This window comes from Pinus tabuliformis, chromosome 2_2 (assembly GCF_031772625.1).
Source record: "Pinus tabuliformis cultivar Carrire ecotype Pingquan chromosome 2_2, CPIR1, whole genome shotgun sequence".
Lineage (NCBI taxonomy): Eukaryota > Viridiplantae > Streptophyta > Pinopsida > Pinales > Pinaceae > Pinus > Pinus tabuliformis.
The window spans coordinates 1079270957-1079343045 of record NC_142300.1 but is presented as its reverse complement, the minus strand read 5'-3'; the positions used below and the strand labels follow the sequence as shown (position 1 = coordinate 1079343045).

At 38.1% G+C, this 72089-nt stretch overlaps 1 protein-coding gene across 1 annotated transcript; it reads left to right on the top strand.

Moving 5' to 3' along the window:
- The first annotated feature begins 59558 nt into the window (after positions 1-59558).
- On the top strand, positions 59559-62318 carry LOC149197132 (protein kinase STUNTED-like). Its single transcript, XM_089403859.1, has 7 exons — positions 59559-59991; positions 60120-60368; positions 60539-60699; positions 60852-60928; positions 61020-61167; positions 61270-61419; positions 61626-62318. Exons 1-7 carry the CDS (start codon positions 59769-59771, stop codon positions 61896-61898), a joined length of 1281 nt encoding a protein of 426 aa, XP_089259985.1. The 5' UTR covers positions 59559-59768; the 3' UTR covers positions 61899-62318.
- Positions 62319-72089: the final 9771 nt, after the last annotated feature.

The window sequence follows — 72089 nt, the reverse complement described above, 5'->3', positions numbered from 1 at the left end:
AATCTTATTGCATTGCTCCCGCTTGTACGAAAACTGCCGAGCCCGGGTAAGCGGTGCGGGAAAACCGCTTACCGCCGCCGTACCCTTCCCCCGCTGATTAACGCGCACGCATCTCTGTCTCCCGTCAACTGTCGGATCTCCCCGATTATGATCTGACGGCCCTCATTCACTTCGTTCATCCATCTCCCGATAGCCTTCATAATTAAGTCTTAGCCGTTGATTTCTATCATCCGACAGCCCATGTTTTTCACCTGTCTGCGCTATTTCCCGATAGCTATCTTGATCCAATCTGCACCATCCATTTTGTCATCCAACGGCCAGTGTTCCCCCTTGTCCCTTCGTCCCTGCTTAATGTATATTACTGTGTTTTTGGCCAATCTTGGGCGCGCGAAGAAGCAAGAAATGATCTAGTTTTTAGTGCATTCAAATCCTCAGCTAACTGCATTCAAGAATAGCACGGTCAAGGACGAAAAATTACTGCCTCAAGCAGTTGAATTCTAGCAGCACTTATGGACATTTATGCAGGAAACATTCCACCAGTTCAAGGAGTACACCAGAGTACAAAAAGAGCCATTTTTTTCATTAAATTGTTCAGATTGTAGTAGAGGACCCATATCAAACTGTAAATGTGGTTGGTGATTCATTAAGACACCTCCATGCATACCCTCGCAGAGATATTTTGTAAACAAACTCTATATACACTGAGAAAAACAATGTAATCAGGTTGATGAATGTTAGATGAGTGTAACTCTGTTGTAAGCTTCAACTTCTGGAGACTGTAACTATTATGAGACCTGCAGCTTCTGGTCTTCATTTCCAACTAATACAAGCTTCTTTTGTTGTCAATTGCTCATTCTTTCACTTCTTCTATGTTCCAGGCTATGCCTATATTGCATTTATTCATGTACTGTGAACGTTTAACATCAGAGGGGCTGTCATCCCACCTTTATGTTAAGATTTAGTTGTTTCATTGAAATTTGCTTGCAGGTTTCTTTTGTTTTAATGCATAGAGAGTTGTCATCTTGTCTGTGTGTTAGATAATAGATTTACAGACCTTTAACTTGTTGCAGCCGGCCATCACAGGGTCCTGTGCATCTGCTGGTGTGGTCAGTCTTCTCCATCATCACTTATTCCTCAAACTGTGAGTAATTGGTGGTTAAAAGCCTTGTAGTCTGGGAGTGTTCACCCATGTCTGGGGTTAAGCATAGTATGAGTGGTTATCTGGCTTGAATATGCAGCATTTCTTTCATTCATCCACCATTTATCCAACATTTTGTTGAATTTGTAATATTCCCGAGCATCACTGATATACAACCTAGGTGAGTTTCTTGGGGTGATAACAGGTACCAATAACTTTCTTGCATGGAAGAAGAGGATTGATTTACTTCTCGAGGAGAATGAACTCCTAGAACACATAAAAGGGAATGTTACTATTCATGCTAAGGAACAATCTCAAGCCTTAGCCAAGTATAATAAGGATGAGACAAGAGCTCAAAGGGTTCTAATAGAATCCATCAAAAACTCTCTCATTCCTTATGTCTCCAAATTTGAGACATCAAAAGAAATTTATGATAAGTTAGTAGAGCTATTCTCAGTATCAGCAACCGGAGAACTAATATCTCTAAGGAATGAATTGTCCAAGATGAAGATAATGAAGGAAAGAATAGCTCCCTACTTCATGGAAATATTTGAAATGAAAGATCAACTTCAAGAGCTTGGGGAAGTCATGTCTGGCAGAGAAATGACAATTGTAGTACTCAATGCCCTACCTAAGGATTGGGGAACTTCACATCAAGAATATATGCCACGAAGGAAGCAACCACTCTAAGTGAAATGTGGTCTCTATGCAAGACAAAGGAAACCATACTTAAAGCAAAGGAAGATGTGGGATCAAAGGAGAAAGCATTTGCTACCATGGCCAAGAGAAAGGGAAAATTTGGCAAATTTTGTCCACGAAGAACAAACAACAAAGACATGTCCAAAATCCAATATTTTGGATGCCAAAATATGGACATACAAAAGGAATTTTCCTAAGCTTAAGAAGGAAAAAAACAACAAAAGAAAGAGGGAAGAAGATCACCTAACTCAAGAGGTGAAAGAAGAAGGAAAGAAGCAAAAGAAGGAAGATCCTCCGGATCTCTACTATGACTAAGTCAAATTATTTACTTCAAGTCTTGTTTCAAGTTTTTTAGTAGTATAGGAGCATGTAGGAATAGAATAAAATTGCATGGCTAGAAACATCATCTAGAATCTAGAAGCATGATGTACATAAGAGTTATAGATACTCATGAATATGTAGAATTTATAATGAGAATAAAAATTCATGGGTCAAAATATCTTCTAGAATATAGGAGCATGGTAGATATAGCTCAAGATATTCATATAGAAGGATCATACCTAGTATAGGACCTCATCCATGATAAAAGAATATTGATCGTGATTAAGAATCTTAGAAGACCTCCATCATCAAAAGAAAGGAAACATTTGCAAGGCAAGGGTCTTTAAGATCCTATAATAGAATCTTCAAAAGAAGGTTCATAAACCAAAGCAGATGTCTCATTGGGAACCCCATTCATGGGATTCAAGAAAAGGATGATATGTAGGCAAGCTAAGATGAAGCAAGAAGGGCCACACCAAGGGCAACCAAATAAATCTAAGATCATCAAAGGAGAATCAAGATGAGGTATGTATGCATCAAAGTTTATTCATGTTATCATTTGTATATCATTGAGTCATGGGGATAGTTCTATAACATGATCAAGTATGAAAGAATCTCTTTCACCAAGGACATGCTCGAATGCATGTACTACATTTAAATAAAGGTCAAAAAAAGATATGATAAGATAAGGAGTATAAGATTGCTGACTAATAAACAAGAAGAAACGTTGACAAGTCAAGGAAGCAAGCAATGAAGGAGTGCTCTCACAGGAAGCATAAGATGGTTGACCTATCTATCTAAGAAGAAGCAAATGCAGAAAGAGATCAAGCATGTGAAGAACACCATAATCACCGAGAATCACTATATGATAAGATACTTTGAAGATATCTCCTTAAAGAAGGTAGGACAAATCTGACAAAGGAAGGAACGACCCTTGATACCTATGAAGGCCTTGGAGATATAAAAGATGCAGATAATTGATTCTACTCTACGAAGATGTCGTGATGAAGAATCCATCTAGCAAAAGAAAAAGAAATGTTGAAGCAATATCAGGATGAATTCATGACGGGCTACTAGGTAGAAGCATGTAAGCAAGAAAGTACAATGAAGCATTCATGAGAAGAGTATTCTGAAGCGTGGAAAAATGACAAAAGAGTAGCCAGGTGACGAGAAAACCTGATGTATGGAAAGAAAGACACTTTCCACGAAGAAGACAATGACACGAAAAACTAGGAAGGAAAGTGAGGATGGTGCCCTACCTAGAAGAAGTTCGAACAAAGACTTCATGACATCAAAGAAAGGAAGGAGATAAAGCAGCTAAAGGACCCACGAAGAAGAAGTTGTTGATGAATGAAAGAAGTTCCTAGTTAAGAGGGAGCTCTAACAGGTCCCTGATCAAGAGGGAGTTTTGGATCACCCTTGATTACAAAGGAGCGGCAATTGTGTTTTTCCATTTCATGGGTCATGCACTAAACCAAGACTAACATTCATAAGTCTAAATGAAGGCCATGAATGGAAGTGTAGGCACAATATAGAAAAAATATTCTTGTCTTCACTTGGGAAGAAAGAATGGGAGGATTGGGTAATCATTTGCATCTGGTAGTCTTTGAGGATGTGCAGGGCATCCAAGACAAGAGTAGGCAAGAGGACCGATATTCTTTGAGGGCTGGGAACCCAAGATAAGAATATTCCTAGAAGGTCATACTTAGTTAACACCCGGGTGGGTATGTACCTTGAGAGACAATGATGAAGGTGTTTATAAATCATTGGTCTCACCGACATTGTAGCTAATGATCTCATGAAGAGATGGATTTGTTAGTCAAGGCCTTGCACTATGACAATGTTGATGGATATGATGCTATAACAGATGGATTTCAAATCAGGTTTCTCTTATGTGATATCTTCAAGATTGAAACAAGAGCCAAACACCTTGTAATGTTATATAAATACCTCCCTAGTTAAGAGGGAGCGTTGAATGAAATGCGACTAGGTTAGGTCTTCATAAATGTACTTTTAATCATTGTACTTATTCAAGAAAAGAAATATTATTTTTATAGTTTGTGTCAATGAGTTTCTTGCTCATTGAAATAGGTCTGGCACATGTTAAGTGCTATAGGTGAGTCAAATAGTCAAAAGGAAATATTGAAGGCGTTAAAGGCATGTTACATTATGTATTAGAATCAAAGAAGACACCTCCAAGCAAATTCAAGTCTCCTCCTAGCAAAGATACGGTCAAAAGAAGAAATGGCACCATTAAAAGCACCTATTGCAGCAAAGAAAGTCAAGTCAGCGTAAAGGATGGAAAATTTGTTCGTTCCCTATAATACTAGTGATTCCCCCATTACTATTGTCATTGTATCCCTTATTGTTATTGTTGTGCCACTATTGTCCCCATATTTTTATTATTATGCCCCATAGAATCCCACTATTTTTATTTTTGTGCCTTTATATTATTATTGTTAGGTCTGCTTGGTTATATTGTGACCCCTTAGACTCCTATATATAGAAAGAAGGTTTTGTCATTTGAATCATCCAAGAATTGTTCATTTGTGCAATGTAAAGGAGGTTTCCCCCTCAAAGAGGCTTATTTCTAAGGCATTGATCTATCTTTCCTATCTTTTTGTGAGTTGGTTTCATAACAATTGGTATCAGAGCTTCGGATTCTAGGGTTTTGCTGCTCCAAACAGGTCATCATGGAATTTTTGCTATAACTTTTTTCTGTGACGTTTCAGAAGCTAAAAAAAAAACCCATTTGAGATGAAATTTTGTTGAACCTTGGATCCAAATTTCATATCTTTTCTCGCTATATTTTCTAAGATATGATATGAGGAAATTAGGGTTTTTGCAAGCTCCAGAATTTCATCTAAAACAAGTCATCGTGGAATTTTCGCTATAACTCTTTTTCTACGAAGTTTCAGAAGCTAAAAAAAAAAAAAACCCATTTGAAAAGAAATTGGTCTGAACCTCGGCTTTGACTTTCAGACCTTGTCTCGCTATATTTTCGGATATATAATCTGAGGAAGTTAGGGTTTTTGCAGACCCCCGAATTACATTCCAAACAGGCCACCTTAGGAAAATTGTAATAACTTTCTCTCTGAACATCAGATTGAATTTTCGTAAGACGTTACAGAAACAGGACAAACTTTAGTTTTTTGGGTACCATTTTCAGATCCTAAGGTTGCAACAGTGACCCGCAGCACGTCATACAAGTTCGTTTTACTAAACAAATCTATACTCAGGTCATCATGGGAGATTTGGCATAACTCTTCATTGGAGAATCCAATCTTGATCAGACTTGTGGAGTTAGAAATATTACTTAGAGGGTTACCGTAAGAAGAAATTTCAGACCTTGGAGATCCAAAATTATAGAAATACATCAGATTCAATATCGAGCTCCTACAAAGTGAAAAAAAAGGTGTGTAGTTTTCTTTAAAAAATTTTGCATAAGTTTGGTTTAAAAAATTAGTTTGAAGGAAGTCAAAGGTTATAGTGAAGCATTATTATTAGTAATTGATGCCCTGAAAAAAGAAAATGGAAACACCTAGTAAGCAACCTGAAAGCTCTAGCATGACTTGTGAAGAAGAGGAAGAAATGCAACATGATATATCAAAATTACGAGACCAAGTGCAACAAATGTCACTAGCACAAAAAGTAACAGAATCTAAGATGGATGGTTTAAAGAAAGACGAGAAGCTAAGATGGGTGGTTTAAAGAAAGGCATGGAAGCTAAGATGGACAATTTGAAGATAGATTTGGAGACAGGCATGGAAGATTTGAAGACAGACATGGAAGATTTGAAGACAGATTTGACAAAGTCTCTACAAGAAATTCTTACTAATGGCGAAAGGGTAGCAAAGGAAACTCGTGATGAGAACAAAATAAATGTTAATCATGATTTCATAGACTCTAAGATTGTATCGAAGAACCACCATGTTCTAAAGATCGATATGAGGAAGTTTGATGGCAAGGATCCTGGAACATGGATACTACAGATGGAGGAATTTTTCAATCTCCATAATGTGCAAAACACACAAAAGGTACGCATTGCAACTTTATATTTGCAACCAAATTAGTTTGTATGGTATCGACGGCTTTGCTCTCATAAACAAATTGTCACTTGGGCTATTTTTACGGATTAAATGATAGCACATTATGAGGATACAAAAAGCAACACTTTTTTTAGCCAATTCATAAATCTCAAACAAAAGGGTTCAATCATGGAGCACATTGAGGACTTCCAAAAATTGAATATAAGGGTAAAAGATATTCCAGAGGAGCATATGATTGATGTGTTCATAGGGACTTTAAAAGATAACATCCAACATAAGGTTCGCCTTTGGGAACCAGATTCGTTGGAGAAGGCATTCAGGTTGGCAAGAAAAATGGAAAGCAAAATTATGGCAACAAGGAAGCCTACCACTCACAATCATAAAGATGGAAGTGTTGCTACCCCTATCCATCCACAACCTACAAGGTTGACACCACAACAATTGGAAGAAAAAAGAGCAAAAGGGCTTTGTTACAGTTGTGATAGCAAATACACTAAAGGTCATAAGTGTGCCGAGAAGAAATTATTTTACATAGATTGTGAAGAGGAAGAAGAAAAGGAACAAGAAATGTCAAAAGAAGAGGATATCCACCAGGAAAAAAACCCTAGAAAAAGAAGAAATGAATCCAACCATATCTTGTAATGTATTGGCTGGAATTACCACCCCTCAAACTATCAAGATAGAAGGGCATATCAAGAAGAAAAAGGTAATAGTGTTGATTGATTCGAGAAGTACCCATAATTTTATTCATTGTAAGATAGCCAAGGAATTGAATTGCTTCCTATATCCAGCACCAGAGTGTCAAGTGATAGTTGCAAGTGGAGGAACCATAAATTGCTCAGGAAAGTGCCATAATATCAAGCTATCCATGGGAGAATATGTATTGAATAGCCCAATGCTTTCCATTCCAATGGGTGGTGCTGATGTTGTACTAGGAGTCCAATGGCTACAATCCTTGGGTACAATAGCTTTTAATTTTCAAGAACTTTTCATGAAATTATGCTCAGAAGGAAAGGAAGTTGAATTAAGGGGTATCACAGGGAAACTGGGAAAGATAATCATCTCTAACGGAATGACAAAGCTTCAAAAGAAAGAACAAAGAGGTACAATTGCACAATTATGTTCAATAGAGGTTCTGACATCGAAATCATCCATTTCTCCAAATCTCCAAAAAGTCTTGGACAATCATTCCAATGTATTTGAGACTCCCAAAGGCCTCCTACCTATTCGTGATCATGATCATGCTATCAATTTGCTTCCAAGAAGTGTTCCTCCAAACATCAGACCTTACAGATATCCCTATGTCCAAAAGAGTGAAATTGAACGTATGGTTGCAGAAATGTTAGAGGCTGGTATAATTCAACCTAGTCAAAGTTCTTTCTCTGCTCCAGTAGTATTGGTTCATAAGAAGGATGGATCATGGCGCATGTGCCCAGATTATAGGGAGCTCAACAAGCTCACTATTAAAGATAAATTTCCCATTCCTATCATTGATGAATTATTGGATGAATTGGATGGATCGATTTACTTCACCAAGTTGGATCTTCGTAAAGGATATCATCAAATCATAATGAAGACTCAAGACATTCCAAAAACAACATTTAGAACTCGTGAAGGTCATTATGAATTTTTGGTCATGCCTTTTAGCCTTACTAATTCACCTTCTACATTTCAAGGTTTGATGAATTCCATTTTCAAACCCTTCCTTAGAAAATTTGTGTTAGTACTTTTTGATGATATACTAATCTACAGCAAGTCTTGGAAGGATCATGTCCAACATGTTGACATGGTGCTCAAACTATTGGATGAGAAACAATTATATGCAAAAATCTCCAAATGTTTCTTTGGAGTACAAGAGGTGGAATATCTGGGTCATATTGTATCTCATGAAGGTGTTAAGGTAGACCATAGCAAAATTAAAACCATTAAGGAATGGAAAATTCCCACATCCATAAAGCATCTACGAGGATTTCTCAGGTTGACAGGGTATTATCGCAAGTTTGTTAAGAATTATGGGATAATAGCAGCACCTCTAACAACATTATTGAAGAAAGATGCATTCTCATGAACTCCATAAGCAACGAAGGCCTTTGACCATCTTAAAGAGGCAATGTGCCAAGCACCAGTATTAGCTACACCGGACTTCACAAAAACCTTTATTATGGAATGTGATGCCTCAGGAAATGGAATTGGTGTTGTTTAAAAAAAAAAAAAAAGACCCATTGCTTTCGAAAGTCGTATAATCTAAGGAAAGTATTTACACAAAGCTATTTATGAGAAAGAAATGTTGGCAATATTGCATGCACTTAAGAAATGGTGATCCTACCTAATGGGAAGACACTTCAAGGTAAAAACAAATCGTGATAGTTTTAAATACTTTTTAGAACAAAGATTATCTTCAAAAGAGCAGCAAAAATGGGTCCCAAAGATGTTGGGCTATGACTTTGAAATCATCTACAAAAAAGGGAAGCAAAATGTTGTGGCAGATGCACTCTCAAGGAAGGATGAGAATGTGGAAGAATTTCTTTGCGCCATTTCTATTATCCAACCAGATTGGATAAACAAAGCAAGGGATGAATGGAAGAATGACGAAGAAGTGTGGGCACTCATTCAAAAGATACAACAAGATCCCAGTACATCGGATACATTTAGTTGGATAAATGATTTGTTATGGTATAAGATCTACTTCTACAACAAAACTTTGCAGAAGCTTAATCGAATATGAGAAAGATCAATAAGAACACATATAACAGATGTAGAGAAAGCATACACATGAAACACAAAAGAATAATCTTGGGGAAAGCCTCAGCCTAAAACCCCAATCTATGTATTATCATACAAGTGGAAATATAGTGCGGATTACACAAAGAATTAGCTCACAAGTTATCATGCTCTCAGTACAATCCCTTTGTTGCTCATAGACAGTCAAAGGCCTCTCACAAACCTTCTCCTCTGCCCTCCAAGCCTCCTATTTTCTTGCGCAGTTTTTCCTGGGGTCCAGTGCTTCCACTTGTGTGAATTCCCACCTCGCACTGCTCACTTGGCTCAGAAATAACTGCACAAACCTGAAGGAGATAATTCCTTCTGCATGGATGAGTTTCCTATATAGGAAAATTCCTCCAACTGATAGTACATTGTCCATTCCTTTGATCTCAACTGGGTCTCTGACTAAACTGACATGCATGAGTTATTTATGAGAGAATATCTAGTTATCTGAAGTGCAACAGTTACATGCATGCAAGCATTAACTAACTAAACCCACAATCAGTTCCACAAACTATTGGAACTAATCTAACTGGAATTAACTCAGATAACTGAGCTAACTAATTACAACTCATCCTCATCTCCTTAACTAAGGGATAAATTCCTCAATCAATGGAGAAACTATTGCATGTCTTCACATAGACTTCATGTTTGATTTTCTCCAACTAATTAACTCGAGATGAATTAATTAATTATTTTACAAATAGTTGCTAAGATCAAATTCAAATTTTACTTCTCAATTTTAGTTCAGGGACTAACTAAAATTGGAATCCATCCCGAAATGATAATTATAGCAATGCTATTTTTAGCACTTCCATTTTTCATTCCTTGCTGCTATGTCCAACACTGGTACCCGAACTGTTATTTATAGCATTTCTATTTTTAGCATTTCTTGTTGCCATTTTCAACACTCCCTCTCAACAAGAAAGGCATTCAACTTGAACTCGATCTCGAACCTTTGGAATGTTCTGCATGCAACACTTCTCTCAAGTGTTATTGCTCCAGCAACTCTAGAAACAAAAAAAACTCCCAACTGACCTCTCTGTTGGGCTAGAAACATCTTCTGATGTTGAAGCTCCATCTGCCGTTGACAAGTGCTCCCTCTCTAACCTCTAAGCTGCTGCAACACTCCCTGCATCTCGCGTTGTTGCACACCTCTCTGTGCCATCCAGCATTGGTGTAACACTGTTGTGCCTCTCGCATTGTTGCAACTTTCTAGCTCTGCATAGGCTTGGGATTCCTGCACTGTAGCTCTCTCTGCTGCTCCATCCGCATCTGTCTCTACCCACTCAGCCAGTCCTACTACTCCTCGTCGGGGCTCCCGTAGCAAGGTCTAATCAAATAGGTAGGGTACCTCAATGATCCTGCCCCCATTTTAGCCTTCTTGGGACTATCACTCCACATCGCCCCACCTCCCACCTAGAGGTATCGATGCATGTGATCCCTCTACCCACTTGGCTCAAAATTTCCGCCTACTGGAGGGATGCCTCCACTTAGTCTCCTCTCAACTTCTCTAGTTGTGGCTGCTCCACAACCTCCTGAAGTTGCTTCACCAATCGTGGCTCCTCCACAATTGTCTAAGACCTCTCCTGTGGCTGCATGTTGAGAGGTAATGTACTCTCCCTCTCAACCACCAAGTCTCCAACAGTTGCCTCACTTCATAAGGCTTTGCATGCATCTTGTACCTCAAGTGCATACAGGTTCTTGGCTAGCACACCAATCTGTTTCATCTTTCCCGCCGTCATGAATTTTTCTGGAAAAAGAGTTGATTTTAAATCAGTGATATCTCCCTCATCCGAACTCCAATTCAGCCGATTTTTTTTTGAATTTCAGTCTTTTTCCACAAGGAATCCAGATCTGCTATTTTCTTTTGAAAATTTTGCACAAAAAATTTTAGATCTGCTTTGAAAACTCGTGGCCTAAAACTCAAAACTTCGAAATCTCCTCTAGTATATCGTTCTCTGCTTTGATCACCTTTGCTCTAATACCATGTAGATTTTCCCACTGTAGATCAATAGATTATGCAATATACTAAAGCAAAATACAAGATATACTTATACAACAAACTTTGCGGAAGCTTAATCGGATATGAGCAAGATCAATAAGAACGCATATAACAGATGTAGAGAAAGCATACACATGAAACACAAAAGAATAATCATGGGGAAAGCCTCAGCCTAAAACCCCAATCTCTGTATTATCATACAAGTGGAAATATAGTCTGGATTACACAAAGCATTAGCTCACAAGCTATCCTGCTCTCAGTACGATCCCTCTGTTGCTCATAGAAATTCAAAGGCTTCTCACAAACCTTCTCCTCTGCCCTCCAAGCCTCCTATTTCCTTGCGCAGTTTTTCCTGGGGTCCAGTGCTTCCACTTGTGTGAATTCCCACCTCACACTGCTCACTTGGCTCAAAAATAATCGCACAAACCTGAAGGAGATAATTCTTTCTGTATGGATGAGTTTCCTATATAGGAAAATTCCTCCCACTGATAGTAGATTGTCCCTTCCTTTGATCTTAACTGGGTCTCTAACTGAACTGACATGCATGAGTTATTTATGAGAGAATATTCAATTATCTGAAGTGCAGCAGTTACATGCATGCAAGCATTAACTAACTGAACTCATAATCAGTTCCACAAACTATTGGAACTAATCTAACTGGACTTAACTCAGATAACTGAACTAACTAATTACAACTCAAAGTACAACTCATCCCCATCTCCTTAACTAAGGGATAAATTCCTCAATCAATGGAGAAACTGTTGCATGTCTTCACATAGACTTCATGTTTGATTTTCTCCAACTAATTAACTCAAGATGAATTAATTAATTATTTTACAAACAGCTGCTAATATCAAATTTGAATTTTACTTCTCAATTTTAGTTCAGGGACTAACTAAAATTGGAATCCATCCTGAAATTCTATTTATAGCAATGTTATTTTTATCACTTCCATTTTTCATTCCTTGTTGGTATGTCCAAAACTGGTACCTGGACTGTTATTTATAGCAATTCTATTTCTAGAATTTCTATTTTTGGCATTTCTTGTTGCCATTTTCAACACTCCCTCTCAACAAGAAAGTAGTTAAACTCGAACTCGATTTCGAACCTTTGGAATGTTCTGCATGCAACACTTCTCCCAACTGTTATTGCTCCAACAACTCTAGAAACAAAAAAAACTCCCAACTGACCTCTTTGTTGGGCTAGAAATGTCCTCTGATGCTGAAGCTTCATCTGCCACTTACAAGTGCTCCCTTTCTAACCTCTAAGTTGCTGGAACACTCCATGCATCTCGTGTCGTTGCACACCTCTCTGTGCCATCTTGCACTGGTGCAACACTCCTGTGCCTCTCGCATTGTTGCAGCTTTCTAGCTCTGCATAGTCTTGGAATTCTTGCATTGTAGCTCTCTTTGCCGCTCCATCCGCATTTGTCTCTAACCACTCAGCCAGTCCTGCTAGTCCTTGTCGGGGCTCCCGTAGCAAGGTCTAATCAAAGAGGTTGGGTGCCTCAATGATCCTGCCCCTAATTCAGCCTTCTTGGGATTGTCACTCCACATCGCCCCACCTCCCACCTGGAGGTGTGGATGAATGTGATTCCTCTGCCCACTTGGCTTGAAATTTCCACCTACTGGAGGTCTCTGCATGAGTGGATGCCTCCACTCAGTCTCTTCTCGGCTTCTCTAGTTGTGGCTACTCCACAACCTCCTGAATCTACTTCACCAATCATGGCTCCTCCACAATTGTCTGAGACTTCTCCTGTGGCTGCATGTTGAGAGGTAATGTACTCTCCCTCTCAACCACCAAGTCTCCAATAGTTGCCTTGCTCCTCAAGGCTTTGCATGCATCTTGTACCTCAAGTGCATACAGGTTCTTGGCTAGCACACCAATCTGTTTCATCTTTCCCACCGTCACGAAATTTTCTGGAAAAAGTGCTAATTTTAAATCAGCGATATCTCCCTCAATCGAACTCCAATTCAGCTGATTTTTCTTTTGACTTTGGGTCTTTTTCCACAAGGAATCCAGATCTACTATTTGTTTTTGAAAATTTTGCACAAAAATTTTCAGATCTGCTCTTAAAAATCACGGCCCAAAACTCAAAACTTCGAAATCTCCTCTAGTATATTGTTCTCCGCTTTGATCACCTTTGCTTTGATACCATGTAGATTTTCCCACTATAGATGAAAAGATTATGCAATATACTAAAGCAAAATACAAGATCTACTTCTACAACAAACTTTGTGGAAGCTTAATCAAATATGATCAAGATCAATAAGAACACATATAACAAACGTAGAGAAATCATACACATGAAACGCAGAAGAATAATCCTGGGGAAAGCCTTAGCCTAAAACCCCAATCTATGTATTATCATACAAGTGGAAATATAGTCTGGATTACACAAAGCATTAGCTCACAAGCTATCCTGCTCTTAGTACAATCCCTCTGCTTCTCATAGACAGTCTAAGGCTTCTCACAAACCTTCTCCTCTGGCATCCAAGCTTCCTATTTCCTTGTGCAGTTTTTCCTGGGATCCAGTGCTTCCACTTGTGTGAATTCCCACCTCACACTGCTCACTTGGCTCAGAAATAACTGCACAAATCTTAAGGAGATAATTCCTTCTACATGGATGAGTTTCCTATATAGAAAAATTCCTCCAACTAATAGTACATTGTCCCTTCCTTTGATCTCAACTGGGTCTGATTGAACTGACATGCATGAGTTATTTATGAGAGAATATTCAGTTATCTGAAGTGCAGCAATTACATGCATGCAAGCATTAACTAATTGAACTCACAATTAGTTTCACAAATTGTTGGAACTAATATAACTGGACTTAACTCAAATAACTGAGCTAACTAAGTACAACTCATCCTCATCTCCTTAACTAAGGGATAAATTCCTCAATTAATGGAGAAACTGTTGCATGTCTTCACATAAACTTCATGTTTGATTTCTCCAACTAATTAACTCAAGATGAATTAATTAATTATTTTACAAACAGTTGCTAAGATCAAATTCGAATTTTACTTCTCAATTTTAGTTCAGGGACTAACTAAAATTTGAATCCATCCCGAAATGATATTTATAGCAATGTTATTTTTAGCACTTCCATTTTTCATTCCTTGTTGTTATGTCCAACACTGGTACCCGAACTGATATTTATAGCATTTCTATTTTTAGCATTTCTTGTTGCTATTTTCAACACTCCCTCTCAACAAGAAAGGCATTCAACTCGAACCCGATCCTAAACCTTTGAAATGTTCTACATGCAACACTTCTCCCAACTGTTATTGCTCCAGCAACTCTAGAAACAAAAAAAACTCCCAACTGACCTCTCTGTTGGGCTAGAAATGTCCTCTGATGTTGAATCTCCATCTGTCGCTGACAAGTGCTCCCTCTCTGACCTCTTAGCTGCTACAACACTCCATGAATCTTGCGTCATTGCACACCTCTCTATGCCATCCTACACTGGTGCAACACTCTTGTGCCTCTCGCATTGTTGCAGCTTTCTAGCTCTACACAGTCTTGGGATTCCTGCACTGTAGCTCTCTCTGTCACTCCATCCGCATCTGTCTCTACCCACTCATCCAGTCCTGCTACTCCTCATTGGGGCTCCTATAGCAAGTTCTAATCAAAGAGGTTGGGTACCTCAATGATCCTGCCCCTATTTCAGCCTTCTTAGGACTATCACTCCACATCACCCTACCTCCCACCTAGAGGTATGGATGCATGTGATCCTTCTACCCACTTGGCTCAAAATTTCTGCCTACTATAGGCCTCTGCATGAGTGGATGCCTCCACTTGGTCTCCTCTCGACTTCTCTATTTGTGGCTGCTCCACAACCTCCTGAAGTTGCTTCACCAATTGTAGCTCCTCCACAATTGTCTGAGACTTCTCCTATGGCTACACATTGAGAGGTAATGTACTCTCCCTCTAAACCACCAAGTCTCCAATATTTACCTTGCTCCTCAAGGCTTTGCATGAATATTGTACCTCAAGTGCATATAGATTCTTAGCTAGCACACCAATCTATTTCATCTTTCCTGTTGTCACGAAATTTTCTAGAAAAAGAGCTAATTTTAAATCAACAATATCTCCCTCATCCGAACTCCAATTCAGCCATTTTTTTTTTGAATTTGGGTCTTTTCCCACAAGGAATCCAGATATGTTACTTGTTTCTAAAAATTTTCAAATCTGCTCTGAAAACTCGCGGCCCAAAACTCAAAACTTCGAAATTTCCTCTAGTATGTTGTTCTCCGCTTTGATCACCTTTGCTCTGATACCATGTAGATTTTCCCACTGTAGATCAATAGATTATGCAATATACTAAAGAAAAATACAAGATCTACTTCTACAACAAACTTTGTGGAAGCTTAATCGAATATGAGCAAGATCAATAAGAACGCATATAATAGATGTAGAGAAAGCATACACATGAAATGCAGAAGAATAATCCTAGGGAAAGCCTCAGCCTAAAACCCCAATCTCTGTATTATCATACAAGTGGAGTCTGGATTGCACAAAGCATTAGCTCACAAGCTATCCTGCTCTCAGTACAATCCCTCTGCTGCTCATAGATATTCAAAGGCTTCTCACAAACCTTCTCCTCTGCCCTCCAAGCCTCCTATTTCCTTGCGTAGTTTTTCCTGGGGTCAAGTGCTTCCACTTGTGTGAATTCCCACCTCACACTGCTCACTTGGCTCAGAAATAACTGCACAAACCTGAAGGAGATAATTCCTTCTGCATGGATGAGTTTCCTATATAGGAAAATTCCTCCAACAAATATTACACTATCCCTTCCTTTGATCTCAACTAGGTCTCTGACTGAACTGACATGCATGAGTTATTTATGAGAGAATATTCAGTTATCTAAAGTGCAGCAGTTACATGCATGCAAGCATTAACTAACTGAACTCACAATCAGTTCCACAAACTGTTGGAACTAATCTAACTGGACTTAACTCATATAATTGCGCTAACTAATTACAACTCATCCTCATCTCCTTAACTAAGGGATAAATTCCTCAATCAATGGAGAAATTGTTGCATGTCTTCACATAGACTTCATGTTTGATTTTCTCCAACTAATTAACCCAAGATGAATTAATTAATTATTTTACAAACAACTGCTAAGGTCAAATTCGAATTTTACTTCTCAATTTTAGTTCAGAGACTAACTAAAATTGGAATCCAACCCAAAACTCTATTTATAGCAATGTTATCTTTAGCACTTCCATTTTTCATTCCTTGTTGCTATGTCCAACAGTGGTACCCGAACTGCTATTTATAGCAATGCTATTTTTAACATTTCTATTTTTAGCATTTCTTGTTGCCATTTTCAACACTTTAGCAACGAGAACTCCATTAATTGAGCTAACCCTCGAGGCTAATGAGTTTCAAACATATGTCTTTAACACCCTTCTCCATTCCCCAATAAATTTTAAAAATAAAATTGATTAACCTTTTCATTTTTTAATGACATACTTTTTGCACTTTCAAAAAAATTACTAACAATACAATAAATTTGTGCCACGTTTATACTCTCCTTGCTTTAAATATGTAAACAAGCCATATATATATATATATATATATATATATATATATATATATATATATAAAGGTAGTGATAGTCATTATTGATTTCTTTTTGGGAATTGGGAAAAAAAGAGGGTTGAATCATCACCATTATTCAAGTAAAACCATACCACCTGAAATGGCCCATTGGTGGTCCATAATAGAGCACACTTCCACTTTTGCCAAATGCCTCTATTATTTTTAATTTTGTATGCATCCTTACTAATTTTATTAAATATGATTTTTAATGTTTCTTTAAGTTCTACATTATCAAACCATACAAGTAAATTATAGATTTTATCTTTATCTTGCGCAATAGCCTATATTTGTCAATAATACCATTCTACCATTTTATCGTATCATCATTTATTGCATTTTGGGATTTGAGGAAAAAATAAAGTTGACTTATCACCGTTATTCAAGGAATACCATACCACCTCAAATGATCCACTAGTGGTCGATAATGAGACATGTTTCCACTCTTACCAAATGTCTCCTTTTTTTTCTTTTCTTCTTTATGCATCCTATTAGATTTATTAAATATGATTTTTAATATTTCTTAAATTATAAATTATCAAACCATACTTGCAATAAAATTATATATTTTATCTTAAGCAATAACCTATTGATTTGGCAACAACACCATTCCACCCTTCTATCAATATGACATGAGTATAAATGAGAATAACTTTAAAAAAAAATCTCATAAAATATTTAGAAAATAAAAAAACAAATTTTTACTTACAACAAGAAAATAAATGATATTGAAAAAGATTTTTAAAACTATATAAAAATAACCATAAACACTAATATACAACATTATATAAAAGTGGAAAGGAGTGGAAATGATAATACAAATATATTATCATTTTCTTTGATTACATAAATTTTATTTTGATGGTTTTCTAAAAATAATTCATGGTTAACTACTAAATTTCTTTGAACTTTGGAATGTATAATCATTGGTTTTGGCTGAAATATTAAGAACTTTTGACCTAATGTTTCCTATTCTCAACTCCATAGCTAATATGGTTTCATTCATAGTTATTTTTCCGTGTAGAGGGTTTTGAGAGAATAACTTTGTTTTTTTTTAAGGCAACAATATCTTGTTATTCATTACTAAATAAAAAATACATATAAAGAGTGTGCTCAGGAGGGAGCACAACAAAATCTGAAGATCAACTATGAAGGACTGACAACAAACCAAAAATATAGATTTGTACAACCATATATCCAGTCTTCCAAAAAGGAGATCCAAAAAGAAATATACTTTTATCATGAACATATCCCAAAAAGGAGATCCAAAGAGAAACATACTTTTATCATGAACATATCTAAATCCAGCATGAAACACAACATAAAAACAAGTTTGTACCCTCTAGATATTGAACAACCTATATATCCACAACAACCTACAGAACAACCTTTATACTTCGAGACAAAAACAAAAAACCAATGGAATCCAAGAACAAAAGCTACAAAAACTTAGAACAACTGGTATATTCCAGTAAGGAGTCTTTTTCCATTAAGCCATTCTTCCAAGTAAATAGTCCCTGGCTGAATTTGAAGGCCCATTTTTGACAAGGAGTCTACCCGAAGGTTAAATTCTTTGTATACATGGAAAAAGGATAGGGATTGAAACTCGCAAAGAAGCTTCTTCGCCTTGGACTTCCAATAGGGAAGGTCCAGGACCTACAATTCAGACTTCCTAGATAGCCAGTCTATGATGATCTTAGAATCCCTATAGCAATCAAAAGGAAAAGAACTGAAAGCTTGAGCTAACAAATAAAAACATTTGGAATTAAGGAAATTGACCAATGAATTAGATAAGAAACAATGAGGGATTTCACCAAGAAATGGATCATTCCCCAGATGGACCTGAAAACCATTATTGACCATTCATAACAACCATTTAAATATCCAAGAAAAGGAGGCCATAAAACCTTTCCAAACAATAGACCCAAAAATTGTAGAGACAAAATAGGCTACAATAGATTTACGAACCCAATCAACCATGGATTATCTTTTGAGGTACTTATCCTTTATCATAGAAATCCATAATCTATTGCTTATCAGGGCTCCCCACAAATTCTTAGTAGTAAGCGATTTCCCAAACCATAGGAGGTTTTTAAGGCCCCAAGCCATTTGACCTAGAGAGGGAATCCCAACCTTCAAGATGAATTTTTTCTTTCCCTGCCTTGCCTGACCATAAGAAATGAAACATTCTTTGTCTAGTTTTGTTGAGAACAAAAGATGCAATTCTTACCAAGCTCATCCAGAAACATGAATGCTTTCAAGGACCAATTTTGCTAGCACCAACCGACCCCTAAGGGCAAATCATTTGTAGCACCCATAGTCCATTTTTTTCTACCTTCTTGACCATCCAAAACCAGTATTATGTCCTGTAATTATTGGGTTTGAGCCAAAAGTTGAGGTATATAAACCGAGTGTCTAAGACCTTTTTCCTGTAGCACCAAATATCCCTTAAACTTTCCAATACTGAAACCTCAATCTCATGGTGGAGAAAACATGTTTTATCTAGGCTAACCTCCATCCATGTCGCTAGGAAAAATATTGAGATAATTTTCTTATAAGTAGTCCATTCACCCATAGAACCATCCCCTAAAATAAGCACATTGTCAGCAAAAAGTAAGTGAGAAATTATTAAAGCAACAAAAACTTTAATACATTTTATTCTTCTTCCCTTCTTTCCTACAAGATAAATCTGTTGAGTCCTTCAATGACCAAAAGGAAAATGAGATGGGATAAAGGGCATCCCTAACAAAGCCCTCTAGAGCAGGGAAAAGAAGAGAGGGGGAATCATTAATTAAGGCATGAAAGGAAGCAAAAGAGACACAAGCCATTATCTAGTTGGTTACAATTGGCTCTAGACCAATTTTAATTAGTAACATCTTGAGGAAATCCAAGTTAACCTTGTCGTAAATTTTCATTAGGTATAATTTGAAGATTAGGGCTTTGATCTTTTTTTACCTTGATCGAATGAAGGCACTACTAGGAAATACCAATAGATTCATGAATCTGCCTTGCAAGCAAGAAATCGAATTGCTCCTTAGATATTTCCGACATGAGCTTCACCTTTAGTTTGTTAGTTATGATTCTAGCAATAATTTTATAGACCAATTTACATAGGGAAATGGGTCATAATTGATCAAAGGAGAGGACTTTAGAATCTTTCGGAATTAAGGTGAGGAAAGTGGCATTGATAGAGTTGTTAACTTTGGCTTTGACTATAGACTCCCTGATGCAGGCCCTATTCTGAGCATGCCTTAGTCCTAGTTCCTTAAAACCCACAATGCCCAAATTGATCTGAAAAGGCATTTCCTTCATACCCTGTCAAATTTTCTTATGGGATATAAATCCCTTTATACCCCAAGTTACAATGGAAGGATTTTAAATAAATAATGGGAGGATCCAAAAGGGTTACACATTCAAACCCCTTTGCATATTATCAATGCAGGCCCCTTTATAACATCTCAACCTTTTTATCAAACTACAAGCGCACTGTTTTTACGACCTTTCTCTCACATTTTCCATATGTGTGTGTGTGTGTGTGTGTGTGTGTGTGTGTGTGTGTGTGTGTGTGTGTGTGTGTGTGTGGCCTTAGCCCTTTATATTCAACCCATAGTCGCACAATAGGATCGTTTATGTGTGAGAACTTAAGGAAATGGGCTTACCTTTTTAGACAATATGTGTTTATCGCCTTCGCTTATTTCGTAGCTCCTCTTGCAACCTTCATTGTATATAATAACACTCAAGCTCTTGGTCAATACTTTTGTAATTATTGAATGTAATTATTTAATTATTGTATTTCCTATTAGAGAGTTCTAGAAGAATATGCATTTATAAATACAATTGTAATCAGATTTATTCTTTGGGAGAAGTCTTGGGATAGGGAAATATGTATCTAGAGGATCAAGTTTAGGTGAGAAAATAATGTATCTGGGCCTAAATTTAGTTTAGGATTTTTTTGTATAAATATGTAATTTAAATAGGAGGATAGATAAGGGAGAGATCGAGAGGTTTAAGGGCCATGTAGGCACAAAAGACCAAGAGAGGGTTGAATGATGTATTTGAAGCCAAGAGCCTTTTGTAATTTATTGTATATAATATACGAGGACACTTTGTTTTGAGTGTATGGATCTAGAATGTGAACCATTGTTTATTAATTGCCAACCTGTTATATATATGATTAGTTATTGTCGTTTCTAAAGGTGTTAAATCTCACGAGGGGTTCACATTTATCTATATATGTTATAATTGTTGTAGGATTAAAGTTTTACAATGCATAAAATCATAAAATCAAAGTAGTGGAGTTAAGATAATAGATGGAGTGCAAGGCCAAGACAGAGTGCACAAGCCAAACTTAGAAGGGAGTTTACAGGAGGTGTGACAGAGGTTATGCCGAACTATCAGAGGAAGAGTGTAGGCTTGTTGCAAAGAAAGGAATATTGTGATAAATCCTTTTATTTAAAGTGGATTGAGAGTGCAAAGAAAATCATCAGTCAAAGGAAGCAAGCACAAAAATTAGTTTTAAGGAAAATTTTGATGATATTATTAATATGATTCGATCATCATTTTATCTTGTTAGGATTCATTCTCCAGAAGAAAGTGCAAGTGAATAAGTTGAAAGTGTAGGGCGTCGGGTTGGAGGCTTTATCCCAGAAGGACAAGATAATAGTTACGTGACAACATCGAGATGAAGGCTTTATCTCGGAAGGAAAAGGGGAGCACTTAACGAGAATAAGAGGGCTAACATGTGATCCCAACCAATCAAAAAGAGGGCTTAATTTCATGGGGTATTATGTGGAACAGTGTGCAAACACGGAAAATTGGAGCCTGTTGGTTTGTAAAATATATATAAAAAGAAAGGTCAACATTTGAGGTCGAGTCTTTTATGCACTAGGTTATAAGGAACGATTTCGAGACAAGGAAGAGGAACTAAACAAAATTATTGATCAAGAATTTGAGTGATATTATATATAATTAAGGTTGCAAGAGGAGATAAGTAATAAGTGAAGGTCGTAGGCGCGTATTGTATAAAAGGGTAAGCCGGTTTCCTTAAGCTCTCACACATAGATAAAGGAGCCTATTGTGCGATTGTGGGTTGAATATAAAGGGCCAAGGTTATAAATATATAGGGAAAATGTGAGAGAAAGGTTGGAAAAACAATGTGCCTATATTTTGATAAAAAGGCAGAGATGATATAAAGGGGCCTGCATTGATAATATGCAAAGGGGTTTGAATGTGTAACCCTTTTGGATCCTCCCACTATTTTTTTTTAAATCCTTCCACTGTAGCTTTGGGTATAAAGGGATTTATATCCCATAAGAAAAATTGATAGGGTATGAAGGAAGCACCTTTTCAGATCAATTTGGGCACTGTGGGTTCTAAGGAACCAAGAATATGGCAGGCTTAGAATAGGGTCTACATTAGGGAGTCTAGAGTCAAATCCAAATTTAACAGCGCAATCAATGCGACTTTCCTTGCCTAAATTATGAAATCTTCTAAATTCCTCCCCTTTGACAAATTATGACCCATTTCCCTATGTAAATTGGTCTATAAAATTATTTCTAAAATCATAACTAACAAACTAAAGGTGAAGTTGAAGTAGGAAATATCTAAGGAGAAATTTGATGTCCTGCATGGAAGGCAGATTCATGAAGCTATTAGTATTGCCTAGGAGTGCCTTCATTTGATCAAGGTAAAAAAGATCAAAGCCCTAATCCTCAAATTATACCTAATGAAGGCTTACGACAAGGTTAACTGGGATTTCTTTTGGATCTTACTGATTCAAATTGGTTTGGGCCCACTTGTAACCAACTAGATAATGGCTTGTGTCTCTTTTGCTTCCTTTTATGCCTTAATTAGTGATTCCCCCTCTCATTTTTTCCCCTACTTAAGAGGGCTTCATCAGGGATTCCCTTTGTCCCCTCTCCTTTTGGTAATGAAGGACTCAACAAATTTATGTTGCAGGAAAGAAGAGAAGGAAAAATAAAAGGTATTAAAGTTTATGTTGCTTTAATAATTTCTCACTTACTCTTTGTTGATGATGTTCTTATTTTAGGGGACGGTTATGTGGGTGAATGGACTACTTATAAGAAAATTATCTCAATCTTTTGCCTAGCTACGGGGATGGAGGTTAGCCTAGATAAAACCTATTTTCTCCACCATGAGATTAGGATTTCAGTATTGGCAAGTTTAAGGGATATTTGGCCCTCCAGGAAGGAGGACCTCGAAATTGGGTTTAAATACCTCAACTTTTGGCTCAAACCCGATACTTACAAGAAAGAAGACTAGTTTTGGTTGGTCAAGAAGGCAGAAAAAAAAATGGACTATTGGTGCTACAAATGGTTGTCCCTTGGGGGTTGATTGGTTCCAGCAAAATTGGTCCTTGAAAGCATTCATGCTTTATGGATGAGCTTGGTAGTAATTCCATATTTTCTTCTCAGAAAAATCAAACAAAGAATGTTTCATTTCTTATGGTCAGGCAAGGCAGAGAAAGACAAAATTCATCTTGCAAGTTGGGATTCCCTCTCTAAGTCAAAGGCTTGGGGGACTAAGGCCTTAAAAACCTCTTCTGGTTTTGGAAAGCTCTTACTACTAAGAATATTTGGGGAGCCTTGGTAAGAAATAGATTATGGAGTTTTGTGATGAAGGATAAGTACCTCAAAAGACAATCCATGGTTGATTGGGTTCATAAATATGTTGTAGCCTCTTATGTTTCTACTATTTTTGGGTCTATTTTTTGGAAATGTTTTATCGATTCCTTTCCTTGGATATTTAAGTGGTTGTTATGGAAGGTCAACAATGGTTGTCAAATCCATCTAGGGAAAGATCCCTTTATTGGTGAAATCCCTCATTGTTTCTTATCTAATTCATTGGTTAATTTCCTTAATTCCAAATGTTTGTATTTGCTAGCTCAAGCTTTCAGTTATTTTCCTTTTGATTGCACTAGGGGTCGTTGGATTTCCTCATCTGATCTATTTTTGTAAGGTAATATTGCTATAGAATGGGATCATTTCGTCTTCAATCTGTCCCTGAATGGTATTAGCCTCTCCAAAGAGAAGGACAAGCTTGTTTGGGCATGGGATAACACTTTGAGTAGTGTGACTGCAATTTGTTGGGTTAGTATTCATTTTTTTTTAGGCCTTCCTAAAACGAAGATAATATAAGACTAGCAAAGCTATATATCATTTGTAGAAATGGTAAATTTACTTAGGCAACAAAGTGTGTGAGGGTTATTCATGGTTCCTAAGGGAGAAAGAAAAAATATTTTTCTTTTCGTTGGGCCTTTATAGAATAAAGATAATTTAAGACTGGGAAAGCTACATATTATCAATGACAAAGGTAAATTTACCTAGGTGACAAGTGTGGGAGGGTTATTCTTGATATTTTTGGCTTGAGGGGTCCTAACCCAAGTTCAACGTTATTTAGTCAAACAAATCCCTACACTTATGGCCCTTTCAGCATCAGCCCACAGAGCGCAGACAAAAGCCTCACTTGAAGCAGTATGGGGGGATGTTGGAACCAAGTTTCCGCACCTTGAGATGGTTGTGATGTCATTTTATTCCTCTTATTCATGCCTTTGTGCAGGTCGCTTCATTGTAGGGCTTCCCAAACGAGCTGTCTATTATGTCCTTCAATACCTCCACGAAAGGGTACAGTTGACCTTTTTGCAACCCTAACCCTTGATCTAGATAATTTCGCATTGTTGAGGCAGCGTATTACACAGATTGTCAAGTTCCCTTAAGACTCTTACTTGTCTTATTAGATACTCATAGTTAGCACCACGTAAACATATATTCTTAATTGTGATCAATTATCCAACATAATTATATGCAATCGCGCATCACATAAGCATTATAAAGGAAATTCATACATAAAATGACATGATGCATTAATCGGAACAAGACCCAAAAATTGCAGAATACTTCTCTTTATTAATGTCTTCTAAGTGATTACAGACTCTATCCACCCTGCACACACAGCTGCATGGGTCTGTACACTCAACTACAGACTTCCACCTAGGCCTCTGCGCACTCAACTACAGAGCCTCTACCTACGCTACGACCCAAGACTTAGACTTCTTACTTCGGAGCTACGACTCTTTTACATGATTTATTATTCTAACAACTTAGATCTTAGCTTTTTTTATATAATCCCATGGTCCATGGACCATGGGTAGATTTCTTACATTCGGCTTTACTTTACAAAACTAATGGCGGACAACCCTTTATGACTTATGACACCTTCATGCTCCACAACCACAAAATGAGGATTCTTTACAAGTTTATTACATAATTTGACTCAAACATGGGCATTTAGGCCCAAAACTGTCCTTGGGGGATCCCGCTCCCAATAGGCCCCCAACACAAACATTGTGACTCACCCTCGAGTCACTGGGTAGGCATGGAGATCTTTGCGCGAAGCCCTTCCAACTCGACCCGTATGACTGCAACCTCGGCTGTGCATGGAGTTGTCACCTGCTTCACATCTTCCATTGTCTCCTCAGTCACTTCTCTTGCACTATTAGCCTAAATCTTTTATTGTGTTGCCTGCAGAGTCGCAGCCTTCCCTTTGATATTTCCTATCACTACACAAGCCTCATCCAGTCAGGGCTTTAATCTTGCTTTGAGCACTGCTTCCTTGTGCAGCGTTGCGTCCACCTATTCCTTCAACCGCTTGGCCTCGTGCAATTTAGCTAGTCTCTGTGTCAGCGCGACGGTTCACGTTGTGCCCTTAACCTCATCATAGTGATATTGTAGCTCATGTGCTTTTTCATCTAGCCTCTGTACATTGGGTCCTCCTGCAAACTGGGCAGGACCTCAAATGACTATTCAAACAATTGTGTGCAGTTTGCTACTACATTGTCCACCACCGCTACTGCTTAGGACAGTGGTCACCCACTGTTCCTTCACTTCTGGCGGAGTTGAAGGTTGGGCCCTCAACTGTAACTCTGTAATTTGCAGGTTCAACACCAACTGAACCCGCGCCATCTCAGTATAAGTGTTACGCACCCCTATGGCCAACTTGTGGATGCGTACCTCGACTGGCTCTTCCTCCAGAATGGCCAACTCTAGGACCATTAGACATGCCTCCTCAACAACCTAAATAATATGCTTGCTCTGATTGATCGCCTAGGTCTTAGCAGCGATGGTAGCATTTCTATATAGGGCCATCTGCTCATTGTTGATCCATTTTTCACTGATCACCTGGAGGGCGTGGTGCTCTCGGGCCCTCAATTCTACAATTACTCCAACCTTCAAGAGGTGGAGTGCTTCACCTGAGATCACTGCCAAGTTCAACCCTACTCCCTTTAGGGTGTTGACAGTGGGCCTATCAACCTCATTATCTGTGGTCAGTGCTCCATCGGCAGCACTATCGCACTGGAAGCCTTCGTGCGTAGCATATCGACAACCTCTGAAGTGTTGATAGCCAAGCTGGTAGACATCGTGCCAGCCTACGACATGTGGGTCTGCAGCTCCTACAACCTATCTAGATGGCCCCCAGGATGATTTGCTACTGTTGTTCAAATTGTTGCAGGGCCTCCGCGGTGACATCCCTAACTATGCCATCGATATCATGTAAATCGCCCTATGTTAATGTGATGGGTTCTAGTGAGGTCTTAGTCGCCTTTGACTTCTTTTTGGGCCCTCCCTTCTCCAGCTCTCTTGGGCGCTTGATGTGGGCGGAGGTTTCTTGAGGGTCCACATCGTGCTATTCTATTTCTTCCTCTGTCTCAGGTGAAGGTGACCTCGCGCTTTTGTCAGAGCCCCGCTCTATCCCACCTATCTGCTTCCCTGTCTGCTACACAGCCTCGCACTCCACCTGGGCCTTATCAACGGCCTTCTTTTTCCTCTTCTTGGCCAGTTGTGCCATTTTAAGCTTGGCCTCCTCCTTCTTCTTTTGCACGGAGGATTTGCTCCCGCCCACCGCTAAGTCTGTGGTAGTGTGCCACTCTGTCGGCCACTGATCAAGCACCGCATCAATGGCGTCATTTCTTGCCAAATAGGGCAGGTCGTACCATTTATGCGCAAGGTCCTTCCCTGCCTTGATGGATACTCGATGGAATTCAGCTTTGAATTCATCGTAGCCCTGCAGGTTGGTGTACACCATAGGCGAAAATCGCGGTTTGTGATTGATGGACATTCGGATGTTCATCTCCATCAAGATCCAAAAGATCTTGTTGTCCCTGACTCGCTGCGCATCCTTGGTCGCCCACAGTGAAGCGTACTTCGCTGCTTCTGGGAGGTTTTGGGCGACCAAAGGGAACTGGCTGTCCTTTGGCAGCTCCCACGCTACCAGCATAATTGACAGCAAGAGATACGCGTAGTGGAACGTCTTGTTGAGCTCTTGTGTTTCTCGATAGTTCACCATGAACTAGTCTAACCAATTGAACTAGACCCCTTCAACGCACTTTGTTATGAGTACAACGACAGGAGCTGACAGCGCGACACTTCCTCATCACCTTCCCCGCTAAGATTTGTGTGGCTACCTTCACATCAGGGTCACAGATGCTGGATATAGCGTATTCGCGTGGCTTCTTCACCAGTTTAAATTTTTCTTTCATTGATTCTGCGAGAGCCTGCTCGCCACCTTTTCCGCCAAAGATCATGGCCAAATTCTCTCCTGTATATGGTAGTCGCATTATCTGGTGAATCAACCTATCTGTGATGGGTATCAGCTCCTCCAGCCATAGACACCCATCATGCACCAAGCACAATAGTTGCTTGATGACCAAAACTATCATCGGGCTGTGGTTGTAGTGTGACACCCCAAGTATGTTGAGCAAGCCTGCCTTTTCTACTCCCCTGAGCCACCTCTGTGGCTCCAATGCGGTCATTCCCGTATTCGTATCAATGATGCAGCACATCACCTGCTCAGTCCCCAGGTGTGGAAACTTCTCATGCTCCACCAAGTCCCAGTCTTCAAGATTCAGCAGCGACACTCGTACCAAGCGTGGACCATCGAAAACAATTTTGTCCGACAGTAGAGGGGTTTTCAGGGGAGTCTTCCTCTCATCGATGTCCTTTGGTATCTTGGTATTACGCTTGCATGGAGGGACCTACTTCAGTAACCAAGTAATAGGGTCCGTACCCTGGGCTTCAACCTCCTCCACTTCAGCTCCCACATCCTCATCGTCCATCGGGATGTCTTCAATGTCTTCCTCCTCTGGTTCTAAGTTTATGGCCTTACCTTTCTCCCGTGCAGTGGGTTTTGGTGGGTTTCTCCCTGGTGATGCACGCACTGATATGGCACTTCTTGTCCTTCAAGGTCTCTTTAGTTGGGGTTGGCTTTGGTCTCAGTGTTCTCAGTGATTTAGGGACCTCTACCAATACTTCGGCCACTTCTGGAGCAGCTACTTTTGCCTCTATTTCCATTTCCTGTGACGGCTCCTCTACTACTGCTTCAGTATTTATAATTTATGTGGGTACCGTCATCACACTTTCTAATAGTGCTCATGTCGTCTCTTGCAAGTTTGCAAATGTGAGAGTCTCTTTCAAAGACTCAAATAATTCTCGGTTCATGGGTGCCTGAGAGCTCAAGAACTCAATTCTCAAAATGCCAAGTGTTTCTTGTTGGATAGCCACTTGTAATTTATAGGGAATTTTGAATTCAAATCCAACTGTTCCCCCCAAATTCGATTCTTTAATGTCGGATTGGCGGCAGATTTTCAAGGATTTGATCCATAATTTTCATCTTAAATGTCAGTCGCCTACTCCATTTGGCCTCACTTCTACCATCAAATCATGAACAATGACTTTAACGGTCACTTTCCGGTCGGCCTACGCGATTTCTCCCTGGGTAGCGTGGCTCCATCCACGCTGCCGCAAACCCTGTGACACTTCCTTGCTTCACACCATACTCAAATCATGCACCTCCCCAACCCGGGTAGTGTAGTTTATAGTCTCGCGCCTCCTTTCAGCTACCTGGAGCACTAAGACTGTGCTACCGTCGTCTAGTCACATGGCCGGACTGCCGGTGTATGGCTTCAAGTGACTGCCATTCACCTTTCCTGGGAAGAGTTCTCCATTAAATTTGACCAGTTGTACCACTCCATCGGTAATTTCCTTAATGACATAGGGCCCTAACTAGTGCATTCTGAATTTTCCTGGAAATTTATCAAACTTATTATCATATAACAAAACCAGGCCATTTACCTTAAAGGTGCGTAGCTTAATGTGTCAATCACGACATGCCTTTTCACGCTGCTTTTGGACCTGTTGGTGAAATCCAGCTAGGAATCTTTCTTCTTTGAGCTCATCCAGTTGTGCGAGCCTTTCCTCCAGGGCTCTGCGATCCGTCATACCTATGAGCGTCGCTATGCGCAAACTAAGCACAATATATTCCATAAGCACTACCGCTTCAACACCATAGATAAGCCTAAAGGGGGTTTTTTTAGTCAACTTCTTGTAGGTCGTTCGATAAGCCCATAGTACTGCAGGTATGCATAGGTCCCAATCACTTCACTGAGCATTGCAAACCTTGATCAACGCATTTTCGAGCACTTTGTTGAACGCTTCCACTGTCCTGTTAGCGTGCGGGTGATAAGGTGTGCTCTTCTAGTGGTATACCTGAAATTCCTCCGTCGGCGCATTGATCGTCTCATTCATAAAGTGCATACCGCGATCACTCATCAAGATCTTTGGACAGCAAAATCGCGTCAGTACATGCTCAAAGAGGAACTTTGCAGTGGTCGTGCCTGTGCAATCCTTCATATGTTGTGGCTCCTCCCAACGAGTCAAATACTCCGTCATAGTGATAATGTACCTTACTCCCATCTTACCTTGGGGCTGAGTGGGTCCCACAAAATCTATTTTCCGTTTCTCAAAGGGTTGCAACGTCATATATGGATTCAAAGGCATCTCATCCCTCTGCGATGGCCTGACAATCCTTTGACACACATCACACACCTTGCAATATGCTTTTGAGTCTTGATGGATGGTTGGCCACCACAACTCTGCACGTAGAATCTTCTGCACGGTTGTTCTTCCTGTATAATGTCCCCCCACGGTGCCCCCATGAGAGTCCACAAGGATGCTGCTTCTTTCAAAATCAGGTACATATCGTCACAATATCTCATCAGACCCCATTTTGTTCAAATGCCCAGCAATGACAGAGAAATCTACAGCATGCACCACTAATTCCTTCTTTTGTTGGACAGTGTATCCTTCTGGTGTAACACCTGTCATTAGGAATTGTATTATATCCTCAAAATGACCATCTGCGATGTGCACTGCAAATAGTTATGCATCAGGCAATCCTTCCTCCAAATTAGTGGGCTCTTCCCTTGTTTCAATGCGTGACAGAAGGTCTGGTCCAGCGTTCAGTCGTCCAGGCTTCACAATAACTTCAAAATCATACTCCTGGAATAATAAGAGCCACCAGCAGATTATCCCCCCCTACACAAGCTTATTAACCAGGTACTTCAGCACGGAGTGATCTGTATACATCTTAAAATGGCCTCCCAGCAAGTAGTGCCTAAAATTCTGGAGTGCATACACCATGGCTAACCCTTCGCACTAGGTGGTAGAATAGTTCTTCTCTACTTTGGACAGTCTTCGGCTTGCGAACACGATAGGATGGTCTAAGTCTCCTCCACCAGCCTGTGTTAGTACTACTCCCAGCGTTATACATGACGCGTCGACATGTACATGAGACTCCTTCTTCCAATCTGAGAAGACTAGGATCGGCGCAGTGACCATATTTTCTTTCAATATATGCAAGCTCTTCTTATAGTACTTGTTCCAGCAGAATGTGACATCCTTTTTCAACAATTTCTCCATAGGTGCGGTGATTTGGACATAGCCTTTGATAAACTTTTTGTAATATCCTATGTGTCATAAGGTAGCGCGCAAATGCTTCACACTCCTCGGTGCTTCCAAGTTTAGTATCACCGCGATCTTCGCAGGATCTACCATCAGTCCCTGTCTACAAAGCACATGACCTAACAAGGTCCCAAAAGGAACACAAAACAGACACTTATTTAGATTGAGCATGATTTGGTACCTTCGACAAGTATCTAGCATCAGGCGCAATCTTGCTACATGGCGTTTAACCAACCCAAACACAATCCAGTCATCAAAGTATACCTCCGGGAACTTATGAATAAATTCCTTGAATGCAACGACAACTACGCACAAGAAGATCGTAGGTGCATTCTTCAATCCAAACGGCATCACTGTGTATTAAAAACAACCCCACTCAGTCGTGAAGGTTGTATTTCTCTTGTCCTCTGGCGCAATTTTGATTTGGTGGTACCCCAAGAACCCATCAGTGAAGGAATATGCCTCCTAGCCACCTACATTGTCCAACACTTCATCAGTGAACGGAGTTGAGAAAGGATCATGTACGTAAGCGTCATTCAACTTTCTGAGATCCACGCATATCCTTATTTCATCCTTCTTCTTTTTCTCCTGTACCACCATTGGGCTTACCCAGTGAGATTATTCTATAGGTTCAATGATGCCTACTGCAAGCATCTTGTCTAGCTCTAACTGGACCTTCTCCTTATAAGTCAGGTTGAGACGGTAAGGTCTTTGCTTAATCGAATTTGCATCAGGTTTCAATGTGATCCTCATTAGAACCAGGTCCCCAATTATCCCTTTTAAATCCGTAAACTCTGTAGGGAATAAATCTTGGTACTCGCGAGCAATTCAACGACCTCATCCACTGTTGCGTCATCCCAGTAATCCCCAATCTTCGCGAATTTAGGTTCTGCCTCCGTACCAATGTTTACTTGTTTTGTTTTCAATGGTGCAGTTATATAAGGGTTCTCAATCTGTGGTCCTTCAACCTTGCGATGACCTTCTGTTTTCGGAATGTTAATCTTTCACGGATCCTCGTCTTCTTCTTCAGTGGCCATGTTATAGCATTCCAGCGTGTGACTCAACTGAGTAGCCCACTTAGGTCGAATCAGGTCCAAAGGATCTTGCAGTATCCTAAAGATTGTTGCTTTCACCTCTTGTAGTGCCTCATCAATACATTCAAACCCATCTTCAAAATTGAATGTCATTATGAATCCTTCACGTAAAAGATCCCATTCACCTATACCATGGCGAAGCTTTGTTTCTATGTACTAGTTCATCGGGACAATGTCCAAGGTGTGACAGAACAAGTACACCCATTCAGGATGGGGTTTTTCTCCATAATCTTGGGCCCATTTGGCCAAATGTGCGCACGGATCATCCTGCCCCTCATACTTGTCTGTCATTCACATCTTAGGCTTCCCAAAGCATGTTCTCATCATCCTCCTACATTCACGCCAATCATCAAAGCTTCCCTTATGCATACCCAACCATCTTGCGTGCATAGCGCGCAGTGCCCATTCCAACGCCTGGAAGCGCTGCTTTTCTAGTACCTCCCTTTCAAATGCATCCAAAAAGATATCTACCTCATTCAGGCCATAATATGTAGGCAGATTTCTTACCTCTTAGGACACATAGCTCAACGACCAAGTCATCATGTTGTAGTTCAGCGTAGTTACTTCATGTAACCGATTCTGCCAGCGTTCTAACTCTTCATCAAAGTCCAAAGTGCAGGAACTCTCACGATCCCATGTAATTCTTCCATACGCGATGGGATTCACCCAATATTGGTCTCATGTTGTTATCTTTTAGATATAGTCCAAATCATCATCACTCTCATAATCGCAGACTGGTTCCGTATAGCGTAATCCTTCAACAGGATCTAGGGGTACTATTACGCGTAGCTATTTCTTCTCAAATATCATTTTTCGTTTCTTTAGATTAATTACCCTGTTCATATCAGTAGCCCAATCAATTCCCAGAAGTGCAAAATAAGGTTGTTGTCATCCACTATCTCTATTACTTCAAAGTCAACTAGCACGCTCGCACCTTCAATATCCACAGTAAACCCCTGCAACCACCCCATGGGGATGATCTTCTACTGATTCACCATCCTTAGCTGAATCAGAGACCATTGCAATGCGGGTCTCCCCATCTGTTCCCAAGTCTTCTTTGTTAAGACGTTCGCATCTGACCCCGGGTCCAAAATCATGATCCATTTCATATTCTCCTATCTGCATGGCCAATCTCATCTCCCGTCCTGTCCTTGTTTTATGCTTACCAATCTTTCGTACCACGCGTGGCTCACCCGGAGCGGTTCCAGCACATCTATTGATGAGCTCTTGTAACCCCTTCATAGCTTTACTATTGCACAGTAACTTCATACAGGTCTCTAGGAAGGTTGTAAGCATAAAAGGGTCCATCTCCTAATCAGGCTTGTCCTTTCCCCCTGAGGTGGAGGCCTCAGCAAATATCTTCTTCACTTCCATGAAGGTTTCATGTGCGTGCTCCAAATTGAACTCAACCTCCTTTGTCGGAGCTTTGCGAACCCATGTACTATCTTCTAGTTGTCTCCCCTTGTCATCTCTTGTTGTGATTCCACTTCGTAGCACTATATTCATGTTCGGGTCCTCTTCACGCGGCTCAGACCTCATCATTCACAAGTTCTGAGTTGGCAGAGGTGGTAGCACCCCGTTGTTATGTATCCTAGCTATCAGCATAGGACAGTGTTCCATTTCATGATCAAGTAGAGTGCAATACTTGCATGGTGGACGTGTTGGGTTAGTGCAATCGCGAGAATAGTGTCTTGGTCCTCTGTAATTGTAGCATATCAACTGTCCTCGACCTCTATCAGGTCCTCCTCTGCCTCTGCCTCGTCCGCACCCATGAAATCCTATCCACGCCATCCCCACATTCTGGTCAAGGGGTCGCGTTTCTGCCTGAACCCTATAGGCGGGAGTTCTATCCATCATCAATTCATAACTCCTGTAGTTACGCTCATCATGCCCTACTGACCTACAAAAGTTGCAGAACAGCTATTGTGGTGTCTGTACAAACTTCTGCTGGAAATGACAGTATATGTGTCATGTTTTCCTGCTACCTGACATACAGTGCACCACAATTCATGCCCCGTGCTTGGTCCTGCTTGAGCTTCTGGCATCAAAGGCATCGGTCTGCCTCCTATAATATAGTTCACAAAGACGGGCAATGGTCATTGTCATGCCCTTGACTCTTTCATTTCAAGCACCATACCTCCTCGCACACCTCTGGTCGAACCATTCTGTCCTGCTTCAGACTTTGCATCTCAAGGCACAAATTCTTCAACTGTGCATGGATCTGTTGAACCCCCAGATTTGGATCTTGCATCGATGTTTCATGCAGTCTCATGGCAATCTCCAAGGCCTCTACCTGAGTTGTTATCTTTTGTTGTGACAGCGCAACCCTTAAGTGTGGCAGTAACGAAGCCACAAACCACTCGCGATGTTGTCCGTCTGTCAAATTCATGTTGGCTTCACGGATTATACACTTCAACCTCTGATCTAATTCCCACGGTGTCTCACCTGACTGCATCACGATCTCCTTGAAGCCCACAATCGACTGTGCCTTAGATTTAGGCCTACTGAATTCTCCATACAGTGTTGTCTAGATGTCTGCTACTACAGCATTTGGGTTATCATTAGAGTACTTGATATACCAGGTTAGTGCGCGATCTTGCAGAGCACTAACCAGTGTCGCCTTCTTTATGTGATCATCTGTAACGCCCTAAGCTTCCCATATAGCTTTCACAATGAACCATAATTGGTCTGGGTCCTCATTTCCCAAGCCTTTGAACAAAGGAAACTTCACTGAATTTGCCATACTGAACTGTGGTGGAGGTGGAGGTGGTACAGGTGAAGTCGCAGGTGATGGAGGTGAAGTTGAAGGTGGTGTAGGTGGAGGTGGTATTCGTGGGAATCTTTGTCTTATTTATTGAAAAGCACTTCGTAGAGAAACCTGTGTTATCCCTTCGTCGTCACCTCGTGGAGGTGAAATCAATGGACTATATTCAGGACCCTTTTTTCCTTCGTTCCTATAGGTTTTTCCACTTCGCATAGTTCCAAACATCAAGGTAGCTGCATAACTCATTTTTCGCACAATAGCATTTTAATCCAGGGATTCAAATATTTCACGTACTTACCTTGCAGTCCTCTGAAAAAGTGTCGCTCCACCTTGTTGTAGTTGACTGAGGTGTCGACCGCAAATTCAGTCACAATTCCTCTTATGATGCGATCGAGCCAAATATCGACAGTGCGGGGAATCTTATCCTCAGATGCTTCCAATTTCTATACTAGCTCCGGGGTCCAAACAATAGGACCATCAAGTTTCCACCTTTCTTGGCTATCCGCTAGCTTCGTGATCCACTCGTATAGCTCAACTGGAAGAGAGCATAAAAATATTTTATGGATATTAGTATATAGATATCTATCCAACCATTGTTCCTTGGTTAGATGCAGGTTTTTGTTCTCCTGCGCCGCAAATTCATGGATCTTCCTATCCAACCAGTCTCTGATCTCCTTCTTAGTTAGATTCCAGTGATACGACATCACACATCTCTTATGCAGATTCTGGTCCCAGCAACATAACCATTTGTTGGCTTGAGGAGGCCTGGTCTAGGTTCAATGTTAATTAGCCAAACAAATCCCTACACTACTGGCCCTTTCAACATCAGCCCGTGGAGCACGGACTGAAGTCTCACCCAAAGCACTATGGGGGGATGTTGGAACCAAATTTCCGCACCCTGAGATGGTTGTGATGTCGGTTTAGTCCTCTTATTCCTGCCTTCGCATAGGTCACTTCATTCTAGGGCTTGCTAGATGAGCCCTCTATTTCGTCCTTCAATACCTCCGCGAAAGGGTACGGCTGACCTTCACATAGCCCTAACCCTTGATCTAGATAATTTCATGTTGCTAAGGTAGCGTATTGCATAGATTTTCAAGTTCCCTTAAGAGTCTTACTTGTCTTATTAGATACTCACAGTTAGCACCACATAAACAAATATTCTTAATTGTGATTATTTATCCAAAATAATTATATACAATCGCGCATCACATAAGCATTATAAAGGAAATTCATACATAAAATGATAAGATGCATTAATCGGAACAAGACACATAAATTGTAGAATACTTCTATTTGTTAATGTCTTCCAAGTGATTGTAGACTCTATCCACCCTGCACACACAGCTTCAGGGGTCTGTGCACTCGGTGGCGGAATTCCACCCTAGGCCTCTGCGCACTCAGCTACAGAGCCTCTACCTATGCTACGACCCAAGACTTAGACTTCTTACTTCTTAGCTATGACTCTTTTACATGATTTATCATTCTAACTACTTAGAGCTTAGCTCTTTCTATACAATCCCATGGTCCGCAAACCATGGGTAGATCTCTTACAGCTGACTTTAATTTACAAAACAAAGGGTTGACAACCCTTTATGACTTATGACACATTCGCTTTCTGCGACCACAAAATGCAGAGTCTTTACAAGTTTATTACAAAATTTGACTCAAACATGGGCTTTTAGCCCCAAAATTGTCCTTGGGAGATCCCGCTCCCAACAGATCCCTAAAAAAAAATTGTTAGACCTTTATAGAATAAAGACAATTTACGACTAGCAAAGCTACATATCATTAGTAACAATGGTAAATTTACCTAGGTGGTAAATGAGGGAGGGTTATTCTTGGTCCCTAAGGAAATTCAAAAATTTATTTTGTCGGGAGATTAAGGAAGATGACATGCAATCAAGCGGAGATATTAATATTACTTCAAGGGCTAATGCATATCAAGCATTGTCGAATACAATAATTCTCAGCAATTAGGGACTCATTAGTGATTATTCATCATATGCATTTTAATACACTCTCTCAAGAGCCTCCTCTAAACTAGAATAACATTATAGCCCAAACATTATTTAAAAGTTATACATGATGTGAATTCTATCAAAATATTAATTTACCACAAAAACATTGTGGATAAATTTGCAAATGAAGCAGTCATGTGTCATTGGGAACTATTAGAATAAATGTGGGGAACCCATCAATCTATCATCTCCCATTATACAAGTACCATAACCAAGCAAAATATATGCCACACATGTATTAAAAAACTAGTAATAACATTTCCCACGGGACTTTGGATTGATGATGAATGGGTGCATTGTTAAGGCAGTCCATGTGAAAAGTTCACTAGTTCAAATCCCCCATGGGTGTTTACCCCACAAAAAGAACAAGTGGTAAGAACATTCAATGGAAAGTACAAGATTAATTAAGAGGCATTACTCTTCATTTATGCCAAGCTATATAATGGAGGTAGAGGACTTAAATTCTAAGGATGGGACTTCAAGCTTTCTATTTCATTAATCTTAGTAAAGCTTGGGAATTATAGGAAAAGAATTTCCCCTTTCATTGGCAAGATATGCAATAGATTTCACATGACTTCCCACACATTCATTGTGCCTTTCAATATAGTGTTCGACTTATTTAGAGAGATAGGGCTCATCTTGGTTCAAGGGCAATCCTTTGGAAGACCAAATTATGTCTTAATTGTATGTAGAAAGTCATTGGGATATGCAGAGATTTTGTGGCCATGTTGGTTTGTATGTTATATGTCATTCATAGCTCCATAGAGGTGTTAAGAGATGCAAGAGAGATATTGAAAAGGTACAAATTGTTTATGTTTTAATGCTAAAATATTAGAAGGTTAGAGGAAGGATTGTGAAATGAAAAGTGCCTTAGAAGTACAACCAACATAGAAGCAGACGATAGGGCTCAACCAATAGGTAGAGATATTTCCAAACTAGAGGAAGAAAATTTAAATTGTTATGGGAAGAAAGTCACAAAGAATTGAAGAGGTTGTAGACAAAGTTGATATGTTGTAGACGAAAATAGAAGAGTTGGAGATTACAAAATGGAAGGAAACATCTTGGTGGCCCATCCCTCCCTTTTAGCTAAATCATTTGGAGTAATCATCATGATACAATGAGAAATCTATCGTGTAGCAACCATCAATTGTTATGAAACAATCCTCTCATCCAATCAACAAACTAAGGTGACAACATGAAAGCCGCTAGTGGCCCTAATCATCTTTAGATTTTATCAATACAATGTACTAGAAACAAGATTGTTAGGGCAATTTATAAGGTTATGTACTTGTTAGATCTATAGTCGTTAAGTTAAAAGAGTTTTCTCAACATTAGGGTAGGATTTAGATCAAATGATGGTCGAATCCTATTAATAATCTCGTCAAAATTTTCCTTAAAACTAAGTTTTGTGTTTGCTTCCTTTGACTGATGATTTTCATTGCGCTCTCAATCCACTTTAAACAAAAGGATTTATCACAAGATTCCTTTATTTGCAACAAGCCTACACTCTTCCTTTGTTAGTTCAACATAACCTCTGTTACACCTCTTGCAAACTCCTTCTAAGTTTGGCTTGCACACTCTGTCTTGGCCTTGCACTCCATCTTTGATCTTAACTCCACTACTTTGATTTTTTTATTCTTTGCATTGTAAAACTTTAATCCTACAACAATTATATCATATATAGATAAATGTGAACCCCTCATGAACTTTAACACCTTTAGACACCATAATAACTAAGCATATATATAACAGGTTGGCAATTAATAAACAATGGCTAGCATTCTAGATCCATACATTCAAAATAGAGTGTCTCGCATTCTAGATCCATACATTCAAAATAGAGTGTCCCCATATATTATATACAATAAATTAAAAAAGGCTCTTGGCTTCAAATACATCATTTGATCCTCTCTTGACCCTTTGGCCCTACATGGCCCTTAAACCTCTCAAATCTCTCCCCTATCTATCCTCCTATTTAAATTACATATTTATACAAAAATATCCTAAACTAAATTCAGGTTCATATTCATTATTTTCTCACCTAAACTAGATCATCTAGATCCATATTTCCATATCCTGGACTTCTCCCAAAGAATAGATCTGATTACAATTGTATTTCTAAATACATATTTTTCTAGAACTCTCTAAAAACATAGGAAATACAATAATTAAATAATTACATTCAATTAGGGAACCAACTCCCTTGGTAAATGAAAACCCCTAGGTCTAGTCAAAATACAATTTTGACTTGGAAGTTTAAATGCTCTTGCATCAGACTCCCGAGGTGAAAAGGAATCATGGTCTCCTAAATATGTTTTGATGAATCATATCTTCTTGGATCCCAAACTTTGTTTTGCAGTTGGTCCTTCTCTTTGTCATGTTGTTGCTATATTATTGTCTTCTTCATCCTTCCAGATTTCCCTACTATATACGGTAGTTTCCCTCCTTTGTTGATGCAAACTCGCACCACCATCTGTAATATGTTGTCCTTTATTTTTCTCACCCTTAAATACCTCTTTGGTTGGGGATCTTTCAACATAATCTTCCACATTTCCTTTATTTCAATATCCGTCTTGTCCTCTGGCTGGCACAAATTGTTATTTTCTTGTTGAAATTTGTTGTTTTCCTCCTCTAAGTTACGAGGATACCAATTGCTCAGAGATGATGTCACCATTCATTGCATTTTCCCCATGAAAAAATCGATCTCATCTTTTCTTGGATCGTTGCAATCCACTCTCTTTGGATTGTTCAACGAGTCTTCTAAAAATTTCTCTGTTGTAATGTTTTCCATGCTTACTCTTTTGTAATACTGTAGGTCTGCTTCCAATGGTTCTTGTACTTCATCAATTGATGTATTTCCAAGCCATCTCATTGTTTACTTCACATATTCATTACATGCGGACACAAACCAATTGTTAGTTTTTAAAATATGAGACTTTTAAGTCTCTTTTGTCGCTTCCAACATCCTTTGCTCTTGCAGTACTGAATCCTTCAAGTTGCCCATCAAATCTTCTTGATTGTTAGATCTTACTTCTTTCAGTGTAACAAATTTTTCCTCACCATCCTTAGTATCCACACACATGTGCTCCTCAATCTCAAGTTGTTCCTCCATATCTTCACTTTCACAATTTTCCTAAGACAATTTTGTCTTATTTTTAACCCATCCAATAGTACTCAGTGACTATTCCTCCTTTTTGTACAAAATAAAATCAATGCTTTGTCCTTCATATGGAACAACTCTTGCATTCATATACCAATTGTTAAAATCAAAATCAATATGGTTTGTATCTTTTGTCAACATCTCGGTCATCACTTGTTGATTTTCCAAACATTTTGTGAGACTCTCAAAAGGTCTCATCTCAACATCTTCATCATTGTCATCCTCTGCAAGGATGGATCCTTGTCTTGATGCACAAATTCACTTTGTTTCTTCCTCGTATTCAGGTTCTCTGAGCATCCTCAATCATTTTTTAATCATATGCTTCATCCTCTTTCTCTAATTGCTTGCATGCAATTTATTAACTAGCCATCAAACTCTTTACCAAACTCTTGTAGTACTCAACAACCCCCCCATTTAGTTTTATTTTTAACTATATAATAAATAATAGGGACCCTTTTGAATTTTAATAAAACTCTTTAGCTTTAATAAAGATAAGGCGATTTTTATTTTTTGTAAATAAAATACCCCTCGCATGAAGGTTTCTATTACTGAGACTTACATATCGGAGATTCAACCTCACAAGTGTTACGACTCATGAAAACACAAGAGGCCTTTTGTTATTTAAAATAATGCATTATCAAAAGAGTTATATTGGATCACTTTAATATTGTAACATTCCTTATAGGAAAGTTATGATAAAAACATTCCCCGATCAAAATTTCAAGATATATAACATAAAGTAAATCGACCTTTTCTTTTTATTGAATACTTCAAAGAAACGTTGGCCCCACAATACTACCACGTGGCATATCAAAACTTCCAAATATCCTAACTTTTAACAAGCTTCATCTCAAAGTATCTGATATCTCAAAACTCTGATATCCGATATCCCTGAATACTTAACACTTCCACTATCTTGAAAAATCCTAATATCATAATTTTTTTATGCTTAACACTCCCGATACCTGATATCTCCAATGCTCCTCCCCTCTAATATCGCAATCCTTCAATATTCCTATCTTTGCCCATATCGGGACTTTTCATATTGGATGACACTCTTTAAAATCCCCAATATTCCAAAGTGCTGATATAAAACCTTTGGTATTTGCCTGCCTACACTTATAGTCGTTATATTTTTAAACATCATATATCAAAAGCCTCACATATCGTAATTTTTAGTATGCAACCATGGGATTTCTCTAATAAAATTCCTTTGATATGTTGATGTGTGCGTAGCCCGCATGAATTCATGTTTTTCATTTAATATCGAAGGAGTGGCAAATTTATGGTTTTTGAAGTTCTAAACAAATTTATTCATTGCGATTTGATATTTCATGATTTACCCTTTAAGATAGAAATCGTTAATTGTGTTAAGGACATTCTAGTGAAAGAATTATCACCTAGTCTTGTGTTTTCCATTGCAAGCCAGCCAGTCCCGATAAATGAAATTTAGAAGAAATGCCTAGGACAACTAAAGCAAAGAAAAAACCAGTCATTCAGCAACAGTTGGTTGCCCCGCCAGCTGAAAATCTTGATCTGTCAGGGTTGTTTTCGGATGTAGTTTTTTCTTTAGAAACCAAGAGTTCTTCTTGGGAATATATCTATCATCTATTCAAAGATGAAGGACCAAGGGTCACACAAAGAACATTTATAGCTGAGGATTCCGCTCCAGATTCTAATACTACCCACAGTGATGTTGCAAATTCATTTTTACACAGAATTGCAACTCGACTGAAGCTTCTTCCCAATACAGGTATGATTCAATGGGTTGTAGAGCACTTGAAAATTGCAGACAGGAAATTCATAACAAAGAATGACACAGTCATCAACTCTTTCACCGATAGTGATTTCAGTGCAATGTACCATTTTCCACTACCGCAGTGTAAATATGACAAACAATTAGTGGAGAAATGCATGAGCAGTATTAATCATGCATTAGAACCTATCAAGAAATAGATGAGGGACCCTAATAAGCTTAAGTGTGAGTAAAAGGGCATATACTCAGTCGACCCTCTCGCGGGACCTTATTTCCAAACTGTTGGCATGGTATGTAGACTATTTGTTTATCCTAATACTCATAAATTCCCAGATCAATGGACTCCATTAATTGATGTTGCTTCAGAAGGATATATATTAGACTGGGTAAATATTTTGTCTGATAATTTAGCCACTCACATTTTGAATTTTAGGACAAAGCATATAGTCTCAGAAAATATAACTCCTTTTTATACGAGTGTCTATGTTATGGACGATGTGTGCTACAATATGGATTTTGCTTCCATGGGATGGAAATGGACCCTAGCAGACCCAACTCCGGTTCATATATACCATAATATCCTCTAGAAATCCAAATACCAGCCCCATTTCTATAAAATATGCCAGGGTGTCATGTTGCCTATTCATTAAAATAATTTTAATAAGAGAGCCCTAGGATTTCCCCAAAAGCAGAGGTAGACTTGCTCAGGGCTGGGAATAGGTTTGGCACAGATCTGTTTACCTACATTCATGGCTTTGGTACTCTGCCTAATCCACATGTTTTTCTCCTATATGTACCTGATAAATTGTTCACTCATGAGATAGCCTACCAAACTGTGGGTAATATAATTTCTAAATTATTAAAAGAATCCAATAAGAAAGTATGGCCTACCTTTCCTTTCTGTTGTGGTATGTATACATTAGATGATTTCAAACATGCAACTATTGAGGTGAACTTTATTTTAGAGTTGAAATTTCCTACTATCCCTAACAGGTAGTACAATCCTCATGGAACTGCTAAAAAGGTTACTGCTTAATCAAGTGTAAGGAAATTCTCTCATGAACCTGATCAATTTGATGATGTCTTTGAAAAAGTAGCCACCTATTCAATAGTTTCCAAACAAATTTCAGAGCGAATAACTCCATAGGAAATAAATCAAATTTCCCAATACAGGGAAACGAGGTTATCTTGTTTACCCTTGGATTCATTAAAACTTTCACAGGAAAACACAACTCAGTAGAAGGTTACAGATATTTCTTCTACACAACTTATTGATATCCCTTATCCAAAAGATACAGGGGCTTCTTCTTCCACTTGGAGTGAGGAAGAGTTGCTAAGTTATAAACTTGAAGAGATATGGGAATAATGTAGCCAAGCTTTGAAAGGAAATAAACTTGAGGTTTTAAAGACTACCTCACAAGAAAAAGTCTTAGACACTTCTGAAACTTTTTAGAAGACTTTGACTACAACAAGGACTATTGATCAGCCTTTAGAGATCAAAGACATAGAAATTATACTAGTGTTTCCGACCTCGGAGATCATTTTAAGGGTTCAAGAGATTCCTCCCCTTGACATATTCTATACACCTCAGCATAAGGTTGTAGTAAAAAGACAAAGAAAGAAAAGGAAGATTGACCAATCCCAGGCATTAGTTCCTGGAAATTCCTCTTTTGAAGTACTATGGAAAGGTTCACAATCCACTCCTGCAGAGGAACTTGGAAGACTTACTCAGTTCACATGAGCTTATGCTTCTACGACTATGGACAAAGCCACCGAGATACAGTGGCTTTTGAAAGAAAAGGAGGACAATATTATGCAGTTGGAACAAGGTATTGAAAATGAAAAGCAAAAAATTGCTAATCAATGGCAAGAACAACTTGTTGAGCTTCAGAAAAGTTTTGACACCCTTAAACTTCAACATGACTCTGATTTGAGAATCAAGGATGCTCAAATTCAGGAATTACAACACAGGATTGAACAACTGAAAGTTAATCCTAAATTGGCAGAGTTTAAAAGGGAAGCAGAAGAATTAAATACTCTCCTTACTCAATAGCAAGTGATTTTCTATCATAATTTAGCCATTATTCATGATTTGTGTAATAGAACCAACTCATTGGTAGACCAATTGCCCGATCTCATAACATACTTTGATGACATTGAGGAAAATATTGTAGGCCACATAACATGGCAAGACTGTGTTGAAGGGATATTTTTGTTGAAAATAGCAACAAGAAATGATAAAAATAGAATCCAGAATATTCCAATTTAATTTGTCCTTGAATTAAAATTGTGAACTAAATTTCAAATTTAGTCTCACCAGCTGCTTGAAAATAATTAATTAATTCATTATGGATTAATTAGTTGGAGAAATTCAAGATAGAAGTCTTTCTGCAGTCATGCAAGAGTTATCCCTTAAATTAAGGAGTTAAGATTGAGTTATATCTGAGTTGTAATTAGTTAACTCAGTTTACTGAGCTAAGTCCAGTTAAATTAGTTCCAAACTGTTTGAGGAACTAATAGAGAGTCAGTTGATGCATTCATGCACTCAACAAGTGTATTCCAGTTAATTGAAGATTCACTCATCACAAACTCATGCATGTCTATTCTGAGAAAGACCTAGTTGAGATTAAAGGCAGGGACAGTGTACTATGAGTTGCATGTGTTTACCTATAAAGGAAACACAAGCATGCAATCAAGGCAGAGGTTCCTTGAGGATTGCGTAGTTCTGACATGGTGTGAGATCAGTGTGAAGGATCAATGTTCCACTTGGTTGAGAGTCTTCCACTTGGTAACAGGAGGATCACCCAGGAGAAACTACGCAAGGAAATAGGAGGTTTGGAGGGCAGAGGAGAAGGCTTATGAGAAGTCTTGATTTCCTGTGAGCATCCAGGAGGATTGTACTAAGAGCTGGCTGGCTGTGAGAGCTAAGGCTTTGTATAATTCCTATGTATTTCCAACTTGTATGATAATACAAATAGTGGGGTTTTTAGCTAAGGCTTTCCCCTTAGTATTTTTTGTGTTTCATGTGCATTGATTCTTCTTCTGGTTATAAGTGTTCAGCTTGATCTTGCTCAAATATTTTATGCTTCCGCAAAGTTGATAGTAGAAGTAGGTTATAGTATTTCGCTTTGGTATATTACATTATCAGGTTAACCTGCAACAGATTCTCTACATGATCTTAGAGCTAGATCTATAGAGAGCATAATTTCTACATGGTATCAGAGCCAGGTTTATCGGAGCTGTGAAAAGTATACTGAGAAGAGAATTCGAAGTTTGAAGTTCGGGGTTGCAGGTACAAATCGAAATTCTGATCATACTTCAAGTTAGTCAACGGCGTTCTATGGCTTGAGACTTGACTGTGCCTTGGATGGTAGCTCGAATTACATAGCATGGAAAGATCACATGGAGGTTGTATTAGAAGACAATGGCCTGAAGGATTTCATTGATCAAGAAATCCCAAAGCCAGGCTAATGCACAAGAGTTGGCTGAGTGGAAGAAGTGTGTGGCGAGGACAAGACAGATCATCCTTGAGGGAGTTCGAGACCATATTGTCTCGAGTCTCCATGGGAAGGATACTCCATTTTCAATGTGGAATACATTGAAGGACCTCTACCGGAACATTAGCGACTAGAGGAAATTGGCACTCAAGGATAAGCTTCGAAGAATCAAGATGGACAAGGGTGATACTATTTCCACATATCTAAACAAGCTCGTGTTGGGTCCCTATAATACTAGTGATTACCCCATTACTATTGTAGTTATACCCCTTATTTATATTGTTGTGCCCCTATTACCCCCATATTGTTATTTCTGTGCCCCATAGAATCCCTCTATTGTTATTTTTGTGGCTTTATATTATTATTGTTAGGTCGGCTGGATTATATTGTGACTCCTTAGACTCCTATATATAGAAATGAGGTTTTGTCATTTGTATCATCCAAGAATTGTTCATTTATGTAATGTAAAGGAGGTTTCCCCCTCGAAGAGGCTGAATTCTAAGGCGTGGATCTCTCTTTTCTATCTTTTTGTGAGCTGGTTTCATAACATTTGGTATCAGAGGTTTGGATTCTAGGGTTTCGCTGCTCCAAACAGGTCATCGTGGCATTTTCGCTATAACTTTTTTTCTGTGACGTTTCAGAAGTTGCAAAAAAAACCCATTTGAGAAGAAATCTCGCTGAACCTTGGGTCCGAATTTCAGAGCCTTTTGCATGATATTTGCAAAGATATGATCTGAGGAAGTTGGTCTTTTTGCAGACTCCTGAATTAAATTCAAAACAGGTGGCCTGGGGAAAATCGTCATAACTTTCTCTCTGGGGATCGGATTGAAATTTAGTAAGAAGGTATAGAAAGAGGACGGACTGTAGTTTCTTGTGTGTGTGTTTCAGATTCAAAGGTTGAAATAGTGACTCGTGGCACGTCGTACAAGTTCGCTCTACTGAACCAGTCTAAAAGCAAGTCACTGTGGGAGATTTCACATAACTCTTCCTTGGAGAATCCAATTTGGCTCAGACTTGTGGCATTGGAAATAGGACGTAGACGGCTACTACAAGTAGCAATTTCAGAACTGGATGATCTGAAATTACAGAGATACGTCAGATTCAATATCAGGCTTCTATAAAGTGAAAAAAGGTGTGTAGTTTTTTTTTTAATTTTTGTGTAAGCTTGGCTTAACGGAATTCAAAGGGCATAGTAAAGCATTTTTATCGGTAACTGATGCCCCGAGGAAAGAAAATGCAAACACCTAGTAAGGAACCTGAAAGCTCTAGCATGACTCATGAAGAAGAGGAAGAAATGCTACATGATATATCAAAATTACAAGAACAAGTGCAACAAATGTCACGCTCACAAAAGCTAACAGAAGCTAAGATAAGTGGCGTGGAATCTAAGATAAATGGCGTGGAATCTAAGATAAAGGGCATGGAAGCTAAGAAGGAGGTTTCAATGGATTTTATCACAGGTTTACCCAAGTCTGAGGGAAAGAGTGTCATCATGGTGGTAGTTGACAGACTTACCAAGTATGCACACTTTTGTGCATTATCACATCCATTTAAAGCCAGTACAGTTTCTACTGCATTTATGGAAATAGTTTAAAAGCTACATGGAAACCCAAAGATTATTGTAAGTGACAGAGATCCCATTTTCACTGGAAATTTTTGGACAGCATTACTTTCTTGTCTTGGTACTCAGTTAGCTCATAGCTCATCTTATCATCCTCAATCTGATGGGAAAACTGAGATAGTAAACAAATGTTTGGAAGGATATCTTCGTTGCTTTGTATCTGATAAACAGACACAATGGGTCAAATGGTTGCCTCTGGCTGAATGGTGATATAACACTTCCTTCCATACAGCAACAAAAATGACCCCATTTATGGCACTTTATGGGTATCAACCACCATCCATCACATCATATTTAAGAGAAAATTCTAAGGTTCAGGCAGTGGAGCATCACATCGAACATCAACAACAAGTCCTCCAACTCTTAAAGGATAACCTCGTGTTGGCACAAAATAGAATGAAACAACAGGCAGATCAACATCGTAGTGAAAGAAGTTTTGATGTAGGTGATTGGGTATTCCTACGGCTACAACCATATAAGCAAATGTCCCTAAAGCAAGCTAAGAAGGATAATAAATTATCACCAAAGTATTATGGTCTGTACAAGGTGTTGCAAAAGATTGGTACTATGGCATACAAATTGGAGCTTCCTGCAGCTTCTCGATTGCACCCAGTTTTCCATGTTTCATGTTTAAAGAAGGTTATAGGTGACAAGCTCCCAATTCAAACAATATTGCCAGAACTTGACGAGGAAGGAAAAATTATATTGGAACCAGAAGCAGTCACAGAAACAAGAACTCGACAGCTACGAAATCGATCAATTTCAGAGTATCTTATCAAGTGGAAGAACTTATCCGCTGAAGTTTCCACATGGGAGGATGAGAATTTTATGCAGAAGTATCCAAGACTACTCAAGCGTTGAGGACAACACTTTTTTGAAGGAGAGGGGCATGTTGGGTCCCTATAATACTAGTGATTACCCCATTACTATTGTAGTTATACCCCTTATTTATATTGTTGTGCCCCTATTACCCCCATATTGTTATTTCTGTGCCCCATAGAATCCCTCTATTGTTATTTTTGTGGCTTTATATTATTATTGTTAGGTCGGCTGGATTATATTGTGACTCCTTAGACTCCTATATATAGAAATGAGGTTTTGTCATTTGTATCATCCAAGAATTTTTCATTTATGTAATGTAAAGGAGGTTGCCCCCTCGAAGAGGCTGAATTCTAAGGCGTGGATCTCTCTTTTCTATCTTTTTGTGAGCTGGTTTCATAACAGCTCACCACCTGTAGAGATGAGCTTGGTAGTGTGGGAATAACTACTACCGATGATTATATGGTGAGCCTCGCTCTCCTTGGCTTTCCAAAGAGTTGGAATAGATACCAGGACTCTGTGAATGGAAGGGAGAAACTGCCGAATTGGAAATGACCGTGGTCGGATCTTATCCAGGAGAAGATCAGGAGGAGCACACGATATGGTTCTTCATCCAAGGATGATGATGAAGAAAATCTGGCCTTAGCAGGTAAGGCAAGGAAAGGGAAGGGGAAGGCTTCCCATTCCTAATCGAATTCTTCTCATGGAGGGAAGAAGGGTGACAAGTCTAAAGTGAGATGCTTTAATTGTCACGAGATGGGACACTATGAGACTAATTGCCCATCAAAGAAGTCCAAGAAGGGATCCTCGGAAGGATTGGAAGGTGAGGCATTAGCCTCTTAGTTCGAAATGGACTTTACCCTCATTGCATGCATGGTGTCATCGATGATGGGTTGTGTCTGGTATCTTGACAGTGGAGCCTCATTCCACATGACCGGAGATAAAAATTTATTCAACACCTTGGAGGAGAAAGACCTCGAGATGCACATAGAGATGGGTGACGATGGAAGGTATAGTGTTTCAGGAGCAAGGTTAATTTTAGGGGCGAATAATCGCCCAAAGGCGAAATTTAAGGCTTTTTATATTTTAATGGGGCGAATTTTTAATTAAAATAATATTTTTTTTTATATATAATTAGCCCATATTTTATTTAAAAATTAATTTATTTTTTTATTTTAGCCCAGGGCGGATAAACTAACCGAATTGTATTTGATCAAAATAGCCCCATTTTGATATTTTCGGAATCGTATTTGATCAAAATCGCCCCCATTTTGATTTACAGTTTGGATTTTCTGGTTTGGGAGTGGTTTGTGAGGGTCGATTTGGTCATGGGATGTTAGATTTATTTTGAAATGGAGGGCGGCTCCCTGTTTTGAGGGATTCAGCCCGCTGTTTTGGTGTATATGGCTCCCTGGGTTTTTGTATAAAAATGGTTTTGAAATAAGTTTTTTCATCCTAGTTCACAAATCTAGCAGCAGCAGTTTCGGTGGGATATTCTTGCATTTTCAGATTTCAATCCGCTTATTCTTCTCTGGTTTCGTTATCCATTGTTTCTTGGATTTGAATGGCTCATGCCACTGCAGCAGCAACAACAACAGTCGGTACGGAAAGTTATCAGTACTTACCCTAAATATTACAGCATTTGGATGTTTGCAGTCTGCCAGTATCCCAAGATGAATATTGTGATGGAGAAGGAAACTTCCTGCTTCTGATTCCCATGTATTGTTCGTGTTGGTTTAAATAATATTTCTGCACCATTTTTGCAGTAACTTTCTGGTCATTGCTGTTTTATCTGTTGCTTATATCACGCCTATTTCGTTAAATGTCCGTTTCTTTTTCCTTTGGTTTTCCCTTTCATTCTGTTAGCTTTCTTATAGCTGTAGATTGTGCTCATTTTTGTGCAATCCAGATGTGTTCTTGGGTGTTTTTGGTCAAAATACGAGGTCATTTTTATTTTCAGGGTTATTTTATCAGATGATAGGTTAATTTCAAATTTCAATTCGCTGAATATGTTGTGCTTCTTTGGCACAGTACGTCATATTGTTTATTGCGGTGATAAGGGCCAGAGCAGTTGGTGCCGGCAATGATTGTTGTATTGTTCATATTTTTCATTCAGGTTGATCTCGGTACAATTGTCTCAAATGTCTTTGATTGTTGTATTGTTCATATCTTTCATTTAGGTTGATCTCGGTACAGACTAGTTTGAGTTTGAGGTACTTGAAGCGGCAGCAGCTCTCTTCTCAAGCGGTATGTGTTCTAGTTCTCAAGTATAATATGAGTAAATTTAGAATGTACTGCCGTTTGACAATACTTGTAAGCACTTTGAAGCAAATGGGCCTGAATGCTGGAAGGAAGCAAATTATCTTGCCTAGTAAATAACTCGCTTCCTTGATCATAAACATGATTGGGACCAGGATATTTTCCACGATCAAAGGTTGTTGGAACCTTCAACATAGGAAATCGCAAACATATGCATCGAGTGGCCTTGTCACATAATTTTGGTGTATCATATTGTGAGCTCAAGTTAATATGCAATCATATTTCTGTCCCTAATAATCTCTGATGGAAGAAATTCTACAGCGTACTATACTACTATTGTGGTTCTTGTGTTGATAAATCTCCTTTGCCCATTGAAATAACTACTTCGGCTAATTCTTGGTAACGATAGTCACACAATGCCCTATGAATAGTAGAATTTCCTTAAGAATCTGCAGTCCAATGAAAGAAAGTCCATCCATGTGCATATCGAAAGTTAATCCCAGTACCATCATCGATTGCACACTCAATTTGTTCCCACTGCTCTTCGCTTGCTGCTTTCAAACACAAAATAATATCTTTGACTATAACATCTTCATACATAGTATGATCAAAATTTGAACTTGGTTTTATTCCAGAGTGAAGCATGTGAGCAGATTGAGCATGCAACAAAATTTCCTCGTAGCCTTGCTTGGCATCCATAGACTCTAGAAGCGTTTCCATTCCCAATATTAGATTTCTCCTTATTATCCACAAAATTACCCTTACATAATCAATTAAGACAATGTCATCTTTGTTGTTCGGGTCAGATTCACTAGAAGTATTTGAATATGGAAATTTTCCCATCTTTACAGAAGTATCTATATCCCACAATAATGCACAAGTCTCATCAAACCCTGAGGCATCAATGTTATCCAAGGAAAAATCCATAGCTTCTTTTATCTGATTTCTTTCCAGGGTGAAGGCTTTCAATGTGTCTTCAAATCCGCCTTTTTGTTTGTCAATTGAGGAGCGCTCTAAATCAACCCACCCACTCTTTCCAGCAGTATAAGTTGCACTACAACCTTTCTCCTTTTCTAGACTTCTCATGCCTTCCTGTTGGGATAAAAGTGGTGGTATCCATTGTCCACTTTCAGTTACCATGGTGAAAAGCCTTGTCTACGGTGTTTGAAGTAGTTTTTCTTGAGAAAATGAATAGGTCGGAAAAATGTAGTATGTATGCTCCTTTAATCTAAGGTCAACTAAGAAATTCATCAATTGAAGGTCACGTCCCCTTCCCATTATTTCTTGCTTATAAGCACAACTACAATCAACCACACACATTGCCATGGTGTCGATCATGTTCATTTGATGCTCATCGTCTTGGAAAGGAAGTGTAACCAATTCACCCTAGCTAAACTCTTGCATTTCATCCTCGGCTGCCTTACCATCTGCTTTGGTCATGAAAACAATGAAACTGATGTTCCATTGCCTTATTCGTTCTTCTTCCATTCTCGGCTGCCTCATTCTATTAATGGCATTAGGACTAGGCCAATCTAATGTCAGTGAAAGACAATTCTCATCCACCTGGCGCACTAGACTTTTTATATAAGGATTAGTTGTCTGAAGATCTTCATTATCAAGTATACTAATTGGCCTTCTACTTGAATTAATCTCATTGGCTAGTTCATCGAACCAACCTACCAGTTGTGAGACTACCTCAAAACTCAGATTTGCAAAATCCAGCTCTATGTCTGAAGATTCTTTTTGCACGATTGTTAACTTTGGATGTGAAATGACCAGGCTATGTTCCCTTGGAGTAGTATCTATAAGCACAGAATAGCTGGTGGAAATGAGTTCAACCATGGACTTGGAAGGACCTCCATTATCCCAAGGCAATTTTCTACTCCGACAACAACAGATAATTGTGGTATTTTCTCAAACAAATGTGTAGCCTACTTTTGCAGGAGTCTTTCAATTCTCTCTTGCCTCATTAAGAATACAACAATGTCACCAAAATCCTCCCTTATAAAATTATGGAAGACAGTTACCAATGTTGTGTTAATATAATCTGGTTCTACGTTGTCAATATGTAGAATTTATACAACATATCGTTGTTCATTAGCCATGAAGTTTGCCAAAACATTCATTGCATCTTCATCTGGAGCTATAAGAAGTTATCCTTTTGTTCTATTCTCAAGTGACTGCTTGTTATTGGAAAGCTTAATCCCATGACAATGTTCTTTGAAAACCATATGTGTGAACATGGATTCAGAATCCACATATTGGTTTTGTTCTTCAGAAATGCATGTACCTGCAATAGACCTCAATTTAGCCTCTGCAACATTTTTTAGCATGACCATGGCAATTCCCACCTCGTTTATTGTTTTCTTATCATTTGGAAAATTGAAGGAAACTGTTTGAGAACCTTTGACATCCCCTGCATTATATATCAGTTGGATCCCACAAAAAGGAGCAGCAACCAAATTTACCATATTCCATTCCATATAAATACCCCCAGAATTTGTCAGAGCCTGAGGATGATTTTCCTAAATTTGAAGGTAGTTCTGGTAACAAGCAATTTCTTCGTCCACTTTCCCCATAAATTTTCAATGCATCACCCAGGTTATTCTATACCTCCAAAAAGATGGAGTCCAGGATGATAGAATATTTCTAGAGTGGTAATGCCAACTCTTGTTCATAAAAAGCGTTGGATAAATACCCGAAGGCAAATAGATAGTCAATACACAATTGGATTGTTGGTTGGTAGCGCAAAATTCCTTTTCTGGCAGTGGCCCTTTCTACATTGACAATTCTTACTTAGACAATATGTTCATTGAATTCTCCATAGGCATGAAAATAGATAATTTCTGCAAACTTCATTCTTACCTCTGAAATCCTGTTTATGGTTAGAATAAGCACCAGATTTTCAATATGGCTTCTTCCATTTGCCCAATCTATAATCAGTTTTGAATCCCCCATATCTTAGAGACCATCAATTCCTTTTTAAGTTGCACATTTCAGAAGTAACCATAAAGTGTAAAACTCAGCTCTATTATTAGTCCTCTGGTCTGTTGCATACTTGAAAGAAACATAACGTTTTTCTATTAAATACAAAATGCTACTAGTTTCACATTTCCTTGGAGTTCCTTGATAGGCACTGTAAAAAAAAACCAGCCTTATTTTTGTTGATCTGTGGAACCTTAAGAATTCTTGGACGTTTGACTTTTTCAGGTTTTCATGACCCTCCATAGGCATATCTAATTTGATGGCATACCTGAGTTGAAGGATTATCTATATCTTGGAATATCATGTGATAAAAGAAATTCTTGTATGTAGTGAATTGACCTTCGAAGTAATATATGCAACATATCTCAAATAAAAATTCATTTGTTGTCATTGGTGGCTTGCCAAGTCCATGAAAGCAAGGTGTTGTTATTACTCCCACTAAGGTTCAAGTCCTCCAATGACATGCTCATACCCATGATAATATGTGCGCCAATGCTTATGAGAAATGGGCAGATCCAGGTGTAAGTTTCATCTAATATTGGTAGAATAAACAACCCACACTCGTGGCATTTTAACCAAAGGGTTCTCTCATAGAATGGCAGTGTTTTTTATTTATTCACTATCCCCATGATAATGTGTGTGCCAATGCTTATGAGAAATAGGTAGGAAGTGTAAGTTTTATCTAATATTGGCAGAATAAACAACCCCCACTCTTGGCATTTTAACCAAAGGGTTCTCTCATAGAATGGCAGGGTTTTTTATTTATTCAATATCCCCATGATAATGTCTGTTCCAATGCTTATGAGAAATAGGTAGGCCCAAGTGTAAGTTTTATCTAATATTGGCAAAATAAACAACCCCCACTTCTGGGGTTTTAACCAAAGGTTTCTCTCATAGAATGGCAGGGTTTTTTATTTATTCAATATCCAAAATAAAGCAATTGCAGCTTCATTGTATTGATCGGAGGTGCTAAGTCAACCAAAAAATATTTCCTTATCTATTTTGACCACTCATCAAACATTCAACAATCAAGTTCTAGATGAATAAGACCACCACCACCTCATGCATCATCCGCTATTGAGTACTGTTTCAGGAGTTCAATTTAGACATCCAAGATAATCTCAGAAAGATAACATAATTGCAGATCATCTATCATAGTCAGTGAATTGAGTAGAAGGGAACCCTGATATGGTCCTGGAGTGCACCTGTTTGCAATCAGCAAAAGGACACCATGGTTCGCTGATATAGATAACTTTGGTGTTGGTGGGGTGTTGCCACAACCTTTTTTGAAAATGATCACAGATCATTGGTGAAACAAAGTGCTGCCTTGAATTTCCAGGAGCTTGTACAAACAAGATATTGATTATGTTCTACAGAGATGTGAAAGAGAGGATGAGATCTATCACATTTTGAGCATATGCCATGGAGACCTTTCTGAAAGACATTTTGCAGCCCAAAAGACTACACACAAAGTGCATACTGTTGGCCATCTGTTTTCAAAGCTATAGAAAAGTACGCATGGTCATGTGATTATGTCTAGAGAATGGGAAAATTTTCAAAAGACAGGTGCTACACCCTTGCAGCTAGTTCTAGCCAGACCCTTTTCAAGAAAGGGTATTGATTTTGTAGGCCCTATTTCACCTGCCTCAAGGAATATGAGCTGTTCTTGTTTTCCTTGATTATCTTCTAAGGAAATTGGTCTAGAAATGAAAGAAGCCCCATCAGAGGATGCTGGTCCCTAAGTATATTTTTTGCTACTGGTCTAGAAATGAAAAAAGCCCCATCAGAGGATGCCGATCTCTTCTCAGTATATTTCTTGCTACAAGCATAAGCAGTAGCATATGAAAAAACAATGAAAAAAATGCAGGCTGTCATTTCAAACAAAACACATAATTCAAAAAACAAATACAGAATACCCCTAACTACTTCAAAATGTTAACCAATTACAAGGGGATGGGAAAAAACAAGTTGACATCAATTTTCTGTCTAATGGGAATGAACATTTTTCATATCCACTAAATTTTTTAACGATATCGCCAATGCTTGCAAAATATAAATTAAATTATGATCGTGACTCATGCATGTATTCAACTTGTTAATTGGAAGAACATTAAAATTGATATAGGTTATGACTAGGTATATACCATATAATTAGGTAATTTTCCTTCTTTCGTGCTGTCCTTGAAACATTTCCAATCATAGACCTAAACATGCCAGACAGGTTTTTCAAATATCTTAGAATGAGCAAGTGAATTTTTGACCACCAGTTAACTAATTTTTTTACAACAAAAAAACTGTATGTTTGCTAGTTCAGAGACAAGTGCCATGAGAAAGTAGCCATAGAACAGAATTAGGAAGGTCGCCATAAAATAAAATTCACTATATATACCGTATAATTTGGGCAATTTTCCTTGTCTTTAGTGCTGTCCTTACTAGATTTTCCACAAGTTCTTACAACAGTCTACATATTACAACTAAGTACAATGTGGAGAATAGGAAATGGAGACAAAGTGAGAATAGGTGAAGATCCCTAGGTGAGGTTTAAAAGGCTCTAGGAGATTAATGAAGAAACTATTGAGACCCTGCATAACAATGGCACACAATCAAGCTGATATTGTGGATCCAAATTTGACCACCATGCAGAAACAGCACTAGATATCAGCAAGGTCAACAGGTTTGGAAGGATATTCGTTTGACAATCGAGTTGGCTATGTTAACAACTTAACATATTGCAACTAAGTACAATCAAAATTAGAGATAAGGAGGATGAATTAAATTGGTCTAACAACCTTGATTCAGTCAGCTACATAGCAAAGCTTGGTTACAAAGCAGTGCTCACAGAGAAAACACAAGGGGAGCCAGTATGCTGGTAGAGAAGCATATGGAAAATCAAAGACGAAGTCAAAACTAAGTTGTTTAGAAAAAAGATATTGAAATTTAACTGAGGATATAAACCTAGGATACCTACCACAGTCCGGGTAGAATTTGAATATTTTTCTAAATTCTTAACCAGACCATATAAGGGTTCCCCTACATATTAGCATCACTAGTTGTACTTTGTAGTCCCATTTACCTATCTGTCAGGCTTTATTTAGACTTAAATAAAATTATCTTGCCTTATCTACATTGTTTCTCAGCCTTATATCTTATGCTACAAAATTAGATAGAACTTTGTAATAAAGGCAGGACAACCTTTCAATCTGAGTCTTGACTTGCAGCATCCTACAAGTTGGTCAGGCTTAAATTTTTTTGTTGGCAGGTATTGAACGATGATACTATATCTATAAAATATATTTCTTCTATACTAACTGTATTGCCTAGAATATTTTGGTCATTGAAGTTGTGGGTTGGCAGGCTCTAATAGCCCACTTGGAGCACAACCCCTTGAAAAATTCGGCTTTAAGAAGAATTACATGAGAAAATTGTTGTCACTTAGATGTCAGTAAAAACAGGTAGGTCTTTAGACTTTTGATCATAGTTGAGAACATTCCTGAGATAACTTTCTTTGATACTCCAGACTATAAAATTTCTGAGAATGCTGCAAAATGGAAAAACTGGAACTAGACATGCTTAAACCTTCTGCACTCCTCAAAATAGTTCCGCTTACACTGTTTGATTTATAAAACAGAGAATGCCAAGCCAACTGAGCAATGGCATTCATCAACTACTATATCTTCAAACTTGATTGTTTCTCTTGAAGTCTCATCTTCCGAAGGCTAGTGATTGGTCAGAAAGAAGCCTTGACTTTCAGTAGATGAGCTTTTCTCTAAACAAACCTCTTGATGTGGAAGTAATAGTGGCTTTCCTTGACCCTGTCAAGACTTCCAAATTAAGCTTTCCATCTTATTATATTTTAACCATTTATTTTTCACATGCTAAGGGATGGAGGCTCTACCCTTTCCATACTTAGATTTCTGGTTGTTCAAATTTCTTCCTCAGGTAGCAATACCCTTTCATTTGGCTTACCATTAGCTTTTGAGTTTTGGGCATGGTAGACATACTGTAAGCTGGCTTGGGAGGAGGGGACCAAGTCCTGAATCCTATCAACCAACTTCTGTAGGAAATTAGGAATAATTCAAATAAAGTGATGTTGTTTCAATGTTATACAAATGAATTATTATATTTTATGTCTTAAAATTTAATAGTTTCCCATTATCATTGTTAAATAATTTTTGTGAAATTCCATTTTGCCTCAAAATTCAATTTCTGATATATGTTCTTTCAATGTTGACTCAACAATTATTTTGCAAAGTATAATTCTATTTTCTATGAACAAGTGAATTTATATGAAGCATATCTCAACGCTTGAAAACTGTTGATGCAGGTTTGCAGATCGATTGGAAATTTTACTTGTGGAATATTTAGTGAGATGTCAAAAGATAATCATGGGAAGAAACCATCAAGGCAAACAAATGTATTATCATACTTTCAAAAGGCTCCATCCAAAAATACACATCCTCTTCATGATTCAAGCTCCTTTGAACAATCTGTTACTGAGAGAGAGGTTAACAAATGTGGTATTTAAGTTACTTTCTTCTTGCAAGTCGATTTTACCGTTATTAGTACACTGCTAGTAGATTTGTTTGACGTGATCATTTTCTTCAATTTCAGGGTCGACTAGCTTAATGATAGTGTCCTTTTGCTTCAGCTCATGTTCATTCATCAGTTCTCAATTGATTCTCTCTGTGTTCAAAATGGATTCAAGTAGCTTAGGAATTACATCGATTTCCATGTTCATTCATCAGTTCTCAACTGATTCTCTCTGTGTTCAATGGATTCAAGTAGCTTGGAAATCACATCAATTTCCTTTTATATTGTATTAAAATGTACAGGAATGTCATAGTGGAATTGCTTTCCACAACAATACTTCTTTGTAACTATGGACTTTATCTCAACTCAACTGGATTTCATTTCTAACAAGAGATTTCCTTAATAAATTCCTCTTGACAAATTTTTCTGTTATAAAACTTTGCAAAAGCATACCCTTGGTATAGCTCACTACACAAGAAAATTCATTTTTGAAGCATAATTCTTATACTTGCAACTTTCATTTCTCTGTATAGACTTTCTAGAAAATAAATTGCGTGTAAAGAGTCTATATTCCACTCTTGGATTCATTTTGTTCGAGAGTTATGTGAAGGACTAACGAACCTAGTAGTCACAGGACGAAACAAACCCTGAGGCAGTAAAAATTTGTACATGTGTCCACATTTGCTCCCGTTATGGTCCTTACAGAGAGTGCATTGAAGGTAGGTATGTTGCAGTTGGTAGAATATGACGAATGTGCTCCCTTCATGTTCTCTAAGACGACAACTTACAATTATTTGACAATTTCCTCATCCAAATGATTTTGAATGAGTAATTTCATCTAAATTTAACTGATTTTCAAACTGGGATTTAGTCTTCTTAATTTAACTGATTTTCAAACTGAGATTTAGTCAGTGTTATTGAGGAGTGAAATAGAAACTGATTTTCTCTTGCAGAGAATAACAAGGATTGGTGTGAGCTTATACTTTGCCTTATAGACCTTCAAATACAAATAAGCTCTTGTATCCCTATTTCAATCACATAATTTAAATGAATATAATGTCATTTTATTAGAAAAATGCAATGAGTATGAAATAGATCATCAGAATGGCCACTATAGCCCAGGCTGGTGAGAACTTGAGTATTTTATATCTGACTAAACACATGCACATGAAAAGAAACATCACCTGACACAGACATGAACAAGATAGAATCTAGATATTAGAATTTTGGGGAAAAACAATTGCGCCTTAACAGAGAGCTTCTTATCCTACACCACACATTTCACTCTTTCAAGGTGGAGTTCCAAACTGAACATGCAATGACTGAGCTGCATGGTCACCAAAGTTGTAACACACCCAAAAAAACAATTCTTCATATCGGCTTCTCAATTATGTGTGTTTAGCATTAGTGATATAGTCTCTTCTGAACTTTTATTTCAAGTAGAAATTTGATTAAATTTCAGAAGTGCAAGAAATCACAGAAAACCCTCCGGCAGTAAATTGATAGGAGAAATCTTCAAAAAAACCTGGAAGCTGTCCTGTTCATATTGTCCTGGACTGTTCATCCCCTCTTCTACAATTTCTCTCTTATAGATGCATTCTTTGATTGTTCAAGGCCTCCTCCTTAATGACATTTGAGGGATAATTTTGCCTCCTTCCTTGTCTTAACATAAACTTGGTTTTGTTATCCATCTTTCACATGGCTGCTAGGATCCATGGTCACTTCTGAAAATTGCTTGCAAGGTTATCTTGGCTTCATTATGCATTGTTTTTTCCTTTTGGAAACTCATCCTTCCTTGAGGATTGTCTAGCATCTACTACCTCAATTTGGATTTCTTGGATCAATTTAGTGCTCTCGTTCTCCTTTTGGACCAGTTGTCCATTCTCCTCACATGCAAAGCATGCATTCACATAAAATTCACCAATTTTAAAAATAAAAGGTTACCTGGCCTCTTCTGATGCCTCCAACATCAAATTTTGTCTTCCTTCCATGCTTTAGGAAGGTACTCCTTCTCTTTCTTCTATTATTATGACAACTATGAATGATTGTCCCTCTTGAAAATCCTTATCATCTGCATCTATACACATAGCATCAGTATCATAATCACCAAGCTCTTTAGCCCCATATGGTATATATGTTACGAGCACTTCTAGCTAACCTCCCATGAGACTTTCATTTATTGTCTCATCGACATCCTCTTTGTGTAGCTCCCTCTACTGTTATGATGCTTTTTCCACCATATCTTCTATCAACAAATCCATGTTGATTTGAACTCTTTATGCAGTCCATGAGACTCTCTGATAGTCTCTCTTCGACATCTTCCTCATCATCAAGGACTATTCCCTGCTCTGGTTCAAAATAGTGAACTAATTCAACTTTAGGCTCAACAGGTGCTTCATCTTCCTCCCTAGCTTTCTAGCTTTAGGGGTCTTCCTCTTAAAATCTTTTTTCTGACAAGTAATTTGGCCTTCTTCCTTAGGTCCCATCTCTACCTTTGGTATTCTCTTTCAAGCCTCATTTTGACTATGTTGAATCTCTCCTTCAACTCATAAATCTCCTTTTCAATTTCTTCTTTACTCATGCCATTTTCCTTGGCATGCTTCTCCCTTTTGTTATGGCATCCATGAGAACTGGTTAGTAGTGGGTAGTTCTTAACCAAAAGGTTCCCAAAAAGGCGACTTCGGGACTGATTACAGAGAAAGGAGAATCAGTACCTGGATGGCCCCTCTTACGTGGAGCCGATTCACTGACCAAGCTTCCTACTCCACAGTCTACATCAAAACAAACATCTGTAGTTGAATGGGCACTACAGTTGCCAAATAGGCTTACACAGGCAACTGGAGAGCTTCATTTGAAAGGACAGATTATGCAGAAGGTTTGCAACTATGAACATGAAGCTCGGTCTTCAAATGAGGTAGCACCAATTGAAGCATGCTCTAAAGAAGAAGGGTTTCCTTGCAGTCAGCAGAATGATTCTGATCGAGAAGAAAATTGTTTGGCAAGGAGATTAGAGTTCCTTTGTCTAAGTAAAACCTGCAGGCATTTTACATATCAGGAGTTGCAATCTGCTACTTCTGGTTTTTCAACAGGTTGCATTTGTAGTTTTCCTCATGGAGTTTTTCATTTCTATGCTTCTGTTTTGAATGGGAAATTTCCCTTGAAATGTATATTAACCTTGTGAACTCAATTCAATTATGTAACATCCTTATTCTTGCAGGGAATTTTATAGGAAGAGGAGGCTGCAGTAAGGTGTACAGAGGATTTCTTCCTGATGGACAATCGGTGGCAGTGAAAATCTTGAATTCATCATCCAAAACAGAGCAAGAGCTTCTTTCTGAAGTTGAGATTCTTACTCTATTGAAGCACAACCATGTCATTACACTTATCGGTTACTATGCAGAAGGCATTAACCGCCTTCTGGTGTATAATTTTGTATCCAGAGGAAACCTTGAAGAGAATCTCCATGGTATATACTCAAAGTATTGCATTTTAAGAATCATGAAATCGTGTAGAAAGATTAAGCAGTAGTACGTTTTAAGCATCATAGTGTTATGTATTGTATGGTAGGGTCTTTCATTTTCTCTTTTCTGAGATTTGATTATAGTCCTAGCTATTGACTATGTATATATTTTTCAGGAGGAGAGGAAAAGCCAATACTTCCTTGGAAAGTGCGATTAAAAGTGGCTGTAGGAGTTGCTGAAGCATTAGATTACTTGCATAATGGCTTTTCTCAATCTGTCATTCATGGAGAGGTAAAGTCTTCCAATATCTTGCTTTCTGAAGAGTTTGAACCACAGGTATAAATCTTTTTACTGCAAGAAGAATCAAGACTAAATTGCACAATTCAGTATTTGAAGAGATCTTAGTGATCTAGACTTGTAAACTGAAACTTGGAATTCTGCACTAATGAAAAATTTCAACGGAATTAATGTGCGTGTTATTATAATAGTTGTCAGATTTTGGGCTAGCAAGGTGGGCACCAACATCTTCATATATCACTTGCAGCGATGTTTTAGGAACATTTGGGTATGTAAGCATCTTCCCAGTTTCGATTGGCCATTTTCAGATTAAAGCTATCCAATTTGTAAATTCACTAATTGTGATTGTAGTTTGACAGGTATCTTGCTCCAGAATACTTTGTTTATGGAAAGGTTAATGAGAAGACGGATGTGTATGCATTTGGTGTGGTCCTTCTTGAGCTAATAACTGGAAGGAAGCCAATTGATACAGCAAGTCCCAAGGGTCAAGAAAGCCTGATTATGTGGGTAAGTCCTGGTTTTTACAGTTGACTCTCTTCTTCATGTTTATTTATATTGATTATCCTTATTAGGGGCTCATGTTTAACCTTCTGTAAATGTTGAAACCAGGCAAGACCACTCTTACAGGATGGGAATATCGAAAGTCTTGCTGACAAATGTTTGCAAAATGTTTATGATACAAATGAAATGCATAGAATGATGCTTGCTGCTACGCTTTGTCTAAGGGAAACATCTCATTACCGTCCTTGCATGAGCCGAGTAATTTATCTTCCTCTATTCATTTCTATATGCTTCAGGGGCTTGTTTTTACTACCTCGTGTGTTTTTTGAGGGTATTCTTTACCTGCAAAAATTACTTTAGGGTGCAATTTCTCTTACATTTTCTTTTAGCTATAAAACACTCTATGTTAACCACATCTGTTCATCTCTGCTTACTCTTTAATACCAAGATATGATTAATGGCAGATTTTAAAACTACTACAAGGAGAAGATGAGAGGACTGACTGGGCGTGGTGCCAGAATACAATGATCAAGGATATGGATACTTCAGATGAGGATGACATTGTAGAAAATCAGGGGGGGCATGATATACAAACCCATCTCACCCTTGCCATGCTTGGGGTGGATGATGATACGGCATCACTTAGTAGCACAGATCATAGTGTGGGCATTTTGCCAACAAACAATTCTTTGGAAGATTACGGACTGTGCCGATGTAGCAATTCATCAAGCTTTTAATTCAAGATTAAAAGAAGTGAGTTTTGTTGCCAGCAATACATTTGTTTATGGTTGCTTTATAAGTTTCCCATGGCCACAGTGGTTTCATATTCTTATATGGCCAGGAATGTGACGTATTATGCTAGACCTCAAAGAATAGCTAAGGATTGTATGAAAACTAGGGGATTGAACAATAACATTGACTTCGTTAAAGCATTCCTTGAAGTTAGAAGCAAGCTCATGGTCGGAAAGGAAGATCAAGATGTCAGTACTCCATTATCTTGGCTGCAGATCTGAGCAATGTTTGACTAGTTGGCATCTTTTGTTCGCATGCTGATTTTTTCAGTGTCGTGTCCACATTTCTACTTTTTACTGTCAATCTCATGTAAATAGTGAAAATGGATCTACGGTGTTCATTACACTGCTATGGGTAGACAAGTACCAAGAAGAGTAACTTTTTGGTAATGCTACTATATTGTCAATTCAGAAGTGGTGGAGAGAACCGTAGAAAGAACTACCCACTACTAACCAGTTCTCATGGATGCCAGGTTGATTGATCAAATGGATCAAATGCGCTGAAGCTTGAGATCCTTCTTTGATGCGCCATAAGGGCCATGCCTGATGCGTTTTTGGTCTAACAAAAGGACCAAGGGTTCAAATAGTTAATGGTTAGCATTCACCAACTATTAAAACAGAGTAGCCATGTCTAATTTTCAAATTTCATTTATAACACTAGCAATTTTTATTGCATAATATCAGGAATGAACAGATGCAGGGTTTTCAAGATTCAGGTTGAATATCACAGAAGACAATGCAAAGGTGTACCGGTGAATACTATTGTATTAATGAGAATCAAAAGTTAAAAGCTACACAGTAGAATGCATTTATTCATCTTCAAGGATATCACAGCACACACCACACTGCATTTTCACTTTTCATCCATAGAAATGTTTCCATCGATGGAAGGATTTATGGTTAACAATAGCAATAACTAAAGACCTTGTCACCATACTAATGTGCATATTCATCACTTATTGTAAAGGACTGAACCTAATTCCTTTTTATTTAATTACCAAGCCATAATCATGACAATATCCACAAAATTCAATAAGAATGGTTTAGGTTGTGTAAAATTCCACCACTATATGTTGGTGGGTCATATTCCTTCCATGGTACCATTTTGCTACATAATAACATGAAGAGACTGGTACCATTCTGCTGACTTAACAACATACTAATCTCATCACTAAAAGAATAATAATTGTAAGAATCTAACAGATTTTGCAAATATATGAGCTCAACTTATAATTATATAGTATTTATATTTTGGCAATTTTTTATTGCCATGAAACGCTGCTTCTCGAGTTCAGGTAATTGCAAAGCTGTTCTATAACATTACACCTTAAAAAATTCAGCCTTCAAATCCAAAACATTAAAACTATCCTACATCTCTAACTTCAAAATTTTTAATGCCTACACCTTTTGTAGGGAAAAAAGAAAAGGCAAGAAATACAATATGAAACCCAAAATTTGTTCAAGAAAATAAAGCTATAATCAATAATAAAAAAATAAAGCATATGGCATGGTCTGCTGAATCATCTGAGGTGCTCAATTATCCTCAGCAGCTTTGGAAGTCTCAGATGCCTGTAATTCACCATCATTTTCCAGCTTTTGGACCTTATTTGATCGTTCATCTTTGGCAGATCCATCATCCTCTTCAAACCGTCTGTGTTTCTTCTCTATGCTGGTACCATTCCCCTTTGTAAAGGGCTTTCGATTGTTAGATGAGTGCCTGCCTCCTCTACCACAACCACCTCTGAAATTAAGGGTGAATGGTCCCAAGTAAGTAAGTTATTTTAAAATCAAGTCATCATCAGGGAAAACTCTAAAACTCCTACCATTGAAACCCAATATAGAGACAGTTTTTAGGAAAATATTTTGATGGACAACATTGTGGCATGTCATAAATAAGCATCCACATGGACTTGTTCTAGGGTAGTTTAAAATAACTTCTTGTTTCTTTTGAATAAATCTTCTTATAATACTAGAGAGGCCACTCAGTTTTGGTGATATTTTCAGTGCTTTTTTTAGTTATGTGAATTCGTTAGATGCAAAACAAGTATTGGTTAATTTCATGAAAACCAATCTGCAAAATTGGAAATGTAAGCATATGTGCATGAATGTAGTAGAGAAAGGGGTACTGTTCTAATTGAAGTGAGAGTGAAAGAGACCTTTTGAAAATGTTATTGTTTCAAGCAGTTGGAACAGTATAAGTAGGAATCAGTATGCAGAAATTAAACAGAATAAATGGGAATCAAGGCGAATCAAGCATTGTATTGCATATCAAATCTAATAAAGTACCAATGATTCTATAGCTCTGGTTAAGTACTCAATAGTGCTTCCAAGGTTGCAGAACTTCAATCTACAGTCATAGATATTGAATGGGTGTTTGCAGTTATATTGTTCCTCTGCCAAGAACTCTGCTCTTTTGGACCTCAATTCCCCTCAAATAAAAATGTTTTGTTTAATTGGAACTTATTTACATCCTAACATGCAGGTCGATTTCTCCAAGAGAATGTACCTGGGCAACAAATGATATCCAAGTTGAAATCTTAACAATGGAATTAACTAATTATTTTCAATCGATTTCCTTCATTGTTGCTAGTTGATTTTTCCCGGGATTATCGACATCTCATTTATTGGGTTCACCTCACCCTGATTTGAACTTCTTTCATTTGAATCAACTTCATCTCTGGTTAGAACATTTTTTGATTGATTTCATTTTCCAACAAATGTGGTATTTAAGTTACTTTCTTCTTGCAAGTCGATTTTACCGTTATTAGTACACTACTAGTAGATTTGTTTGACATGATCATTTTCTTCAATTTCAGGGTCGACTAGCTTAATGATAGTGTCCTTTTGCTTCAGCTCATGTTCATTCATCAGTTCTCAATTGATTCTCTCTGTGTTCAAAATGGATTCAAGTAGCTTAGGAATTACATCGATTTCCATGTTCATTCATTAGTTCTCAACTGATTCTCTCTGTGTTCAATGGATTCAAGTAGCTTGGAAATCACATCAATTTCCTTTTATATTGTATTAAAATGTACAGGAATGTCATAGTGGAATTGCTTTCCACAACAATACTTCTTTGTAACTATGGACTTTATCTCAACTCAACTGGATTTCATTTCTAACAAGAGATTTCCTTAATAAATTCCTCTTGACAAATTTTTCTGTTATAAAACTTTGCAAAAGCATACCCTTGGTATAGCTCACTACACAAGAAAATTCATTTTTGAAGCATAATTCTTATTCTTGCAACTTTCATTTCTCTGTATAGACTTTCTAGAAAATAAATTGCGTGTAAAGAGTCTATATTCCACTCTTGGATTCATTTTGTTGTAGAGTTATGTGAAGGACTAACAGTTATGTGAAGGACTAACGAACCTAGTAGTCACAGGATGAAACAAACCCTGAGGCAGTAAAAATTTGTACATGGGTCCACATTTGCTCCCGTTATGGTCCTTACAGAGAGTGCATTGAAGGTAGGTATGTTGCAGTTGGTAGAATATGACGAATGTGCTCCCTTCATGTTCTCTAAGACGACAACTTACAATTATTTGACAATTTCCTCATCCAAATGATTTTGAATGAGTAATTTCATCTAAATTTAACTGATTTTCAAACTGGGATTTAGTCTTCTTAATTTAACTGATTTTCAAACTGAGATTTAGTCAGTGTTATTGAGGATTGAAATAGAAACTGATTTTCTCTTGCAGAGAATAACAAGGATTGGTGTGAGCTTATACTCTGCCTTATAGACCTTCAAATACAAATAAGCTCTTGTATCCCTATTTCAATCACATAATTTAAATGAATATAATGTCATTTTATTAGAAAAATGCAATGAGTATGAAATAGATCATCAGAATGGCCACTGTAGCCCAGGCTGGTGAGAACTTGAGTATTTTATATCTGACTAAACACATGCACATGAAAAGAAACATCACCTGACACAGACATGAACAAGATAGAATCTAGATATTAGAATTTTGGGGAAAAACAATTGCGCCTTAACAGAGAGCTTCTTATCCTACACCACACATTTCACTCTTTCAAGGTGGAGTTACAAACTGAACATGCAATGACTGAGCTGCATGGTCACCAAAGTTGTAACACACCCAAAAAAACAATGCTTCATATCGGCTTCTCAATTATGTGTGTTTAACATTAGTGATCTAGTCTCTTCTGAACTTTTATTTCAAGTAGAAATTTGATTAAATTTCAGAAGTGCAAGAAATCACAGAAAACCCTCCGGCAGTAAATTGATAGGAGAAATCTTCAAAAAAACCTGGAAGCTGTCCTGTTCATATTGTCCTGGACTTTTCAGCCAAGTTAATATGTCTGTAAAGAATACTATTTTATCCTGAGAAAAGATTGACACTTTGTTTATCACCAGATGAAAATAAATTAGAAGCAAAACATCAGGTTGGTGACAAATCCAAAACAAGTTGCAAGACTGTAACCCAATCTGCAAAACATCAAAAAACTGATTGTCCCAGAGTGGGATGCACTATGGGAAGCTGTGTTGTCCCATCTTTTACTAGTGTCAGCTTCATAGCACCTGCTTCCATTTCCAGCAGCTCTGTCTTTAAGAGAGCATCGGCCTCTATCTTGATAGTGTTGTCATCAAGAGATTTGTAGCTGATTTCCATTTTTAATCTTTATGGCAGTTGTTTATAGTCCTGTAGGACTGAAAGTATGGATGTTGCAAAGCTTCATTAGCTGTTATTCTTTTGTTTCCATCCACTTGTAACATTTGTTTCAGCAAATCCACACCTTCTAGACACCCAACATTTTTAACAAATCTTGTGAGGGATGGGAAAGGCTTTCCCGGATTTGGAAATATGATATCCAACTGCTCCTTTACAGATTGCCCACGAAATAGCGGCTCACCGATGAACAATTTTGCCGACATGTTATTTTTTGCTTTTTTCTAGACTAGCTCTCACAAAGCATTTGAGTTGTTCCTGTTCCTGGTTGGTTTTTTTATAATTTTATAGACAAGTTCCATGTCGTGGAAATGTGAAAAAAGATAGTGATATTGCCACCATGTGGCTCTTATCATATATGGTTTTATACTTCTTCAAAAAATTCTCTAAGAGTTCACAATGCTAAAATTCACTAGGACTTTACAAAGTTTTATTATTTAGTGAAAGACTTGCCAAGTTCTTACAAGATTTTATAATTGAGTAAAATATTCGCCATGCCTGGTGAGAGATTCGCCAGAAAATTATATATACATATTATATTATTGATAAAATCGCCTTCCATTTTTCCTATATACCATGGAGATTCGCCCAATTATTATATTTATAAATTTGGGGGGGGTTCTTAAAATTTTCCCTGTTCAGGAGTGGGCACGGTTACTTTTCAGAGGGAGCATGTAGCTCCTATCACCTTGATAGATGTGAAGTATGTGCCTAGACTAAAGAGGAACTTGGTATCGATCGTGATGTTGGAGGACAAAGGCTACGATGTTGCCTTCAGTAAAGGAAAGGCATTCCTTAGACACATCACCATGAGACAGGTTAAACAGATTGGTTCACGGGTTGAGAACCTGTATGCTCTTGAGGTTCAAGATGCATGCAAAGCCTTGAGGAGCAAGGAAAATGTTAGAGACTTGGTGGTTGAGAGGGAGAGTGCAGTCCCAGAAGAAGCCTCAAAAGAAGTCTCAGACAATTGTGGAGGAGCCACAATTGGAGAAGCTGAGAGAAGAGACCGAGTGGAGGCATCCAGTCATGTAGAGACCTTCAGTAGGGGGGAATTTCGAGCCAGGTGGGTAGAGGGATCACATGCAGCCATACCTCCAGGTGTGAGGTGGGGCGATGTGAAGTGATAGTCCCAATAAAATTGAAATTGGGCAGGGTCCAGTGAGAGGTTTTATCTCATGGATTGTACCTTGCTACGTGAGCCCAAAGTACATAGTAGCGGGAGAAATCAGTGGGATTGATGCAGTCAGAGATCAAAGTGACAAAGGCTAGAGCAATAAGATATTGAAGAGCACAGAGAAGGATTGACAACAGTGTAGAAAGGCAAAGTCATCCGAAGTGCAAAGTTTTCAGTTGACAAAGGCAATAACAGTGAGAGACTTTGATGATAGATGCATCATACTGATTCAGGTTGGATGTTTTTTTGTTTCTGGAGTTGCTGGAGCAACAACACTAGGGAGAAGTGTTGAAAATAGCAATAAGAAATGATAAAAAATAAATCCAAAATATTCCAATTTAATTTGTCCTTGAATGAAAATTTGAATTTAGTCTCACCAGTTGCTTGAAAATAATTAATTAATTCATTATGGATTAATTAGTTGGAGAAATTCAAGATATAAATATTTCTGAAGTCATGCAAGAGTTATCCCTTATATTAAGGAAGTTATCCCTTAAATTAAGGAGATAAGATTGAGTTATATTTGAGTTGTAATTAGTTAACTCAGTTTACTAAGTTAAGTCCAGTTAAATTAGTTCCAAACTGTTTGAGGAACTAATAGAGAGTTTATAGTCAGTTGATGCATGCCTGCACTCAACAAGTGTATTCCAGTTAACTGAAGATTCACTCAACAGAAACTCATGCATGTCTATTCTAAGAAATACCTAGTTGAGATTAAAGGCAGGGACAGTGTACTATAAGTTGCATGTGTTTACCTATAAAGGAAACACAAGTATGCAGTCAAGGCATAGGTTCCTTGAGGATTGCGTAGTTCTGACAGGGTGTGAGAACAGTGTGAGGGATCAATGTTCCACTTGGTTGAGAGTCTTCCACTTGGTAATAGGAGGATCACCCAGGATAAACTGCACAAGGAAATAGGAGGTTTGGAGGGCAGAGGAGAAGGCTTAGGAGAAGTCTTGATTTCCTGTGAGCATCCAGGAGGATTGTACTAAGAGTTGGCTAGTTGTGAGAGCTAAGTCTTTGTATAATTCCTATCTATTTCCACCTTGTATGATAATACATATAATGGGGTTTTTAGCTGAGGCTTTCCCCTGAGTATTTTATGTGTTTCATGTGCATTGATTCTTCTTCTGGTTATATGTGTTCAGCTTTATCTTGCTCAAATATTTTAAGCTTCTGCAAAGTTGATAGTAGAAGTAGGTTATAGTATTTTGCTTTGGTATATTGCATTATCGGGTTAACCTGCAGCAAATTCTCTACATGGTCTTACAGCTAGATCTGTAGAGAGCAGAATTTCTACACTTAGTCGATCTCCCAAGGATAGAGGAATCACATACGGAGATAGTCTTTGTGGAATGGGAAATTCACCTCAAATATATAGAAACGACAATATTCAATGCAAAAGACATCTCCAACGACCTCATTGAAGCCATCACTGATAATTTGTTTTAGGCAAATCTTATTTCAGATTGCCCTGAGGGGACTCTACTAGATATTAAATTGCTAACCAAATGTGGCAAGATTTGTCCAAGAAGAAGACCAAGAAATTGAAAAGCTATCTAAGATTGACTTAGAATGCCATTGGCATTTCTTAGTCAAGCCTCACATCCAATGGCTAATGCTCAGATGTTTATCTAACACAACCACTCATATGATGCCAACACTGAGGGATGTTATTTTTACCAGTCAAATGTGGGTTCAACCACCTGAATTGAAGCCCATGAAAAATATTTACGAGTTGCGACAACATATGGGAGGGAAATATTCTTCACAGTCTTAGCCGAGTTCTTACAACAAAGTCTAAAATTGTCTTATCATTTCATTTTAAGCATTGCTTATTTAAAAAGCTTCAGACTTTTATTCTGCTTTGCTATATTTGTATTTCATTTGAAAACTATAAATCCCCTTCATTTGAATGGAGAATGGGTTTTGGATTTTGGAGAGAAATATTTTGTTTGCACAACTGTAACCTAAGTTATTGTAGAAATTTTGAATAATTTAACACATATTCAACGGAGATTATCCTAATCATGTACTATTGCGGAATACATACACAATACATAAGCTCCTCTACGTTGATCATCAATATAGCAGCATCAATAACAATAAAACATCAAGAGCATTCACACATTAACACAGTATGTAACCCGGGGAAAGCATCTCGCTAAAAACCCCACACTATCTGTATATTAATGATTGAGACCATGTAACATTACAAAGTACAATGCTTATCACAAGCAATCCAGTACCACCTCCACCTGTTACACACAATACAGCTAAGATCTGATCTCCAAATCTATTCCACTGCTTGCCTGCCTCCACTACTCAATACCTGCTCAAGAATGAATGAGAATGGTCTACCAAACTCGTATTTCACCTCCAAAGAATCACTCACAATGTGTAAGACGTGAGCAGAAGCTACAAACTAGGCAAATACATGAGAAAACTCATTGGCATACTCAATCCCTTGATTGTGCAAGATCTGATGCACAACTATAGTCACAACTAATAGCAATCTGATTCTCTAACACCTGTCCCTGCTAAATTGAACATGCACTGACATGCAACTGAGTTAACTGATGTATTTTATAGTTGTATTATGAGTTAATAATTAGTTTAACAACTCATCATTAGTCTATTTGCAGTTAGACTAACTACAACTAGTTTAACCAAGTCAACTGAACACAACTCCATCAACTCCACAATCAACTCCACCAAACTCAACTGATTGAGTTCTAACTGAAGTCATGCATGCAACAACTCAACTGACTCATAAGAAAAGCGTACTTCCTTCTGACAGCTACATGGGCGACATCTATAGCTCAAACTGAAGTGCTCCAAGAGAATAAGATCAAGTTTATAGTCCAAATATTATTATGAGACAATAATATTTGACTTTTCTATTTTTGACAGCGAGTCTAAAAATAGACTTTGATCACCCACACTTTGGTCACGCACATTGTGATCACTCACACTTTGGTCACCCACATTATGATCACTCACACTATGATCAAAAATAGAACTTGCGCCATAATTTGCCTGCGGGCCCACTTAGTGAAGGCGACTCTTTTCACTAAGCTCCATCATCTTGTTGCAATCTCAACAGTTATCTTAATAGAAATTTGAACCACTACTATTTTCTCATGAGCAAAGTTACAATATATCGAGTACTATTATATGTTGATTTTTCTTTGCTTAAGAGTTAAATGGTAATTTCATTGCATTTATCATATACGTGTTGCAAGCAATAAAATGCCTTTCACTATCGATATGTGTGATTGGAATCATATATTATATGCATAAACAACAAAATCTTATAGTGTAACGAAATCATAAACTAATTTAATTAACTATTTAAATAAACTAGTTATCATTATTTGCTTTCACCTCATATTGGCTTGATAATCTATATTGTCATGTTGTATGTGAGATTCTTTTAAATCACATATATGGATAAGATTTCCCGGGATCGATAGATATATGGATAGATAGTTAGTTTAAATTACTTTAAATACTCTTTATTCTCAGGTTAATTACATCATAAGCCTCACGTCTATATACTTCATCCATTTTCTTATTTTATATCAAGGGAAATTGGTCCCATAATTTCCAGTCAGAGCCACCATCCCAAAAGGATAAGGATCTGCTCTAAGGTCTTGATTGGGTGGTTTTCCCCGATGTTGAGGTAGACATTTCAAGCCTTCAACATTTTTGGTGCTAGAAGGAGGGCCTTCAGACTATGAATGGGAACGAGGTAAAATCCCAAATTAAAAGGTCATTCTAAGAGTCATTCTCCCTCAAAATCACCACCAAATTCAAGATCACATTCCAAATCTCCTAATCTTAGATCTGAATTTGTTCAAACAACCACAAAATCTCCCAGCACACTTCCAAAACCAGTTGGTGAAACTTCTTCACAAGTACCTACAGAGCCCCCGGAAGTCCAAACTTTGATTCAGAGATTAGAAGGAATTTCCATTTCTGGAGAAATATCTGTTCAAACCGATATATCAGAAGGAATTGTTACATCATCTTTACAATCTTCTAGTGTATTAACTAGATCTTAGAGTGAAAACCTTGAAGTGAAACCTTTTGATTTTTCATGACCTACTCACCGGAAAAAGAAAAGTACTCCAGAAAATTTTTCTTCTACTAGTGAGGTTACATCATCCTCTCCACCTCGTGCCCCTTCTGTTGATCCCGCTTCACCTTCTACCCCTTTACCTTCCTCTTATCATCCTTTAATCACTTCCAACGACA

Bases quoted from the DNA above. Each gene is read 5' to 3' on its own strand.
- LOC149197132 (XM_089403859.1), top strand. From the start codon at position 59,769: ATGCAGAAGGTTTGCAACTATGAACATGAAGCTCGGTCTTCAAATGAG. The intron at 60,369-60,538 runs GTATATACTCAA...TATATTTTTCAG, and splicing joins CCTTGAAGAGAATCTCCATG to GAGGAGAGGAAAAGCCAATA. The intron at 60,700-60,851 runs GTATAAATCTTT...TTATTATAATAG, and splicing joins CTGAAGAGTTTGAACCACAG to TTGTCAGATTTTGGGCTAGC.